General features: G+C 42.7%; 1 long non-coding RNA gene and 1 pseudogene across 2 annotated transcripts; both read right to left on the bottom strand.

The window, feature by feature from the left end:
• Nucleotides 1-12945: 12945 nt before the first annotated feature.
• Nucleotides 12946-15667, bottom strand: LOC117062776 (annotated as a pseudogene). The gene has a single exon (XR_004428581.1). The product of XR_004428581.1 is annotated as an uncharacterized LOC117062776 (transcript).
• Nucleotides 15668-16415: 748 nt separating this feature from the next.
• On the bottom strand, nt 16416-58667 carry LOC117062777. Its single transcript, XR_004428582.1, has 2 exons — nt 58433-58667; nt 16416-17629 (listed from the first exon to the last, which is right to left on the bottom strand). It is a non-coding gene; the product is annotated as an uncharacterized LOC117062777 (long non-coding RNA).
• Between the last annotated feature and the right edge of the window lie 13422 nt (nt 58668-72089).

A 72089-nucleotide genomic window follows, 5' to 3' on the forward strand; every position in this document is an offset into this window, starting at 1 on the left:
CCAGGGCTGGCCGTGTGCCTGATATTCTTAGAATGAATGCTATGTATGACCTTCTTCCTTTGGTAAATGAAATTGCTTGGCTCACACACTTTTTAGTGTGGTTTTTATAGAATCTTTCAGAGCAAGGGAGAAAGAGAAAGAGCGAGTGAGTCTGTGGCTGCCTTTCTTGAAAAATCACTGTGGGCCACAGCGGAACTCTGAAAGTGACAGTGTGAAGTCATTCTTGTGCTCGCCGTTTTGGATGGCAGATGGGAAGCAGGTGCGTTTCTGCAGGATGAGCTGAAGAAGAGGGGCTTAATTAAAGAACACGCTCACGGCATCCAAAAGATCTTGAATTGCCACCGTGTGGGCCTGCCTTTCCCCTTCCCCAGAATCTTTTTAACTCTTTTCATGGTGGGTCATTGTCCTCCCTGCAGCCCAAAGCAATGAGGCCGGGGCTATTATTTTCCTTGTGGACAAATGGCTCTGCAGAGCTGGCTGCCGGGCCAATGCAGCCTTCTGTGGCCACTGTGCAATTGAAATGGCTCTCAGGGAAGGGGCCTCAGCTGCTGCCTCTCTAATTGTTGCTGGGACCCAGCCTTCTGGTCAGCTCTGGTCCCTGCCGCTGCTGTCTACCCCGACTGTTTCTCCTGCCGGCTTCCAGAGACGAGGCTCCCGGCTTCCAGAGACGAGGCTTCCTTTTGTTCCTCACAGTATGGCTCTTTCACGTCCCCTGCAAATGCCGGAGTTGGCCTTTTCTGTTGTGCGAAGCCTCTGGGGGCCTCTGTCGCTCTGCTCACTACTGTCCGACGGTGAACTTCTTGTCACTCCTCTCCAGCCTACCTGTGTGGGTGGCCTCATAAGCTCTGATTCAAAACATGACAAGGAGGCACTGGAAGGAGCCCTGGAGGCCCTGGGGCCTACTGTCTGGTTGTAAGGACAGGAACATTTGAGGTCAGGAGGGGAGAGACTTTGCAGGATAAATCTGTGACAAATCCAGGCAGACGCCAAATAATGCTGATTCCCAGTGCCTGAAATGGAGGAAGGTTTTCGCAGCTTCCAGGAGAGGGGCCTGGTGGTGAGGAAGACTGGGCCCTCCGCAGTCCTGACTGGGAATCCAAGGGTCTGGGAGCCACCCTGAGGGAGAAAGTGCTGCAGTCAGACCTGCTGCTGGAGCCTGGGTCTGGGCCACATTGCATCCAAGAACAGGACGACTCCTGCCTGGCTGGCCTCTAGATCAAGTAAAAAAGAAATAGGAGAAGCGCCCCTGCATCCTGTGAGCAGTGTTTCTGGAGGGCGCTGGTAGGGAGGCAAGTGGAAGTGCCCGCTCACACTTCCCTCCAGCACCTGAACATCACAGAAACCCCTGCCGATGGAGCTTCCATATTTCACTGCCTAATTTTGGATTATTTATGACAGCAAAACAAAAATTATTTATTAAGCAACTGTTTACAACTGAGACCCAGGGAAGTGACATTATCTAAGATTGTGTAACTAATTAGTGGCAGAGCTAAGACCCTGTTATACCATCTCCTTATTTTAAATCAATTGCAAAGCTTTGCAAACACTTCAAATAAGCACATATCTGGCATTTTATGACCTTTTTATGCTTAATTCAAAAGAATGTACTTGCTTTAAATAAACATTAAGGACATGAAATACATTGATATATACACAAAAGACTGTATAATTCTTATGTATTAAGCTCCTATTGTGTGCTATGTGATTTTTGTATTTTCCTGCATAAATAGCATTCTCTACTACAACCCAGCAAGGTAGGCATTATTGCCCCTGTTCTGCAGCTAAAGAAGCCCTCACTAAGAAGGATGAAATACCAGAAAAGCTGGGAAAAGGTCACCCACAAAGCAAATAAAGAAATGGGAAGGAACACCCAGATCTGCCTGGCTTCAAAGCCAGTGGTAGTAACTTCCCTAGTGTGAACGAGCTCATGCAGGGTTAAGGTTTATTTACGAACAAAAGAGAAATCCCTCCGAACTGTTCCTATAGATTTTTCTTTCTCAATCTAAGGAGTGACAGGAAAAACTGTAAAGAATGGGAAATGGACAAGCAGAGTTGGCAAGTGTTCTTGAGTCAAGACCCCTCATGAAAAGGGTAAACCATTCTCTCTGCCCAAATGTGATTCCTGTAGCCGGGTCTCAATCAGCACGTTTTCCACTGAAACGACGAGGAGGGGAGGGGCTCTTCCTGGGGTAGCTGTACACAGCCGTGGTGGCCAGCCTAATTCAAGGTGCACAGCATGGACACACACACTGTCACCCTGGTGACTCCCAAACTGTTAGTTCAACCGTCCATTGAGTTTGACATCATTGATGGGGGTTGCAGGGTGCGCAAGGGAATAATCTGATTTGCAGAGAGGAAAAATTGTTTGTCGTATATACTTCCTGTCTTTATTTTCACTATTCTTTTTCACTGAGCACTTCAAATTTCCACGTAGAAACAGAGTCTGTGGAAAGCGTTTATTATCTAACACTGTACTCTCTGAAATTCCCTCTATTATTCTATGGGACCATGTTGATCAGGACCACCCCTGAATGTAAATGATGCCCTCAGAGGCCTTGCAGTCCTGGGGCCAGGGCTGCATTTTGTATGTGCACATAAACACACAGGACGTCCTGCCTACAAACCATTTTGTCCCCAGGACTAAATATTTAAGTGTCCCCATGGTAATGATTACAGATAAGACTTTTACATTGTTGTGATTACAAAAGGGAGTATACATTTGCATCTGCTAATAATCACCACTCTCATAAACAGCAATAACAACTTTGAATTTTTCTTACTTATTCATTTAACCTGTACTGAACGCCCCTTGTGTGCTTGTGCTCACTGGATTTTTTACCATATTATCTACCCTTATACATACATGTGTGATGTGTGATGTGTGATGTTCATTCTCCTTTGAGGATTTTGGCACTAAAAGCTTTCCTCTATTGGGAAAAATGTGAAAATATACCTTTCCATCCAGAGTCAACCCATTTGGAAATAGGAGCAAAGCTTCCACAGACTCCATTTTTTCTTTCTATCAAATATCCTTTGTGAGATAAAGCTCCAAGGATGGAAATTAGCCGCTTCTGTCCTGAGAATCTTCCCAACCCTATTCTTTCAAAGAGATCGTCCATAAGGCTCTGGGACCACCACAATGCGGACACGCACGGCTGGCTGACGGCCTTGCTTCAATAGAAAGCCTTTTAAAACATGCTCCCATGGTCCTGAAAAGGACTCTGTTCTTGGGGGCTTAGGCCCGGGAAAGGCAGCCAGGGCTCCGGAACTGCTCCGCGCAGCTCGGGAACTGTTCTCCTCCAGATCTGAGAAGACTCCAAAGCACTAAAAATGAGGGGAATTTAAAAATCATGTTTGTTCAAGGGATGGGGGAAAGGCAAGGAACAGAAGACGGAGGCAGGGGAAGACATTCATAGCAAAAAGGTTACCTCGGCTATTTCTCCACTCTGGGGGTCATCCTAGAAACGTCCCTCCTCCAGACGTGGGGGTGGTGCCAGTTGCCAATAATCCTCTCTTCCCGGGAAAAAAAAAAAAGCGGTTAGCAAATGTCAAGATAAAAAAGAAAATCAGCTGAACAAGGGAACAGCTAGGATGGGCTGCTCCATGGGCGCCAGCCACGGGAGCCCCAGGTGCAATCAACAGCTCTTTAAGACTGCGGGGCATCATTTCTCTGCTTTGAAAAACCCAGCCATCTCTTGGAGAGTCAGATCGATTAGAGGCCACCTTTTGTGAAAGTGATGCTATCATTGTGGTTGTAATTTATGCAAAGACATTCTGTGGCACACGATGATTAAATTATAGTATAGAAGGCAGGATTTCTATGGCGTGTTCCCCCCTCTGGATTTTGCACTTTTATCTACATTCGAATCAGGTCTGCGAAAATTTGGTGCACATGCTTTTCAATCTGTGTGACAGAACATTTCCACATGTTTCTGTGTATTTTTGAAGTGGAGAGAACGGTACCGCCACTTGGAGATCCAACTGAGCCTACCAGGCAAAGGCAATGTGATTCTTTTATGAAAAGAAAGAAAAGCAGACAGAAAGGGTTATTTCCTGAGACCTTTTAGGGGTGAAGCTGTGCAGGTAAAATAAAATAACAAAATAAATAAATAAAATAAATTGAAAAAATAAAAGCATTGTGGCTTAGCTCCCTGAACATTAGAGGCATCACCATACAGGGTTACATGTGCAGAAAGGAGACCCAAGGTTAAGATTTGCTTCTTACCTAGACAACACCTCAGCATTCTGCCTCGTGGCCATAACTAGAAAGGAGTTTCCCCTGTCTGCACGTCAGCCACCATTTTAGTGTGGTCTCTGGATACGGTAAGATGGAGGCAGACAGAGAGAAAGCCTGAGGGGCTCCCCCTGCACACTCAGCTGTGCCCCGCAGCCCCAGCGCCTCTCCCTAGGTGATGCATTATTCACCATCCCCCTTCAGCTGAGTCAGGAGGAGCTGAGACAGGACAGCGCCGAGGCGAAAACGCAGACGATGACAAAGCCTGCTTTACCGACGGTCCCGGGGTATTGCAGGGAAAGGCAGCCCCCCTCCAAGGCATTGCAATGTGGGCTTTTAATGGGCTATTTGCTATCTGGAAATATTTAAGATGCAGCCACTCTCCGTGTGGGGTTGATTCCTTCCTGGGCTAGCTGCGTTTTCCTCTCTCTCTCCAAATATATAGCCCTCATGAAAAATCTCTCCAGGGATCACAGGATGCTGCCGGCAGCTGGGGGGGCGGGGGAGTGGGGGGCTCTTGCAGGGACGGACGGGAGCCCGTGTGTGTGGCAGGGTGGCTTCTCCTTCCACCCCCTTCAGCCCGTCCAGCACCCTCCGTGCCTGCCCGCCGGATCCTTAACAGAGAAGAAACCTGCCTCCTTCAGCGCCTGAAGTCGGGGGAGGTGGAGGTTGAGCTGGGAAGAAATGGGGAGCAGGGTCCGGGCTCTTTCAGAGCTTCCTGGAAGACCCAGGGAAAGAAGAGCCCCAGAGAGACTGGTGGGCACAGCAGGGCCCTGGGCTGCGCCTGCTGTCCATCATGTCAGGAGGAGGAGAAGGAGAGCACGAGGCGCGCGCACGGGTGTGTGTGTGTGTGTGTGTGTGTTTAAAGAATGTTAATTCATACTGAGATCCTAGGGAATGTTTTCCTAACTAGAACGGGCTTGGGAATAAATAACGTGCTTACATAGCTGGATCTCCCCTCCCCTTCCTTTCTCCCACTCACTAACACACACACACGTGTGCGCACACAGGCACACGCACACACGTGCACACACGTTGCTAGTTACTAAAGCTAGCCTATGGGGCAAGGAAAAGCTGACCCTGAGAAATGTCATTTTCAATTCCCGCTGAAGCCCACGCAAGGAGGCTGTGCCCGGCACTCCAGGCGGACCGCACACCTTAGGTGAGCCACTGACAGGCACACCCCGTACGTGGACTGGGGCGAGGCGCCCTAATGCGGCAGCTGAGGAGCACTAGAGGGCCCCAGGGGGAGCCATTTCCACCGGCCCGGAGTGTGCACTGCAGGTCTCCAGCCTTGGTGAGGATCACGGGTGTGTTGAGGTGTCCCACCCGCCCGCGCCTGTCTACACACACAGAGTGCCTGGGAGCTGAGAGGCGTGTTTATTCTCCTCCTTTCCATCCTCATAAATGACTGCTACCAGCACTTGGAGGAGAAGCTCAAGCTGGGCTTGAGTGAATGGAAGCCGAGCGGGCAGGCAGGGCTCACTAGCAAAGTCCAAGCCACGACCGCCCGTGTGGAAGTAATTTCCATGCTCTCTTTCCTTAACCCTTTTTGAGGTGATCCTTCTCTTCCCGAGTGCACTTAGGGAAGGCAGGTACGATCATCTGCTTTCCTGTCTCTTTCCTTGATCTGGCTCTATCAGAGAAAGAAAGAACTCTTAGGACACATCCAAGAGAAAGATACCTGATCAAATTATTTCAGTGAAAGAAATCCAGTTATAAGATATAAATACATGCATTCAAATTCTATTATCAACATGAACGTGTCTGTGTGGGTGTGCATCTGTAGAAAATACAAGACAAATACATATCAACACGGAAGCAGCAATACCTCTTGGTAGTGTGAAAATTAATTATATTTGATTTTTCATACTTTTAAATTTTTTCTCAAGCAAGATGCGAGTTATTATTGCTTCTACAATCAGAAAACAATTAGCGTAAAGAAACAGACGATCTGAACAGTTACCATAAACATTAGCAAAGACACTGTTTAAAGTTCCTCTCAAGTACCCCAGTGTTCTTAGCAGGCTTTCTATCTTCTCATTGTATTTACTCCAGTTTTTATTTTAACTCAACCCAGTGTCTCTCCTGGGCTGTCAAGATACCTGTGGTATAAACTGCTAGTGATTCTCAGTGACTGCACTTTACTTATGTCTTATTATGTAGGAATAGATGACCCCAATATTTAGCTGGGCATGTGGTCATCAGAGAATGCAACGCTTTCCAGCACCTTTGCAATGGGTGTGGCTTAGTGACTAAGTCCCAGCCCATCAAATATGAGCAGAGGAGATGTGTGCAACTTTAGTGTTATCGGAAGGGGCAGGTCACCCAGACCTTTCCTTCTTCTCTTCTTTATGTCTGAAATCCAGCCAAAGCAGAAAACCATTAATAAAATGGCTACACTGCAACTCCATAGGTACCTGCAGGCAGACTTGCTGAAGAGCGCTGACTGAGGCTGGATGGGGAGGGGCTGCCACCCAGGACCATTCTCTCCCCAAGTTTGGCATCCAGGGGACAACTTGGGTCTCTTTGTCAACTACTTCTGGGCCTTGGGGCCAGATAGACAAACCGAGTCTCCTACAAACTCCAAGGGCCTCCTCTCTATAACACTTTTTGAGTTTCTTGAAATTGCCCAAGAATTCCCTGGCTATTAGATGACTACTTAGGAATCTCCATTTTTGGTTCTGTGTGCCATAACATACCCAATTCTCTTTCCCCATTATTATCCTCCCCAAAACAACCACTGCCAATCCCCTTATAAACTGTGGGAAGTGGGTGAAGGTTCCACTTTCCAAAGCTCTTGGAGCTTGTCTCTGAAATGCTTTCCTATCAGATGTTGGTATTTACCTCAGTCTGGAATTTCCTTCCCAAGTCACCCTCCTAGGTGTGCCCTGGGCCAACGCAATGATTCAGGTTACGAGGTCTGCAATAAGCTTCTGGTAACAGGACATTGTTCTGCAGTAACTGGCTATCTGGGACCTGTTAAAGGGCACCCATGCTTGTTTCTCTGGAAGATTCCAGAGCTCTTCACTACCACCATGGGTCCCCACCTAAGACTGGAAAAGCCAAGTGAAATCTCCTATCTGAATTTCTTGCTTTTGCTCTTGATGATGAGCCATCCTTTTTTCCTCCTCCTCTCCCTTCCGTGTCACCACTGGTTAGGAATATTGACAAGGAGTTCAAATCCAGTTGTGCAAAACTTTGGGTTGAGGATGTCCCAGCTTTGCCCTGGTCACACCCATTCTAGGGAGACAAAGCCATGCCTACAGCTTCACATCTCCCTGTCCAGAGCCTCCACATCCCTCAGAACAAGGCAGAAATACCACCCCTCCCCAGAGGGATTTAGTAGGTGGCTTGCACCATCTGTCATCATCAACATGATCCAAAACTTGTTTTAAATTATTAAAAGTTTCTCTGAGTCATGGTCATCAAAGATTCTCTTTGAGTACACAAATGTCCTAAATGTGAGGCCCTGTAAAACACCGTCATGTGACACTTTCTGTGGCCTCAGATACTGACCACTGATGCAACTTCCCAGTAGGATGTCTCAGTTAAGGCTCAAATCTCTATCCTCAGCCCAGGCCTCTCAGTTGTGGAAAACGCCTTGGATTTGGGTGAATTAGTCATTTCCACAAAGGCTGTGGCTTCCACTCCCACGCCCACTATGGATCCCATGCCTTGGGTGACAAGTCCTCATTCCTTGTCCCCAAGCATTCTGGCAACATGGACCCCAGTGCCATTCATCTCCACTTTGGATGAAAGCTGTAGTTTCTTAGAAATTCACATGTGGAAATGAGGCCTCAGCATCAGCTTCCACATCCTTCCTTCTTCAGGAACATTCATCTTATGGGCAAATTCCAAATAACTTCAGAATCCACCAGAAGAATTATACTTGGCCATGGTTCCTCCCAATTGAATAAAATCACATCCTAACTTATCTTCAGCCTCCTGGCTGCACATTTATCTCACTCATGTTTTCAGTCATTCCTCCTGGACTTTAACACAATTCCCAAAGGTTCCATAGAGTCCAAATACCAAAGGAAAAGTTCTCTGTTCTTCAGCTCCAACTGTTCCCACAGAGGTACTCTTTGTCCCTTTTAGATAAGCTGACTGAGCTGACTTGGGACACAGGGACTCATCATCACTGTCCCCAAAGCCGTGACACTCAGTGTCCAGGGTCCTCACATTTTTCATGACCTCTGTGTGCATGGGGCCGTCTTGTCCCAGGGACTTGGGGTACAACAACCACAACACCATCAACAACAAGAACATCCTCTGCATCCCCATGCCCTAGCTGTCCTTATCTCTCATCATGGAAAACTTCACACCATGACTTCTCCCTCTACTGGCAGTGTCCAGCATGCTTCCTCTCAGAAAACCCAGGCTTTCACAGATAATGGCTTGCCTTGTCTCCTAGTGCCCTAGACACTTTTGCTTTTGGTCCTATCACCCAAAAACGTGAGCAATCTACAAAGGCAAGAGAGCACACACTCTTGGCCACAAAAGAGGGAGAAAAACATAACAGTATCTTAAGATCTTGTTTTACACATGTTGTTATTAGCATTGCATCTGTATGTAGTCAATATGGTCTTGGTAAAAGAGCCTATCTTTGCTCTACTTTAACTCTGTTAACAGAAATGCAAATGTTGAAGAATGTGGCATCCATGAGTACAGGGTGCCGGTGTGGGTGTGAGACAGTTGGGACTGGGTTGGTTATCTCTTGCCTACTTTTCACATGAGAGTAATTTACATGATCTTGGTTTGTGTTTTGACTTCTTAGGAACTATCTTCCATCTGGAGTCTCATATTAGGTGAGATTGCTGCATAAAGGCAATACTTATTTACAGAGTTTCCTGGCCACTGGTGATCTAGGCTACTTCTCTTCCTTTAGCTAGGATTGCATTTTTATTATTTTCAGAAATCAACAAAGTTTAAGACAGTAAGATCTCAGCATATAATCTCAATTCTTGTCATCAAATTATCTTGTATCACTTATAAGAATCATCTAAATTTTCTAATCATCTAATATTGTATCTAAATTTTCTCCTCTGATAGCACATGCCTTTTCTGCACACCAAAATGTTGACCTAGGCCTTACCTTGTAAGCCAGCAAGCTCATAGAGGAAAAAAGCTACCTCAAGCACCCTGAGGGCATTAGGAGGTGCAGTAGGGACAATAAAGCCTGCTAATGTGATTTTGGGTGGCCTGGCAACTGGAGTGATGGTGGGGAAGACCTGGAAATCATTCCCTTCTGAGACCAGACAGCCTAAGCAGAAACCAGAGAAATGCATCACATACAAAGGAGGCAGCAGAGCTGTCTTCATAAATCGCAGCCTGTAGTCCTTTTAATGTGTCAGTGTAACCCGCCGTTAACCATATTTAATTGCTATCTACAGTAAGTTCCGTAGATCATTACCATACCAGTCATTTTTCAAAGATCCTCGTTAGCACAGGACTAGTGAACACAATAAACGATGTGACAGGAGATGCTAGAGAAATGCTGCAGAGAAGGAGCTCATGTAAGCCAGCAAGCTCATAGAGGAAACCCCCTATATTTCTATTGACACCATTATAAAATCCACCATGCACACTGGGCTATTTCCACTGCAGTGCGTAAGACAAGAGAAATGGGTCGCTATTGTGCTCCTGCTGGTTTCCTCTCCACCAATGCAGCTCGTTCCCTCACACACTGAGGTGGTGTCCACAATGCCTGGCTAGAACAGAAAACATCTGACACACCTGAAGTGCCTGAAAATAACACTTTCCTACAAACACTTAAGTTGGCAATCCATCCAGTTGGGAGGTACATGTGTACTGTGAACCTACCCAGAACCAGGCACTATGCTAGGGCGTTGAGATTCAAGGTCAAAGGAGGCACAGTCCCCAAGAACCTTGTAGCCAGGGACAGAGCTAATGGCCAGGAGACATTCTAATCCAACTCACTTGCTTCATTTCAGTGACTTTATTTTCCATTTTGTTATTACCTTCTTTCTCAAGTCTCCAGTTGGAATTTGGATTATGTTACTTTATTTTTTTCTTTAAAATGCTTTTTGAATGATCAAAGGCCCATTTTAATCCCTCTATTGTCTGCAGCTCCTTAGAGGTCAATTCTCCTTTTACAGAGTCTGTTTGCCCTCATGGTGATGAGTCTCCGTAGGTGCTGGGGGCGCACCTTCCTTAGGAATCGCTCTCCCATGGAGTCTCAGAAATGCCTTCAGCTCTGCCCGCATCTTCACAGGGGCAATGATTTTTGTGATGGGCTTGAAGCCTTTGGGTTGCAATCTGTTCCAGATCAGCTTTTGCCTTAAATTCCTGCTCAGCTTCTCCAAACGGCAAAGACAGTGTGCATTGAGGCCCCTCACACCAGCCACATTTGGGATCCTGACTCCTCTGTGTGACTCCTGTCCCACCCCAGGCCCAGTCCCCGCATTAGCTTTTGTGATGCATTCCTTGGTACAGAAGGTTAAGCACTGCTAGTTTCTATTCAGAGACACAGGAACTCTACCCTTGTTCCTGGCTTTATAAAGCTGCTCAGTTCTAATGTTCATGGCACACAACAGCTGCAAGGGCCACAAATACCCCCAAGCAGATGTTAGGCTCTCAGCCCCTAAGATACAATTTTCATCTCAACAACTCATAAGATTCTGCCCTCTGACGTGAGAAAATATAATTTTGTTGTGCTTTTTAATTATGCCTATGGCATCTTTTAAAATATGCCATCCATGATCCAGTATTTCTTTGTGTTTGGAGTGTGAATCTGCAGGTGAAAGAGTGTGTCCTACACTTGCCCAATCCCTCCTCATTACACAAATTCACCCTCTACTTTAAAACAGGGAATCTGGGCCTTTGACAGGAAACAAGCCGGACAGTCATGGGGCCAAACTCGAATCAAATGTAAATATTTAATTTCCTACTGTTAAAAGCAGAGTGGACCCACAGTCCCTCCCAAAGTAAGAGGCACAATCATGTGTCAAGAGCACTGGCCTTATTGCTTCTCGGACGTTGGCTAAGATCAAGGGAAGACCACTGGTTTTGGGGTCTGATACCCCAGGAGAGTCCCAGTTTCGTGCTCACGTGTTATGTGACCCTTGACCCCTCATTCAGTTCTCACATGCTTCAGTCTCCTAAGCCATGCAAAAGGGACGTAAGGATATCTCCTGAAAGCAGAGTCAGCTGGAAGGCTGCAAGGTTTATGTGAAGCAGTTGCACATTACTTGGCACTTAGAATGGGCAAATAAAAAATGGTTTAGCTTCTCCTTTGTGGGAATAGAGACTGGAATGGTTTGTATCCTGGCTCTCCTGAAACTGTGCTGCGGAGCTGGGCCCAATCTCTAGTTCAGCTCCCTTCAGAAAGCCGAAGGCAGAAGCCTGCAGGACCAGAGATGGAGCCTGGCCACACAGCCCCTTCTTCCTGATGCCACACGGCTGGTGATCCTGGTCACAGACTGCCTGAGATGGTGAAACAAAGCTTTGTTGGACTTTTGAAGATAACCCTACAGAAAAATCACCTGGTGAAGGGCAGATGCGCACGTTTTGTAATAAGACCAATTGGGTTTCCTAAATCAGCCAAGCCATTTATCCTGTGGCCTTGACGACAGGCTGACCTTCCTTTTACAGAGGAGATGGTGATGCCTGGTCCCAGAGGAACGCTGTGAGCACCCAGGCATGGATTACAGTGCTTAGCACAAAGTAACATTAAATGTGAATCTCTCTTCTAAAACTATGTTACCAAAAGCAGTAATTCATTCCAAGCAAGTCTGTCTAAAACTTTTTTTCTACTGTAAAAGCTTTAATTTTTGTCTTTGTTTTCATTGATACAATTAGATGTGCATATTTTGGGGGTGTATATGATAATCCAACACATTCACATAATCAAATCAGGGTAATTGTGATATTTGTCACCTTAAATATTGATCTTTTCTTGATGCTATGAGCATTAGGTTAATGGGTACAAATGTACAGTTAGATAAAAAGAATAAGACCTGGTCTTCAATACATCATGGTGGCTATAGTTAACATTAACCAATTGTACATTTCAAAATGCTAGAAGAAATTAATTCCAACACCTTTTTTGTTTGCTTACTTTTTTCTGAATTCTAATAGACTGATACATCAGTCCCTGCTGTAGCCAAAATAATGACTTCCCCAAAATGCATTTCAAGAATGTAACCTCAGGTTGTAACATACAGAACCTGCTCCTGGTGTTTGGGAAAGAAGAGGTGTTAGGCCTGCCACAATTCCTCCTCCTCCCCGGTGATTCAGAGTCCTGGAGGATAGAATACCTTGGGAGCTTGAGTGAACTCCTTCCACCAGCCCAGCCTTCACTCAGATTCCAGCTCATAGCTCACAAGCTCCACCACCCAGGCCAAACTCCTCACATGCTTAATTTTCTGTTTGTTTGTTTGTTTTTTTCAAACAAGAGTTTTGCTCTTGTTGTCCAGGCTGGAGTGCAATGGCACGATCTTGGTGCACTGCAACCTCTGCCTCCCAGGTTCAAGCAATTTTCCTGCATCAGCCTCCCGGGTAACTGAGATTACAGGTGTTCACCGTGCCCGACTAATTTTTTGTGTGTTTTTAGTAGAGACAGGGTCTCACCATGGTGGCCAGGCTGGTCTCAAACTCCTGACCTCAGGTGATCCACCCGCCTCAGCCTCCTAAAGTATTGGGATTACAGGCATGATCCACCACGCTCGGTCTAATGGTCTGGTTTTTATTTCCTGTATGTGTCAAGTGAGGACAATAAGAATCAATTCAAAGTGTTGTTAGGAGTTAATACATGTTAAGCACTTATAAGAATTTTTGGCACCCAGCAGATGCTCAGAAAGTTTTAGCTCATAATATTAGCATTGCTATAAAAATAACATCAATAAAAACCAATAATATTAATATTGTGAGAAAGTCATAATAATATGCATCAAAGGCTATTAATAATACACAATGACTTTTCCACATGCCATTTGTATGGCCAGAAAGCCAGACACAACTCCTGGCTTCCTCCTGCGATTCAGACATTGCTTAGATGCAAACTTAACTGATGGAACCACTTAATAGGTTCGTCACTCTAAGCAAAGACTAGCGTTCAAGAAATGTTCTCAGGTGATTTAAAACACAGTTCAGAATACTGGTGATGGGTTTTCAAATGCTTGCAATACAAGGCCTGCCTCTGTGCTAAGTTCCTAGAGAGAAGTTTTATAATAGATGCAGTTTTTCCTATTAGCAATGGAACATACACATTTGAAACCCAACTGGCAGCCTCTATTATTATAGGCTAAATCTCGTAAACAAAACTTAAATGTAAAGAAGTGTTTGTACTAGCTGCAAACGGGGTACTGGTTTGATGCCACAGGCTAAGTTGTTAGCAGGTGACATCAGAGTATGGATTAGTTAGGGTAACATTGTGAACCGAGAGACAGGAGAGATCTTGGCACTCACTGAAGGTGAGACTCCTCTGGAAAGTTGCTTCCTCCCCAAGATCTGCATCTTTGCCTGGACTGAGTCAGGATCTCCAAGGTTAAGACCTAGCTATGTATATTTTGCACAAAGAATCCTGATTTGGACTCCAGGATTTAGAACCACAAATGTGCATAGAGACCCAATGCTGTACATGGGAGGTGGGGTCAGATAGATAAAGTAACTTGCCAGCAGTCATTCATCTCACTAGTGTCACTGCTAGAAGTAGAACCTATGGACTTTTGGTCCCTGGTCTGCAGCAGTTTCTGTAACACTAGTGGATATGAAACAACGTAAAACACAGAGTACTGAGTTCTCGGAGGTGTGCAGCCCTGCAAAACTGCGCCTTTGGGTGGGAGTGGAGAGCAGCCAGCAAGAAAGGCCTGCGGTGGGGCCCTGCATCTCAGTTTTAGGAGGGAACCCCCACTGTCAGATGGTTCGGGTGATGGTGGCCATGTGGGAATGTGGTGGTGGCTGGGGAAGATGACAAAGGCAATTCACTTATGATAGCTGCTAAGGAGAGCAGTTGACACAACCCTGCTGCCATTTTTGACTCTTTCTTGATGAATTGAGTATATGGGGATATAACTGCAGCCACCAGCATGGAGATTTCCTAGATTCTTAAACTTACAGGTTATTAAGGACATAAAGGGATCTTCATGTATTCCAATGCCCTAATTTCACAGGAGAAGGGACAGTCTCAGGGAAGGCAGGTGGCTTGTTCAGTTTCAATCAGCCAGCAACTGGCAGAGCTGAAATTAGAACTCAAGTCTTAGGGCTCCAGTTCTGTAACTCATCCATCCCACAAAATAATTCTAAAGGCATGTGCCCATGTGGCCTGGGCATGGCTTGTAGCCACTGCCATAGATAGAGATGGATGAGACACACTGCGCCTAAGGCATGCAGTTCTATTGGTTCCTTCCTGCAGCAGTCCCTGGACCACCAGGTTCAGAAACACCTGGGTCTGTGCTCATATGCAAAGTACTGAACTTGCCCCAGATTTACCGATGCAGATCCCCTGCAGGTGAGGCCAGGGAAACTGGCTCAGCAGGTGATACCTGGGTACTCCAACATCTGAGAAATCCCCAGATAAGACCTCAAAGTTCTGGAATATTCTGGGGGCTCTGTTGAAGAACAGAAGTTGTAACATACAAGAAAGACAGACCTAAATGTGGCATCAATTATTTCATTGAAGAATCATCCGTTGAGTGCCTACTGGCTTATAGTGCCCACTGTTCACTATGCTGGGAACAGAAGTCAACAAGCCAACCACATTCCAGCTGTGAAGGAGTGCATCCAGAAAGTCATAGAAGGCCCTGGATGCCTGGTGCCTGGGCTGGGGTGTGTGCCAGGGCAAGAGGGGAGTGGATGTCAGAGAAGAACAACTCTTGACAGTGCCCAGGAAGGGTAGCTGCTCCTCGGAAGCAGTGCTCGTGGAGCCATGTTGCCATGGATACAAACAGTGTCTGGTTACTTATGGGAACACTATTGTTAGGATGATTCTGAAATGCCTTTGTCCTGACAGTGGAGACCTCCCCAGACCAAATTACTCTTGGCTGAGGTGGTTAACCCTCTACTCATATGATGTCTTGGGGCAACAGTGCAACTTCAAAACACATTAAATAATACCACACTATGAAGACAATAAAAAGATCGGTGGTTGTCAGGGGCTGAGGGAGCAGGGGGATGAAGGAATAAGCATCAGTGGAGCAGAGGGGATTTTAGGGCAGTGAAACTCATCTGTGTAATACTCAAATGGTGGATTCATGTCATTACACATTTGTCCAAATGCCTGGAATGCACAATACCCAGAGCGAACCCTCATGTCAACTATGAACTCATTGTGATGATGACGTGTCAGTGTAGGATCATCAATTATAAAACGTGTACCACTCTGGGAAGATACGTTGATATGAGGGAGACAGGGCATATTTGTTGGAGGGGCAGGAAGAATATGGAAAATCCCTGTACCTTCCACTCAGTTTTGCTCTGAACCTAAAACTGCACTATAAAACTAATTTTTTTTTTTTTTTTGACAGCTCTGTCATTCAGGCTGGAGTGCAGTGGTACAATCATGGCTTACTTAAACTCCACCTCCCAGGCTCAATAGATCCTCCCACTTCAGCCTCCCAAGTAGCTGGGACTACAGGCATGTGCCACCACACCTGGCTATTTTTTTAAGTTTTTAGAGACGGAGTCTCACTATGTTGCCCAATCTGATCTTGAAATCTTGGCCTCAAATGATCCTACCACTTTGGTCCTCAAAGTGTTGAGATTATAGGCATGACCCATGGTGCCTGACCTTAAAAAGTCTTTCAAAAAAAGATTAAACATTTCTAAACTGTTTTTTAAAATACATTGTGTCACAGTATATAAAAGTTATACTATCAAAAGTGAACTTTGGGTAAATGAAGGCTGCCGGATTGACTAGAAATTAGAAGGGGTTTGGGCTTTAAGTTTGTCACTGAATCTGGTAAACTCAGAGAAACCACCACCTCTCTCTAAGCCTCTAATCATCAGGATTAGGAAGGAGAGAGGTGGGCTGCTAGAATTCCTTCTTCAAGCTCTGATGTTGCAGGACAAGGATAATTGCTGATGAGAAAAAAAAAATCAGACTCTCACAGTCTGCAAAAGCAGAACAGCACAGTTTCCACAAAACCATAAAAATGTACTTTTTGGAACATAACAGTCAAGCACATGCAACAGCTTAGGGTCCGTAACTCAGCATATGTAAAGTTCATAAATTAATGTAATAGGAGGCAGGGTAACATCTGTTCTGTAGTACCCAACAGAGGGGATTTGGATATTTGAGAAGAGGCTCTGCACATAGTAAAGTCAGCCTAGGAACATGTGAGCAGTATTTACAGTGAAAAGGTCCCCATCTCTAAGTATACACATCTGCTCCAAGACAGCTGAGGCTGGGGACACAGACTCCACTGAAGGGAAAGCCCCTCCCAGGGAAGCGGCTTGCTAAGAAATCAGAATGGAGCCATCTGCCCTTCCCACTGCGTGAGCTCCACCAGCCACCTATTCGTGCTCACCAGCCGGCAGCCTACCCTGGCCCTGGCACGTGCCTGCCCCCAGTGGGCAGGGCCATGACAAAGCCACTGCTGGTTACCATTAGGGGTCAAGTCCCACAGTGGCTTTATTGAAGAACGTTTGCTTAATTTTAGATCAAAGCAGTACTTTCTTCTCCCTCTGGAATAAACAAACAAGCAAATAGTATCTTGGAGCAGTGAAGAACATAATCAAGTTTATGTATGGGCCACTAAGAAACTGAATAGTTACCTCCTACTTAAAAGGTTATCCTGGGCCACTGTGAAGTGGTCCTTTTTATCCTGTGGTCTGCAGTGGAAATGGCAGCATTACTGGAGAAGAGCTGTAAAAACATGCACAGTGAGTTGCTGCTGCATCCTGATTGCCCAAGAGAGGGAAGGAGGAGGAGATAAGAAGGGTTGAATCGGTTCTCTGACATGCCAGAGAGATAAAGGGGTACCTCCCAAAGCTCTGAGGGCTTTTAAAAACTGGATGTCCACTGATATTTCAAAACAGTGCTGGGTGTCCATAATTCCAAAGGCAGTTCACAGGGGTCCAGAGTTGACATCTGTGCTCTCGGATGCCACAGATGAGCCTTCTCAGCAGGCTTGGCAAACATCTTCACAGCCACCATGGCACGTGGTAGGATTCAGGGACCCCAAAAGGAAAGAGCTAAGTTTTGAGGCTGAAGACCAAATTGGTTAAAAATATGGTCACTCTTAGGGTCAGTAAGAGAGAATTAAGTAAAAAAAAAAAAAAATCATTGAATACAAGGAGCAAATAAGTAGACATAACACGGAGTGACGCAGGCCGCCAGGCAATCCTAAGGCAGACATAGACTCATCTTCAAGTGGCTTCCTCCAGCCTGACACCTGAAAAAGTGCTACTTCTTCTCACTTACTCTTTCTCCTGTTTATCAAAAGGGAAGAAAAGAAGAAAAAGAAAATGTTAGTAGTTGACTATGTGTCAACACTATTCTGGGCATTTCCCTAAGTTGTGTAATTGAATATTCACAACTCCCTCTGATGTGTAGATATTAATATAATTATTTTCATTTTACCAATAAACTCTGGTAAAATATAAGCTATGAAATACATCCAGAGATACTACGTGATGTGCTCAAAGACAAATAGCTAATAGGCAGCAAGCCCAGGCTTTAAGCAAGTTCTATCTGAAAACCTTTTCTCTCTTCCCTAAGGCATACTAAATTGATGTTTGAACTTCCCATTTATCTTGTTTCATGAAAGAATGGGCTAAGCCATGGCGTCTTCCCTATCCAAAAGAAAGTAAACAGTCATGAGACCAAGATCCCCTGGGATCTCCCAGAAGGTAAGTCAAAGCTCTGTGTATTCCAAGCTCCACTGCTGCCAGGTCCCGGAAATTGTGGGGTGGGGATTCTGTCTCCGAGCTCCACCTATTTAAATCTTACCAGATTACCAGATTAAAGACCTGACTCTGATGAACTTGTGTCCATGATCTTTCTTTAAAAAAAAAAAAAAGATTTTATTTTTTAGAACAGTTTTATATTTCAAAAATATAGAGAAGGAGCCCTCATTGTGGAAAAGTGGTAAGCGAGAGATCCCTACTGGTTCACGTTCCCACTAAGGACTCTTGCAACCCTAGCCATAGGTGAGCCCCTTGGCCCTCGTGGGCCTTTAGACTAGTATAGAAAGCTGCTTGCAGTCTATATGATGGCATTGTCTCAGGGAGAGAGTTTGCATTGGGTGCCAAACACCCCCAAGACCCAAGTAACTGCAACATGATGCCATTCTGAGAGCCCAGTCCACACCAGACTACATCCCACCCTGAGGACCAACAGCACCTGCCTCTCCACATACCTTAAGCCCCATTGACATTCCCCTACATCCACCCAGAGGGCTGCAGCATTGCAATGCTGGCTGGACACAATGGCACAGCTGAAGCAACAGCACAGTGTCCTACTCTCTGGAAAATGGGTGATGCAACACTGCAGGAGGCTGCCTTGGGGACAAAGGAAGTGTGTACTCCCCAGAGTTTGAGAGCTGACTGCCAGGGACCACTGCCACTGACAGCAACGCAATCTCCTCCAGTGGCAGGGTGGTCACATACCTGAATGTACCTTTAGCTGACTTGGATACCAGCCCAGTCACAAACCATCCACCACAGGCATCTGTGCAAGCCACATGGGAGCCATGAGTTGGCCCACCACCACCACTGCCACTACCAATGCCATGCACACCTCCCAGGGGTCCAAGGTCTGGCACCCCCAACCCACCAATGACATCACTGGTGCCCAAGGACCAGCCCTCCTGGAGCCCCTGTCCCCAGGAAAGTCTTGCCACAGCCCCCAATGACAACTGCCACCTAAGCCACTGAGGAATTCACAGACATCACTGATGTTGATTATAGTTAAGGAAATCATGCAGAGACCACACTTCTACACCCACCCAGAGTACAAGTGAAAGCACCCTGCCGAAAGCACACTGTAGATATATCTTTGTAAAAAAAAGTCCTTATGAAAGATTTTCATCCAATCTGTAACATTGAACAAAATGACTGGTACACCAGATGTGCAGATATCAACACAAAGACACAAAAAATAAAGAGCAAGAAAACATGACACCTCCAAAGAAACACAATAATTCTCTAGTAACAGATCTCAAAGAAAAGGAAATCTATGAAATGCCTAAAAATATCAAAATGATGATATCAAAAATTGGTACGATAAAAAGAACATGGGTAAACACTACAAATAAATTGGAAAGAAAAGTATAACTTGGATGAAAAGTTCAGCAGAGATAGAAATCATTTAAAAACACACACACACAAATCCTGGAACTGAAGAATACAATAAATGAAAAATTTCAAAATACAGTCAAGAGCATCAAGCACAATACACTGCATCAAGCAGAAGAAATTTTTGAACTTGAAGACAGGTCTCTTGAAATAACTCAGTCAGACAAAAAATAAAAATAAAAAAGAATGAAAAGAGCATGCAAGGCATATGGGATACCACAAAGTGACCAAATATTTAAATTTTGGGTGTTCCAGAATAAGAAATGGGTAAAGGCATAGAGAACTTAAGAAAAAAAAAAAGCAAAGCTATACTTTAAAAGTGAAAGGGAAATAAAGTTGTTCCTAAACAAGTAAAAAAGATAACTCATTCCCACTAGACCAACCCTGCAAGAAATGCTTAGGGGAGTCCTACATCTGGAAGCAAAAACACAAAATCTGCTGATATGGTTTGCTGTGCCTCCTCCCGACGCCCCCATCTCATCTTGAATTATAGCTCCCATAATTCCCACATGTTGTGGGAGGGACCCAGTGGGAGATTAACTGAATCATGGAAGCAGTTTCTCCCATGCTGCTCTTGTGGTAGTCTCACCAGAGCTGATGATTTTATAAGGGGTTTCCCCTTTCACTTGGCTCTCATTCTCTCTTGCCTGCCACCATGTAATACACACATTTTGCCTTCTGCCAGGATTGTGAGGACTCCCCAGCCATGTAGAACTGTGAGCCCACCCCCTAAACTTCTTTTTCTTTATTAATTACCCAGTTTTGGGTACATCTTTATCAACAGTGTGAGAACAGACTAACATAGTAAATTGGTACTGGGAGTGGGGCACTGCTGTAAAGATACTCAAAAATGTGGAAGAGACTTTGGAACTATGTAACAGTCAGAGGTTGGTACAATTTGGAGGGTTCAGAAGAAGACAGGGATATGTGGGAAAGTTTGGAGCTTCCTAGAGACTTGTTGAACGGCTTTGACCAAAATGCTGACAGTGATATGGGACAATGAAATCCAGGTGGAGGTGGTCTCAGATGGAGATAAGGAACTTGTTGGGAACTGGAGTAAAGGCGACTCTTGTTATGTTTTAGCAAAGAAACTGGTTGCATTTTGCCTCTGCCCTAGAGATCTATGGAACTTTGAACTTGAGGGAGATGATTTAGGGCATCTGACAGAAGAAATTTCTAAGCAACAAAGCATTCAAGAGGTGACTTGGGTGCTGTTAAAAGGACTCAGTTTTAAAAAGAACAGAGCATAGTTTGGAAAACTTACAGCCCGATGATGTAAGGGAAAAGAAAAACCCATTTTCTGGGGAGAAATTCCAGCCTGCTACAGAAACTTGCATAGTAACAAGGAGCCAAATGTTAGTCACCAATACAATGGGGAAAATGTCTCCAGGGTATGTCAGAGACATCTGTGGCAGTCCCTCCCATCCAGGCCAAGGGGCCCCGTGCTCTGTGCTGTCTAGGGACTTGATGCCCTGTGTCCCAGCCGCTCCAGTCATGGCTAAAAGGGGCCGAGATACAGCTCAGGCTGTGGCTTCAGAGGGTTCAAGCCCCAAGCCCTGGCAGATTCCACATGGTGTTGAGCCTGTGAGTGCACAGAAGTCAAGAGCTGAGGTTTGAGAACCTCCACCAAGATTTCAGGAAACACCTGAATGCCCAGGAAGAACTTTGTTGCAGCAGCGGGGCCCTCATGGAGAACCTCTGCTAGGGCAGTGCAGAAGAGAAACGTGGGGTTGGAGCTCTCAGAGAGGGTCCCTACTGGAACCCCACCTAGTGGAGCTGTGAGAAGAGAGCCGTTATCTCCCAGACTCCAGAATGGTAAATCCACTGACAGCTCGCACCATGCACCTGGAAGAGTCACAGACACTCAATACCAGCCTGTGAAAACCACCAGGTGGGAGGCTATACCCTGCAAAGTCACAGGGGCAGAGCTGCCCATGACCATTAAAACCCACCTCTTGCATCAGCATGACCTGGATGTGAGATATGGAATCAAAGGAGATCATTTTGGAGCATTTAGATTTAACTTTCCTGCTGGATTTTGGACTTGGGTGGGGCCTTAAGCTCCTTTGTTTTGGCCAATTTCTCCCAATTAGAATGGGAGTATTTATCCAATTCATGTACTTCCATTGTATCTAGGAAGTAACTAACTTACTTTTGATTTTACAAGCTCATAGGCAGAAGGGATTTGCTTTCTCTCAGATGAGACTTTGGACTGTGGACTTTTGAGTTAATGCTGAAATGAGTTAAGATTCTAGAAGAATTTTGGAAAGGCATGATTGGTTTTGAAACGTGAGGACAAGAGACTTTGGAGGGGCCAAGGGAGGAATGATGTGGTGGTTTGGCTGTGTTCACACCCATATCTCATATTGAATTGCAGCTCCCATAATTCCCACATGTTGTGGGAGGAAGCTGGTGGGAGATAATTGAATCATGGGTGTGGTTTCCCCCATACTGTTCTCATGGTAGTGAATAAGCCTCACAAGATCTGATAATTTTATAATGGGTTTCCCCTTTCACTTGACTCTCATTTCTTCTTGCCTGCTGCCATGTAAGATGTGCCTTTCACCTTCCACCACGATTGTGAGGCCTCCCCAGTCATGTGGAACTGTGAGTCCACTAAACCTCTTTTTCTTTATTATCTTTATAATTTACCCAGTTTCAGCTATTTCTTTATCTGCAGAGTCATAACAGACTAATACATCTGTCATCATGAAAACACACAAAAATATGAATTCACTGGTAGAGCAGACACACAAATAAGAAAGAAATAAAAAGACAATCATTGTCACTACAAAAGAATACTAAATTATAAAGGTAAACACTAAAAATGGAGGAAAGAAGAAAGGGAATGGAAAGCAATTGGAAAAAATTAACAAAATAACAGAAGCAAGACATTACCAACCAATAACAATATTGAATGCAAGCAATTTAAATTCCAAAGTTAAAGAAAACAGAGTTTCTGAATGGCATGATAGAAAAAAAGACCATGTTATATGCTGCCTACAATAAACTCAACTTCATCTGTAGAGATGCACATAGACTGAAGATGAGGGGATGGAAAAAAATTATTCTACAAAAACACAAACCAAAAGTGTACAGAAGAAACAATAGTTATTTCAGACAAAATAGCCTTTAAGTCAAAAAACATAAAAATAGACAAAGTAGGTCATGATATAATGATAAACTGATCAATTTGGCAAGAAGATATAGCAATTATAAATGCATGTGCCCAACACTGGAGCACCCAGACATATAAAGCACATATTAATACAATACAGCTAAAAAGGGAGAGAGAGATCTTAAAACAATAGTAGATAGGGACTTTAATGCCCACTTCCAGCAGTGGACAGATCATTTAGAGAGAAAATCAGCAAAGAAATATCAGATTTAATTTGCACTAGAGACAAAATAAACCTAACAGACACTTAGAGAACACTTTAACAACTGCAAAATATATATTATTCTCATTAGCACATGAGAAATTCTACAGGATAGACCATATAGCAGGTAAACCAAAAAGTTTCAACAAATTTTTAGAAATCAAAGTAATATCAAGTATCTTCTCAGGGCTGTGCACAGTGGTTCACACCTGTAATCCCAGCATTTTAGAAGACCTAGATGGGCAGATGACTTTGAGTTCAGGAGTTTGAGACCAGCCTGGGCAACATGGTAAAATCTCTATGGAAATACAAAAATTAGCTGGGCATGGTGGCATATGCCTACAGTCCTGGCTACTTGGGGAACTGATGCTGGAGAATTGCTTGAACCTGGGAAGGCAGAGGTTGCAGTGAGCTGAAATCACAACACTGTACTCTACCCTGGGTGACAGAATGAGACTCTGTCTCAAAAAAAAAAAAAAAAAGGTGTATTCTCATACCACAATGGTATAAAACTAGAAATCAATAACATGAGGATCTTGGGAAATTGAACAATCATGTAGAAATTAAACAAGATGCTCTTGAGTGACCATTGACTCAATAGAAAATTTAAGAAAACAATCAAAAAATTTCTAGAAACAAATAAAAATTGAAACAAGATTTACCAAATTTATGGGATATTAAAAAAGTAGTGCTAAAAGGCAAATTTATAGCAATAAATGCCTACATCAAAAAGGTGGAAAGATTTCATTACAAATAACCTTACCACACACCTCAACAGACTTAAACAGCATAATCAAACCCAAAATTAGTAAAGGAAAAAAATGATAAAAATCAGAGAATAACTAAATGAATACAGACTAAAAAAGAAAACAAAAGCAAATAATCAATAAAATGAAAAGTTGGTTTTCTTAAAGATAAATAAAACCAGAAACTGCAATCTAGCTGAACCAAAGAATAAAGAAAGTCAAATAAACAAAATCAGAAACAAAAAAAGACACATTTACACTGATTCCACAGAAATACAAAGAATCATTAGAAACTATTATGAACAACTGTATGCTAAAAATTTGGAAAACTTAGGGGAAATGGATAAATTCATACATACAACCTGCCAAAATTGTACCAAAAAGAAATAGAACACCTGAACAGTCTAATACTGAGTAACAAGATTGAATCAGTGTATTGGTCTCTTTTCACAGTGCTGATAAGGACATGCCCAAGAATGGGCAATTTAGAAAGGAAAGCGGTTTCATGGAGAACTCACAGTTGCGCATGGCTGGGGAGGCCTCACAATTATGGCAGAAGGCAAGGAGGAGCAAGTCAGATCTTATGTGGATGGCGGCGGGCAAAGAGAGAGCGTGTGCAGGGAAACTCCACCTTATAAAACCATCAGATCTCATGAGACTTATTCACTATCATGAGAACAGCATGGGAAAGACCCGTCTCCATGATTCAGTTATCTCCTACTGGGTACCTCCTACAACATATGGGAATTAGGGGAGCTACAAATGAGATTTGGATGGTGACACAGAGCCAAACCATATCAACTGGCAATCCACCAACAAAGAAAAGCACAGGACCACATGGATCTTCTGCCAAATTCTACAAAACTTATAAAGAAGAACTAAAACCAGTTCTTCTCAGACTATTTCAAAAAAAATAAAAATGAGGGAATTCTTCATAAATCATTCTGTGAGGCCAGTATTACTGTAATACGAAAACCAGACAAGGGAATAACCAAAAAAGAAAGCTATAAGCCAATATCCTTGAATACAGATACAACAAAATACTAGCAAAATAAATCCAACAACACAACAAAAAGAAAATACACCATGATGATTAGGGCTTGTGCCAGGAATACAAAGCTGGTCAACACACACAAATCAATACATGTGATACATCACATCAACAGAATGAAGGACCAAAAAGACATATAATTATCTTAATAGATGCAGCAAAAGCTTTTGGTAGAATTCAACATCTCTCATGATAAAAACTCTCAACAAATTAGTCATAAAAAGAACATAACATAGTAAAGGTCATATGTGACAAAACCACAGCTAACACTATACGGAATAAAGAAAAGTTGAGTCTTTCCACTAAGAACTGGAGCAAGACAAAGATGTCTACTCTCACCACTCCTATTTAACACAGTAATGGGAGTCCTAAGCAAAGCAATCAGGCAAGAGAAAGAAACAAAAGACATCCAAATTGGAAAAGAGGAAGTCAAATTGTCCTTCTGTGAGATTGAGAGAAACTCCCAACTTTATATGATATAAAGTGGGAAAGAACCGCCTTTGCCAGAACCAAGGGATGAATGGTAAGTGTACTGCAGCCACAAATACAGGAGCTGGTCGCCCCAGCTTTGAAAGCAGATCAGGAGAGGCATGGTCTGAAAGTCACAGTTTCTGTCCTGGCAGGGAAGGCTTATGGACTGGGGCAGTTTTGAGTTCTGAGCATAGACTGCCTGGAGTCTAGCTATCTGTTGCTAGGGGAACACCATGAATGTAAGACCTGTTTGCTAGGTGCATGGAAGCTGGGTAGGGCTTACTGCCACCTGCTTCTCCCCACTTCTTGTGTAGACCCTTCTGTACAGCAGAGACAACTGCTCTCCTACCTGGAGCATTACCCTAGTGTCCAGGAAATTGCCCTCTGATTCCTACTGGGGCCGCTGCTTGCACCTTCATGTGGAGAACAAGAATACAGATATACCTGACCCACTCCACATCTGGTTTTACTTTTCCATCCACACTGGTAGTGTAACACAAAGGACAGAAACTTTGGGAAGCTCTATGGCCCCAGTCATTGCCTGAGACATCAGAGTACCTCTCCTGGGTAACATAAGGCAAGCACAAATACCACCACTGTCACTATAGCTGATGCTCTTTTGTAAGTGCCACCTGGCTGGAGGCCAACTGACACAGTCCATTATAGCATCTGCAGGCAAAATGATGCAGCATCCAGGAAGAAAAAATCTTGTGTGTATCCTCAGCTATCACCATTGCCTGAACCACTCTGGCTGAGTCTGTCCTTGTGACCAGTTCATTACTACTGTCCATGTGACCAGTTCATTACTACTACAACTTGCATTTGAGAGAGCCAACACACTAAGACTATTTAAACCAAGGAATCTGACAGAGTTTATGTAACTCCCCTGCCACCCCTGCCAGAGCTGGGGCTTGTACCCTCTGCCAGGAGACTTGAGGACAGGTCATATCACTGGATCCCTGGCAGACATTCCCCAGCACGAACCCGGAGTGCAGCAAACCCAGTCGGGGGATAGACCCAGAGAAGCAGCAAGATTCACAGTAGCCTGGCCCTCAGGGACTCCTACTCCTGTGGGAGAGTGGAGTGTACCAAATCAAGGGAGAACCCTGTGGGACAAAAAAGTTCAGATGGCATGGCTTGGATCCTAGAACTTTCCATTTGTGGAAGTTTCTTATAGCAAAGCCAAAGCAGTCACGCTGGACTCAGAAGGGAAAGTCTGAAGTTCTATTCTACCAGTCAGGCAGCACTGGTGCTCATGAAGGATACTGGAGAAGGGGACTTCTTCTCCCCCTCATCCACCACTGCAATCACAGCTGGGGCTTCACCCATGAAGCTCAGTTTGGGTGTACCTGTAGTCAGCCTTTCTGGAACACTTCAGGGTGACTGCATCTCCACAGAAAGTGTTCTCCAGGTTCAGGCTTGCATAAGGGGTAGAGTCACCGTCCTTTTCTACATTAAAAATCAACATTCCTTCAGATGAAAGGAGATGGCTGTCTGATCTGAATTGCTGGAACACTAGTTTAGGAGTATGACTGGGAGGTGGACTGCTTTCCTGCTGGCCTGGCAGAGGAGCTGAGGTAGCTCCCTCTCATTCCCCTGAAAATACCTCAGTGTATTTCATTGAGAGCTCCCCCAGCTGCCTCTGTCAGGGCTGGGACCTCTGCTCATCCCTGGGTATTGCATTTACCCACCTGTTCTAGAAACAGCTGGTGTTTACTCATGGACAACGACACTACTGGTCTGAAGCCTGAACTGTTCATCCTGGTAAATAAAATACTAGGGAAAAAATAAATAAATAGAAAGTGTACACCACTGGGGAAAAGATAAGCTTCAAGAGACCTCTGTCATTCAAACCCTGCGGGAGATGATGAACTTGCTCACACACTGAGCACATTGCTACCATAACCCGCGTCTGAGAAAGCCATCATATACAGACTCTTTATAACCAAGAAAGTCAAACAGAAACTTTACCACTGGAAGCACCAAGAGCCAAATTAGGCTACAATAAACTAAAAACATTAAAGTCACACTCTTAAGGAAAAAAAAGAAATTAAAAACACCACTGTTGAATAAAAATAAATCTTAAAATAATTAGAAGAAATAGTTTACCCAAATGAGAAGGAATCAGAAAAAAATTTTGGCAATATGACAAAGCAAGGTACTGTAATACCTCCAAAACATCACACCAGCTCTCCAGCAATTGATCCAAACCAAGATGAAATGCCAGATAAAGAATTCAAAAGGTTAATTATTAAGCTACTCAAGGAGATACAAGAGAAAGATAAAAAAATGCACACACATAAAAGTTTCAAAAACCAGTTTCAAACACCATGAATTAAATATTTTCTAAAGCGACATATATTTTGAAGAAAAAACAATCAGATCTCCAGGAAATGAAAGACACATTTAGGGAATTACAAAACGCAACAGAAAGTTCAAACAATAAACTAGACCAAGTAGAAGAGAGAATTTCAGAGCTCAAAGTCAAGGCTTTCAAATTAGCCCAATCAAATAAAAATAAACAACAATAAAAAAAAATTAAAAAAATTGAACAATGGCTCTAAGAAATACAAAATTATGTAAAAGAGCCAAATTTAATCATCATTAGTGCTCCTGGGGGAGAAGAGAAAACAAAAAGTTTGGAAAACATATTTGAGGGATAATTGAGGAAAACTTCCCTGGTTTTTCTAGAGATGTAGATATCCAAATACAAGGAGGTGAAATAATTCCTGGAAGATTCATTGCAAAAATAACATCACCAAGGCAAATAATCATTAGGCTAGCTAAAGTCAACATAAAGGAAAGAATTTTAAGAGCAGTAAGCATCAGCTGTTCTGTAAAGAAAAACCTATCAGATTAGCAGCATATAAAGGAAAACCTATCAAACTAACAACAGACTTATTAGCAGAAACCTTACAAACCCAGAAGGGATTGGGGTCCTAGCTTTATCCACCTTATATAGAATAATTGTCTGTCAATAAATTTGTATATAGCAAAAGTAAGTTACATAAACGAAGGAGAAATAAAGTCTTTTTTTAAATAAGAAAATGCTGAGAAGAATTCATTACTTCCAAACCAGCCCTAAAATAAATGCTAGAATGAGTCCTAAATATTGAAACAAAAGTTCAATATGCACCAAAATAGAATACTTGAAAGTATAATCCTCACAGGATCAGTAAGACAATGAAGAAAACAAAGTATCTGGGTAACAATCAACATAATAACTGGAACAGTATCTCTCATCTCAGTATTATTGTTGAATATAAATAATCGACTTCACTTAAAATACACAGATTTACAGAATGGATAAAAATTACAAGCCAAGTATCTGCTGTCTTTATGAAACTCATCTAACATGTAAGAATTCTTATAGAATTAAGGTAAAGGGATGATTAAAAAAAAATTTCGACCCAAATGGGAAGCAAAAGCATGTAGAAGTAGCTATCCTCATGTCAGATGAAATAGCCTTTAAAGCAACAATAGCAAAACGAAAAGATGATGTGATTTGGCTCTGCATCACCACACAAATCTCATGTCTAATTGTAATCCTCAGTGTTGGAGGAAGGACCTGGTTGGAGGTGACTGAATCATGGGGGGCGAACTTCCGCCTTGGTGTTCTCATGATCGTGAGTGAATTCTCATGACATCTGGCTGTTTAAAAGTGTAGCACTTCCCCGTTCACACTCTCTCTCCCGTTCCACTGTGTGAAGCTATGCCTGCTTCCTCTTTGCCTTCCACCGTGATTGTAAGTTTTCTAAGGTCTCCCCAGCTATGCTTTCTATACAATCTGTGGAGCTGTGAGTTAATTAAACACCTTTTCTTCACAGATTACTCAGTTTCAGGTAGTTCTTTATAACAATGTGAGAACAAACTAATACAAAAGACAAAGAAGGTCATTGTATAATAATAAAGGCTTAATAGAATAAGAAGATATTACAATCATAAATACATATGTACCTAACTCTGAAACTTCCAAATCTATACAACAATTTCTGTTAGACCTACGAAAAGAGAAAAACAGCAACACAATAATTGTGGGGAACTTCAACACTTCACTGATAACACCAGATAGATTATCAAGGCAGAAAGTAAAAAAAGAGAAACAGTGGACTTAAACTGCAATGTAGACCAAAAGGACCTAATAGATAGTTACAGATATTATACTAGAATTGCAGAATATATATTGTTCTCATCAGTACATGGAACATTCTCCAAGATAGACCATATAATAAGACACAGAAGTCTTAATACATTTTTAAATATCAAAATTATGTCAAGTATCTTCTCAGTGCACAGTGGAATAAAGACAGAAATCAACTCCAAAAGGAACTCCTAAAACTATACAAATTCATGGAAATTAAACAATCTGCTCCTGAGTGATTTTTGGGCTAACAATGAAATCAAGATGAAAATTTAAAACTTCTTCAAAATGGTTGACAATAGTGTTATAAGTTATCAATCTCTTTGGTATACAGCAAAAGCAGTGCTAAGAGGAAAATTAATAGTGCTAAGTACCTACATCAGAAAATCTGAAAAATCAGAAATTGGCAACCTAATGTCACACCTCAAGGAACTAGAGAAACATGAACAAACAGAACCCAAAGTTAGCAGAAGAAAATAAATAACAAAGTCAGAAAAGAACTAAATAAAGTTGAAACAAGAAAAATAAAGTATCAATGAAACAAAAAGTTGGTTTTTTGAAATGATAAACCAATCAATGCACCACTAGCTAGATAACCATGAAAAGATGAGGGAAGATTCCAGTAAGTTCAATTAGAAATGAAAATGAAGACGTTACAATTGATACCACAGAAATACAAAAGATTATCTGAGACTACTATAAAGACCTCTATGCCCATAAACTAGAAAGTCTAAGGAAAATAGATACATTCTTGGAAAGACACAACCCTCCTAGCTTGAATCAGGAAGAAGCAAAAATCCTGAACAGCCAGTAACAAGCAGTGAGGTTAAATCAGTAATAAAATGCCAGCAGTAAAGACTAGGGCCAGATGAATTCTAGCCAAATTCTACCAGACATTCAAATAAGAATTGGTACCAATCCTACTGAAACTATTCCAAAAGACTGAAAAAGAGGGAACCCATTCTAACTCATTCTGTGAAGCCAGTATCACCCTACTACCAAAAACAGGAAAGGAAATAACAAAATAAAAACTACAGGCCAACATCCTTGATGAACATAGATGCAAAAATCTTCAACAAACAGAACACAAAATATATTACACTATGATCAAGTGAGTTTAAATCCAGGGATGCAAGGATGGTTTACCATATGCAAATCAGTAAATGTAATTCATCACAAAAACAGAATTAAAAACCAAAAAACACATATGATCAGCTCAATAGACACAGAAAAAGCATTCACTAAAACCCATTATGATAAAAACTCTTAACACTGTAGGCAGGCATAGAAGGAACATATGTCAAAACAATAAAAGCCATATATGACAAACCCACAGCCAACATCATACTGACTAAAGAAAAGGTGAAAGCATTCCCCCTAAGAATTAGAACAATATAAGAATGCCTGCTTTCACCTCTTCTATTTAACGTAGTACTGGAAGTCTTACACAAACCAATCAAGCAAGAGAAAGGAATAAAGGGCATCCAAATTAGAAAAAAGAAAATCAAACAATCACTGTTTGCAAAAGATATGATTGTATATCTAGAAAAATCTGAAAACTCTCCTAAAAGACTCCTAGATTTCATAAATAAATTCAATAAATTCACAGGTTACAAAATCAATAGCACTGCTATACATCAACAGCGAACAAGCTGAGAATCAAATAGAGAACTCAATTATTTTTATAATAGCTGTAAAAAATAACATAAAATACCTAGGAATATACTTAACAAAGGAGGTGAAAGATTTCTAGAAGAAGAACTATAAACACTACTAAAAGAAATAATGGATGGCAAAAACAAATGGAAATGCTCATGGATTAAAGGAATCAGTATCATGGGAATGGCCATACTGATATGGTTTGGCTGGGTACTCACAAAAAATCTCATCTTTGATTGTTATCCTCATAACCCCCATGTGTCAAGGGTAGGACCATGGGGGTGGTATCCCCATGCTGTTCTGGTGAGAGGGAGTGAGTCTCATGAGGTCTGATGGTTTTATAAGCATCTGGCATTTCCCCTGCTTGTACTCACTCTCACTCCTACTACCTTGTGAAGAAGGTGCCTGTTTCTCCTTTGTTTGTGCCATGATTGTAAGTTTCCTGAGGCCTCTCCAGTCATGAGGAACTGTCAGTCAATTAAGCATTTTTCCTTTATAAATTACCCAGTCTCGGGTATTTCTTCATAGCAGTGTGAGAATAGACTAATACTGTAAACTGGTACCAGGAATGAGGCATTCCTATAAGATACCTGAGAATGTGGAAGTGACTTTGCAACTGGGTAATGATCAAATGTTGGAACAATTCAGAGGGCTCAGCAGGAGACAGAAAGATGTGGGAAAGGTTGAAACTTCCTAGAGACTTGTTGAATAGCTTCAACCAAAATGCTGATAGTGATATGGACAATGAAGTCCTGACTGAGGTAGTCTCAGATGGAAATGAGGAACTTGTTGGAAACTGAAGTAAAAGTCACTCCTGCCATGCTTTAGCAAAGATACTGGTGGTATTTTGTCCCCGTCCTAGAGATATGTTTGAACTTGAGAGAGATAATTTAGGGTATCTGGCTGAAGAAATTTCTCAGTGGCAAAGCATGCAAGAGGAAGCAGAGCATAAAAGTTTGGAAATTTTTCAGTCCGACAATGCAATCAAAAATAAATTTCTGGGGAGAAATTGAAGCTGGCTGCAGAAACTTTCAAAAGCAATGCCAAGACAATGGGGAAAATGTCTCCAGGACATGTCAGAGACCTTCAGGGCAGCCCCTCCCATTATATGCTCAGAGGCCTAGGTGGGAAAAATGGTTTCATGAACTGTGCCCAGGGCCCCCCTGCTCAGAGTATCCTCAGGACATGGCGCCTGGCATCCCAGTCATGGCTAAAAGGGGGCAATGTACAAATCAGGCTGTTGCTTCAGAGGGTGCAAGCTCCAACCTTCAGCAGTTTACATGTGGTGTTGAGCCTGTCAGTGCACAGAAGTCAAGCCTAGATTTCAAAGGATGTATGGAAATGCCTGGATGTCCAGGCAGAAGTTTGCTGCAGGGGTTGGAGCCCTCATGGAGAATCTCTGCTTGGACAGCACAGAAGGGAAATGTGGGGTCAGAGACCCCATACTGAGTCCTCACTGGGGCACTGTCTAGTGGAGCTGTGAGAAGTCAGCCACCATCCTCCACACCCCAGAATGGTAGAACCACTGACAGTTTGCATTGTGCACCTAGAAAAGCCACAGACACTCAATGCCAGCCTGTGAAAGCAGCCGGGAGTGGAGCTGTACCCTGCAAAGCCACGGGGGTGGAGCTGCCCAAGGCTGTGGGAACCCACCTCTTGCAGCAATGTGACTGGATGTGATACATAGAGTCAAAGGAGATCATTTTGGAGCTTTAAGGTTTAATGACTCCCCTACTGGATGTTGGACTTGCATGGGGCCAGTAACCCCTTTGTTTTGGCCATTTTCTTTGATTTGGAACAGTTGTATTTACCCAATGCCCATACTCCCAGTGTATCTAGGAAGTAACTAACTAGCTTTCAGTTTTACAGGTGCATAAACAAAAGTCTCAGATGAGACTTTGGACTTGGACTTTTGGGTTAATGCTGGAATGAGCTAAGACTTAGGGGGACTGTTGGAAAAGCATGATGGTGTTTTGAAATGTGAGGACCTGATTGTATGTTCCCTGAGGCTTCTCCAGCCATGCATAACTGTGAGTCAATTAAAACTCTTTCCTTTATAAATTACCCCATCTGAGGTATTTCTTCATAGCAATGTGAGAATACACATACTGTCCAGAGTAATCTACAGATTCAACCCAGGGATAAAATGCCAGGTTGATCTCATCTGGAATTTGCACATAAGATCTGGCCTCTGCCTGGGATTCACAAGGCAAAGTCAAATTTTTGATTGAGAGTGCAATTTTTATCAAAATACCAACATCATTTTTAACAGAATTAGAAAAAAAGTTCTAAATTCATATGGAACCAAAAAAAGAGCCTGAATAGCCTAAGCAAAAAGAACAAATCCAGAGGTGTCACATTATCTGACTTCAAATTATACTACAAGACTATAGTAATGAAAGCAGCATGGTACTGGTATAAAAGTGGATACACAGGCCACTGGAACAGATTAGAGAACTCAGAAATAAAGTCAAATATGTTGAACCAACTTATCTTCAATAAGGCATACAAAAATATAAATTGGAGAAAGGACATCCTATTCAATAAATGGTGCTGAGACAACTATATAACCACATGGAAAATGAAACCAGCTTCCTATCTCTCACTATACACAAAGACCAACTCAAGATGGATGAAACACTTAAATCTAAGACCTGAAACCATAGAAATTCTAGAAGAAAATCTAGAACAAACTCTTCTGGATATTGTCCTAAATAAAAAATGTATGATTAAGACCCTAAAAGCAAGTGCAACACAAACAAAATAAATAAATGGAACCAAATTTAACTAAAAACCTTATGCACAGCAAAATAAATAATCATTATAGTAAACAGGCAATCCACAGAATGGGAGAAAATATTTACAAAGTATGCATCCAACGAAAAAGTAATAAGCAAAATCTACAAGGAACTCAAACAAATCAGCAAGAATAAAGCAAATGTTCCCATCAAAAATGAGAAAGTGATATGAATAGACATTTCTCAAAAGGGGATATGCAAATTGCCAAAAAATATTAAAAATGCTCAACATCAGCAAGCATAGGGAAATGCAAATTAAAAACACAATAAGACACCATCTTGCCCCAGCTGAAATGACCATTATTAAAAAGTGAAAAAAAAAATAGATCTTGGTGTGCATGTAATGAAAAGGGAATAATTCTATATACTACTGGTTGGAATGTAAATTAGTACAACCTCTGTGAAAAACAGTATGGAGATTTTTTCAAATAATTAAAAGTAGATCTACCATTTGATTCAGTAATTCCACTACTGGATATCTGCCTGAAGGAAAAGAGGTAATTACATCAAAAAGACATCTGCGCATGTGTATTTATTACATCACAATTGCAAAGATTGAAACCAGTCTAAGTGTCCATCAAGCAATAAATGGATAAAGAGAATATGGTATATATACACCATGGAATACTACACAGCCATAAAAAATGAAATAATGTCTTTTGCAGCAACTTGTATGAAGCTGAAGACCATAATTCTAAGTAAAATAATTCAGGAATGGAAAAACAAATACTCTATGTTCTCATTTATAATTTGGAACTAAGATATAGGTATGCAAAGGCATAGAGAGTGGTATAATGAACTTTGGAGACTCAGAAGGAGGAGTGTGCAAGGTGTTTGAGTAATAAAACTATTACATATCGAGTATAATGTACACTACTTGGGTGATGTAAAATTTCAGACTTCACCACTATATAATTCACCCATGTAGTCAAAAACCACTTGTACCCTCAAAGCTGTACAAATGCGTGTGTGTGTGTATTATAACAGAATATCTGAAAGACTTTATCAAAAACTCTTAGAACTAATAAACCCCAACTTCAGTAAAGTTACCACAAAATCAACATAAAAAGCTCAGTAGTATTTCTATACACAAATAATGAACTAGCTAAAAGGGAAACCAATAAAACAATTCTATTTACAACAGCTAAAAAAAAATTTAATTAATAAAATACTTAAGAATAAATTTAATTTAAAATCTGAAATATTGCTACATCAAACACTACAAAACAATAATGAAAAAAATGAAGAAGATATAAACAGATAGCAAGACATCATATGCTCATGGATCAGAAGAACTAACATTTTTGAAATGATCATGCCACTTAAAGCAATCTACAGATTTAAATGCAATCCTTATCAAAGTACCAAAGACATACATCACAAAATGGAAAAATATATAACAATCCTAAACTTCATATGGAAAGAATCCAAGTAGCCAAAGCACTCCTGAGCAAAAATCAAAAAGCTCAAGGCATCACAATATCAGACTTTAAAATGTACTACAAAGCTATAATAATTAAAACAGCATGGTATTAGTGTAAAAACAGACACATACACCAATGGAACAGAATACAGTACACAGAAATAAATCCATGCATTTACAGCCAACTAGTTTTTAACAAAGGTACCAATAATACACATTAGGGAAAGGACACTCTCTTCAATAAATGTTGCTGGGAAAACTGAATACACATATGCAGAATTATGAAGTTAGATCCTTATATTTCACCATACATTAAAATAAATTTAAAATGAATAAAAAAACTTAGGCTTAAAGCCTGAAACTATCAAGCTACTAGAAGAAACATAGTAAAAATGCTTTGGTACATTGGCATAGTCATATATTTCATGCCTATGACTTCAAAAGCACAAACAATAAAAACAAAAAACAATAGGCAAGTGGAAATATACTGAATATATTGAAGTAAAAAGCTTCTGCACAGTAAAGGAAACAATCAACAGAGTGAAGAGACTACCTGTAAAATGGGAGAAAATATTTGCAGACTATTCACCTGACTAGGGACCGATATCCAAAAAATGTTCAAGGAACTCAAACAATTCACATCAAAAACAAGTAATCCCATTCAAAATGGGCAAAGGGTCTGTACGGACATTACTCAAAAGAAGACAGACAAATGGCCAATAGATATTATTTTTAAATGTTCAACATCACTAATTATCAGGGAAATGCAAATCAAACCCACAAGCAAATATAATCTCAATCCATATAGAATGGTTATTATAAAAAAGATAAAATATGACAAATACTGGCAAAGGTGTGGAGAAAAGGAAACTCTTATAAATGAGTGATATGAATGTAAATTAGTACAGCTATTAAAAAACAGTAGGGGAGATTCTAAAGAAAAACTAAGAGATACCATATGATTCAGCAATCCCACCACTGAGTATTAATCCAAAGAAAAGAAAGTAAGTATCCAAGGAATACTGCACCCCATATTTATTTCAGAACTATTCACAATAGTCAAGATATGCAATCATTCTAAGTGTCCATCAGTGGATGAATGGATAAAGAAAATGTGGTGTATGTATACACAATGGAATTCTATTCAGCCATACAGAAGAATGAACTCCTGTCATTCGCAACAATGTGGATGAACTAGAGGTCATTTTTTTTTTTTTTTTTTTTTTTTGAGACGGAGTCTCGCTCTGTCACCCAAGATGGAGTGCACTGGCCAGATCTCAGCTCACTGCAAGCTCCGTCTCCCGGGTTCACGCCATTCTCCTGCCTCAGCCTCCCGAGTAGCTGGGACTACAGGCGCCCGCCACCTCACCCGGCTAGTTTTTTGTATTTTTTAGTAGAGACGGGTTTTCACCATGTTAGCCAGGATGGTCTCGATCTCCTGACCTTGTGATCCGCCCGCCTCGGCCTCCCAAAGTACTGGGATTACAGGCTTGAGCCACCGCGCCTGGCCTAGAGGTCATTATTTTAAGTGGAATAAGCCAGGCACAGAAAGACAAATACCACATGTTTTTATTTATATGTAGAAGCCAAAAAACTTGATCTCATAGAGGTAAAGGGCAGAACGATACCACAGAGAGGAAATGAAGAGACGTGGGTCAATGGATACAAACATACAGTTATGCAAAAGGAATAAGTTCTAGGTTTTTCAGCAAAGAATGGTGACTATATATAGTTCACAATAATTTACTGTAGATCTTAGAATAGCTAGGAGATTAGATTTAAATGTTCTCCACACAAAGAAATAAGTATTAGAGGTGGCACTCTAAGCACGGCGATTTGATCATCATACATGGTATACATATAACAAAATATCACGTGCTCTATAAATATGTATAATTATTATACATCAGTAAAATAACAGATTAGACAGTACAGAATTCAATGTTGCTCTCTTTCTCCCACCAACACTGTTTCCCCTATTCACATATTACTTTAGCTTGTTTTATTTGTTACACTTGATGAACCAATACTGACATGTTATCATTAATTAAAGCCTACATTTTATATGAGGGTTTATGGTTTGTGTTTTACAGTATTATGAGTTTGGACAAATGTATGACATGTATCCACCATTACAGATTATACAGAGTAGTTTCCCTGCCCTAAAAGCCTTCTGTGTTACACCTATTCATTCTTTCCTCTCCCCAGCTCCTGGCAACCACTAATCTTTTTACTGTCTCCATAGCTTTGCCTTTTCCAGAATGTCACATAGTTGGAATCATACAGTAGCCTTTTAGGTTGGCTTCTTTCACTTAGTAATTTGCATTTGGAATTTCTCCATGTATTTCTGCGCCTCGTGAGCTCATTTCCTTTTAAGCTTCCTTTTTTCTACGTAGGAAGAACTGGCTATCCTCTCCCTAGGCCCCAGGGTATTTATCATAGCCATCTAGTACTGAGAAGAGGTGACTGATCTGGTAATCATTTGAATACATGTCTTACTTTGCCCTTCTAAATATTTAAATATTGGTGCTCACTGTCTTCTTAAGGCCTAGTACCCTGCAATAGTAACTGATTCAAAGACACACACACACACACACAATTTTTTTGAAAATCTAAATAATAAGAAAACATGGGTAGAAATGTTGGAGGCACTGAGATGAGTGGGAAGATAAGAAAGGAAGATGTAATGTTTACTGCAGACATGTTGCGCCTGGGTTTCCATTTGATCATCAAAACACCTCCTAACTAAGGTTATTATCATTGTCTCCTTCTTCCTGGTGAGACTCAGGGTTCAGATCATGAGAAGGGTAGCACATGGCTTGTAAATAGTGGAACTGGATTGTTCACTGAACACTGCCTTCCTTCCCCCATTGGTGGTCACCCCTGGACACTTCTTGAGATTGTAGCTATCAGAGGTGAGAACATTGCTTCCATTCGTATCATAGCACCTGCCATTTGGATGTGCCTACTATGTGCCAGGAGGTGTACAAATATTTTTAATTTCTTACAAGCCATTCCACAACCATTTATTGAGTATCTACAGAAACCCAGCAAACTAGGATTTGGTGACTTTAATTATTTAGATGGAAAATTCAAAACTTCAAAAAGTTAAAAGACTGGCCAGATGAAACATATCCAGATGTGAAAGAAGGGAACAGTGGCCATATCCCTCAGACCTTAAACCTACACCCTCCTCCTGGCATCATACGCTCCCCAACAGGACCCAAAGCACCACCCTTTGTTTCTATGTTGAGGCTTCCTCGCAATTCCCAATCCAGTCCTGCAGCAAGAGAGCCAATCTCCAAGAAGCCAGTTTATCCCAGTTACTGGGGCTGTATCCAGGTGAGATGTAGGAGCTGTCTCACCTGCTAAAAGCCCCATGACCACAGACACATCACCTGTTGGCAATGACCAACAGATAAACTCCCTAGTTGAGCTTTCAATCCATGGTTTACTCACTTATTCATTCAACAGACATCTACTTTCTGCTTATGGTGTGTTACATATTGTTCTAAGCACTGGAGGTTGTGCAGTGCACGAAACAGACATGCATACCTGTGCTCATGCAGTTTACAGTCTAAAAGGGGAAAACAGACTACAAACAAATAAAGAGCAAAGCATACTGCAAGTTAGATAATAATAAAGGCTATGAATACAAATTAAAAGGGAAGTGGGATAGAGTATGTATGGAGAAACACAGGAGTTACAATTTTCAACAAGGTGGTCAGGAGGACTTACGATACAGTGACATTGAACAGAATCCTAGAGGATGTGGGAGAGGGACAATTCAGGGAGCTATGGGAACAGCATTTCTTGTGGAGGAAATAGCAAGTGCAAAGGTCCTGTGGCGGGGGAGTGCTGGGTGTGCAGGGAAAACCAGACACTAGCAAGCAACTGCAAGTTCTGGCAGAGCAAAGGCATGGGGTCTCAAGCTAACTTAAACTAAAGAATAAGTGTTCAATATCACAGGGCTTTTGATGTTGTTGTTTTAATCATAGGGGCCTGGTGAGAAAAGGTCCCCTTGTATCTGATGTGGTAGAGTGAATGAGGGGAATTGCTACACGGGTATGCTTCTTTGTCAGGAAGGCTCCCTGGTGTCTGTGGTCTTAGGCAGGGCAAAAAGATGAATAAAGCACAATCCCTCCCTGAAGGGTCTCATTGCTCAGTGGAGAAGGGGTCCAGTGAAAGAATAATCATGGCATGAAATTACCAGTATTAGAACATCAGCCTAGAACCAGGTAGTCGAGAAGCCTGTGGAGGATGTGATCTGGCTGGGCTCAGGCTGCTCTCTGGAGTTCATGCCTGAGGCGTGAGTAGAGTCTCCTTACACACCCACTGGAGAAAGGTAGTTTTGCCTTCCCCTCCGTTTTCTAAAGACTTGCTGGTGGTTCTACTGGCTGTGGCTGAAAAATTGCTGGCTGTGCAAACTCTGCCCTTTAAGCTGGAACCCAGGGCCTCTTGTGTGTACAGCTCCCCCAAAGGACTCCCACAGATTTACGTGTCTCCTCTCCCTGTGTGTCTGGGAAGGACACATATCAGCTAGCCTGAGCCGGGTACAGCTCTTCAGCTAGGATTATCTAACCAGCCCCTCACTGCCCATTCCTTCTTCTCAGCTGCATCCCTGGAAAGTAGGATTTTCTTGCAAAGTAAAGAAACAATAGCATGGGAATCAGAGTGGTCTGGGCTCCCATAGGCTGTACCAGGGAAATCTCTTGGCAATCCTGACACTGGCAGACAAAATGAGACAAAGGCTGTCTATGGAATGGGGATGTGTTCACACCCTGGGATTGTAAGTGTGGCTTAGCAACGGGGAGGCTCTTAAGAAGAACTGGGTCCTTTCAAGGGTAAAGTCATCAGCACCCACTACACCATGATTGCCAAGTTCCCAAACCAGGAGAAAAATTGGGTCTGGAATTGTTACTGGACCTCACTGCTATGAAAAAGCATTACTAAATCTCTACTCCATCAGCTGGGGAGAGAGAAGGAGAAAGGAGACTGATACTCAGGGAGAGCCTGCTCGATACCACCCCACATGGCCCCGTCTTGGACATTATAGGTACTGTCTCATGAAATTTCACCACGACCTTCTGAGCTAAGTTTTCTTGAATTGGAAAACCTGAGTCTGGGGATGACCAGGACCTTTCCAAAGCTCTGATCCACCCGGGCCTCTGCCCCCATGTTTGGTGGTAGCCCCCAGGACACAAGTGAGACTCTTTGATGACTGCCCGTGCTCACCCTGCAGAGAGTCTATGCAGGGGACTGCCAACAGTTCTTCCAGAGGAATCCAGGCCACACCCATACAGGAGCACACACGCACAGCAAATGCATAACGAGTTTCCAGATTTCCTGAGCAGAGTCCACAGATTTTTGGTTCTGTGCCACACACTCAGTGCCTCTCACAGATGGTGGTGATCCAGTCTATATGTACACTACTCTGTATTAGAGTCTATGTACAATAATGCGAATAACGAAAGCATTCTGAATAGATGTTAAATAATGTCCGCGTGAACTCAACTGATCGACTCAGTCAGTGCCCTGTGTCTGCTTTGGCCTTTAATTTCCCATTTTGTATCTCTTTTGTTTAACTATTGGCCACTGTCTTCATTACAGATTATCAGCATAATGCCAAGTCAAGATATTTGGAATGATTAATGTTCATGTGTATTTAGGCGGATCTTACTCCTGTTTAATGTGTGTGTGTGTGTGTTGAACATTTTTAAATCATTAAGGTCTGTTCAATACTCAGTCATTTCTTAAGATCTTAGGCCATTTGAAAGACGTGGATTCCAAAGGGTATTTACTCACCTGACATAAAATTTCCTCTTTTCATTCCCTGCTCAACTGTCACCTACGATCAAACTCCATCTCCCTTACCTGGCTTCTCCAGCTCCAGATGACTTCCCCATCACCTAAGTTGCCCCAAAAACTGCCTGTTAAAACATATTCATTCTTTAGGTCAAGACTAAATGCTGTTCCTTCTTAGCATCTTCCCTGATTTACCTGCACAAGAAGGGGTACCTTTCTCTAAATTCCAAAAGTACTTTTCAAATGGCTGTTTTCATCAATGGCACATGTCTATTATACCTCCTTGATGATAAACACCTGAAAGGAGGGTCCGTGCCTTGGTCAATGCCATAGTCCTACAACCTCTAGGAGAAGACTTTGCATAGCCCACAAAATGAGAAATCAGAGTATTTCTTCTAGAGGATCCTAGAGAACAACAGGAGAGACTCACTAGAATTCACAGGATTCCCCAAGCACCTGGTTGGCTTTCTTCCCACTACTCCTGTTTCTGAGAAAATGAGTCCCAAGGAGAGTAAATTGCTAATCCTCTTTGGAGGAAGATAACACAGAACAAACTCCAGAGAAGAAGAGAAAACTTTGAGTTGCGCCTTGAAGGACAACTGGGCTGAAGCGTATTATAGGGATGGGTGAAGGAAGCACTGCAGGTGGGGCCGCTGAGAGGCTGCTGTTGTGGGACTGTGGGTTGTGCAGTTTGGCTGCTGTTACTTTATGCATTGATTCCGCAGATATACCTTGAGTCACCTTAAGTGTCCACTACAGATATGCAAATGGTATCTGTGAGATTGACACTACAGAGATGAGGTCACGTTGACATGTGGGGTGGTGTGGGGAGAGCAGGGAGGCAGAGAACAGGCAGGTGAGGAGCAAATGTGGAGGGCTGCTTATGACATCCTAAGCATCTTTGATCTTGCCCTACAGGTAGGTCCTGGGCAGTTAATACTGACAATTAGACATTTATGTAATCCACATGAATATTTAGAAAAACATCTCTCTGTTGGCAGTGCAGAATGCAGAAGAGTGAGAGAGAAACTGAGTTGTTCATACAATAGGATTGCCTCCAGTTGGTGAATACGGAGAAAACAGGAGCAGATTGCAAGGGACGCAATTCAGAGGGCAACCTGTTCCCCTCCCTCCCTCTCTACACACAAATGTTACAGTAGGACTGTAGAAAACCTTTCAGTTAAGATCAAGTAGCATACAATATATTTCTACTACTTTCTCTACTACTATGTCTGAGGGAAGATGAGTGGAGAGAAGAATGAAGATATAATTAGAGAGACAAGCAAAACAACAGCGTTTGCTCCAATCTGCCCTGGGAGATGGAAGAAATGGGGCGATTTACCAGAGCGTCTCTGTCTACTGGCTGGGGCTCAGCACCAGGTCCCAGGGCTAAGGGAGGCTTGGGCTTTGCTGGAAGAGAGCTCTATCCCCTGAGGGCAAAACTGGGCTTACATCAGAATTCTAGGCTAAAACAAGCAGCTCCCCTTAGTGGCTCTGAATCTTGCCTAAGTTACTTCCCCAGGTGCCAGGTCCCTCATCTGTGACTAGGAAAAATAAATACCTACCTTACAAGATTTGTGAGAATTAGAAATTCCTTGTAAAGCAAAGGACATCCAGGAATTATAATAAGTATTACTGCTATTATTACTATAACCACCGCCAGCATTATTAATACTACCAGCGATCACAGCCCAGAATCCCACCAAGAACCTGGCATCCGAACCTCCCCTTGACCCTAGTAACCCATCTCTCTTTCTAAATGGCTCCCTTCATGCCTGCTGTGGAAGTCTCTTCAGAATGTGCCTTGAGCAGGAAGGAAAAGAAAACTCAGGTCTCTCCACATCTCCTAAATCGCCAATGTCCGACGTCATACCAGGAATTCTCCCTTACTGTTTACCTGCCTTTCTGTCTTCCCACCTCACACTCAGAGAGACAGGCACAGGAGGAGGATAGGTACCGGGGTCATGTCCCTGGGAAACAGCTAGGCCAGGAGGGGAACCCAGGTTCTGCCTCTTGCTGGTCCATACCTGAAGGTAACACTCACCATGTTGGGAAGAAAGATGGAGACCCAAGCGTCTGGATGGTGGTTAGAAAAGGCTGACCTACCATTCTCACTCCTCTGTGACCTTAGGGACTAGAACTAAACTTGTTGTTGCTTGGTGACTGGAACTCCACAGCATGGAGATTTCAGGCTGGATGCACACATCCACCTACAGAAAATACCGAAAGACGCCATTCTACCACTTCAAAGACCAGGAGAGAGTCCCGGACACAAGGGACTTCTCCCGAGAGCAGCTTGTGGGACCATCCTGGGTGCATGTCTGGGACATTTTCGTGACATGTTGGCCCTCCCTTCTTCCCATGTGGACAGCAACTGGGCAGGATTACTTTAGAAATAAAATACCTGTTTGTTCACCGACTATCCATCCAGAACCTCCGTGAGGTTATAACATTCCCAGGTAGATCTCCAACCAAACACTGAGCCAGGAGAAATGAGTAAAGGACATGAAAATGGAGTGAGCATACGGACATTTCCTCTAGATGAAATATCGTGCACAGACTGAGGACAGATAGGGTCTTGCTCGATGCATAAACTTGGGAGTCAGCAGAACTCACTTTGAATCTGGGCTCCGTCTCTTGCTGCCTCTGTGGTCTTGGGCCTGCTGCTTAACCTCACTTGCCCAGTGTGTCACTGTCTGTCTGTTGAGAATAATAAGAGTGTCCAAGAACAAAACCACTCTGAGAATTAAAACAATGCCACATGCAGGTGAATTAGAGCAGTGCTTTGTGCACCTATGTGTTCAAAAAGTGCCTATTACCATTATTTTATTGAATAAATAATCAAATATATTAATTAGAGAAATTAAATTTAATCTGAATTTTGGCCTGAGTATTTAGAAGAATTAAACCAGAAAAAATTCAGATTTCATCCCCAGATTAAATCCTCAGATAGGCATACACATTTTACAGGAGGGAAGTTGGGGCCTAAAGAAATTAAACAATTTGGCTAAGAACACATAATTTCCTTGCAGCACGGTTGTTAGATCACAAGAACTCTTATCTTTCACTGTGCCCATTTGTTTATTGTAGAAAATAAACATGTTTAGTGGCCAAGAAAACATCCTATTTAGGAAAGATATTCTGTGAAGGGCTTGCGAAAGCTAGGTGAACTCTCCATTTTTAGCTACAATTTTACATTTTTCAGTGTTATAATTTTATGCTTGTCTAATTAAACAAACTGGTTCATGACAAGCAAGGGTAAGGTGTTCATTCAATTCCCGCCTGGAACTGTTTTCAAACGTGTTTACCTGGGAAGCCATGTGTGACTGAAGAAATCTCCCAACGCAAGAGTGCAGACTCAGGGCCCAGTGTTCAGCGCTGCATTCTTCCACTGGAATCCAAAATCTCCAGGTCCCCAAGGTTTCATTACTGCGTGCAGACTAATATTTTGGGGTGAGGACAAGGGTGGGTGGGGAGACTGGGGGACTAAGGGACAGGGAGCTGGGGGGCTGGGGTTTCAGTTGGACAGATTCCCATCCCCCGCCCGCGCCGCTGCAGGAGCCAGCAATGCACCCAAGGCACAGAAGACAAAGGGAGCAAAGCTTCCACCCAGAGTCCGCATTCCATCAGGAATTTGCAATGAAACTTTCACCTTTTCCAGCAAACTCTGTGTATTTGAAAGATTTAATTTTCTCCTCACCTCCTCCTGGCCAAGCAGGAAGAAGAATTGGAGAGCTTATTTTAGCACAGGGTGTAAGCTGGAAAGCCCTTTCTGAACCTAGCAATTGGTTTTTGTTTTGTGACCAGTGACTGCCACAAAAGGGGGGCCTACCCCCAACCCAAGTATTCAATTAACCCTGTGTGTGACAGGCAGAGGATGGAGGCTGGTTCAGGCCCCATTCATAGGATTCCGAGGGGGGCTTTTTTGAAGGATTCTTCTTAACAAAGGTTGCCAAACTAAGTAGCTTTTTTGTTGTTGCTTGGTTCTGGCCTATTGTTACCTCTCAAGCGACCTTTTCCACTTAATTGGGGCTTTAGAATTCCACGTCTATTGTATTTGGATATAAGAAACACCCTGCTTAGGAGCCTGGAAGTTTATGAATATCAGCATTTCTGCATTGGGTGATTCCATAGCTGTTTAGCTATCACTCCTGTCCATTGACATAAGTTACACTGATAAAAATAATCATCAGAAAATAACAACCACAGTGATAATGAGTTTCCACATATTGAGTTCCTATGAGGTGTCGGGCACTGTAATCTATGCTTTGTGTGTTTTGTTTCTAATGTCGCAATTAACTCTGCATGTTACAGACCAGGACTCTACAGTTCAAGAAGAAAGAAGCCACACCACACCCCAATCAAAGCTGAGGGCAAACGCTGGACCCTCCCTCACTGCCGGGCCATAGGGCTTTATTCACAGCACTCGGGGCTCTGCTTAGTCAACAGTTCCGCTGTTTTAGCTCCCTGACTAGATTGGAAACCAGAACTGTGAACAGAAAAAAGATTAAAGTGCTTTTTGTATACACAGTTAAAAATGCAAATGCTTAGAGAGAACAGGCAGAAAATATAAATGTGTGAATTGGGTCTAGTGTCAGACAACAGAGAGCAGTGAGGCCTGAGGAAAACAGGAACAGCACACCTTCCAAAGAGGCGGACCTTCACAGTGATTATATATATGTATAATCATCACTAAGCCAAACTCAGAAAATAGTTCTATGTCTGGATTGGCGACTGAACCTCCCGATGGAGGACATCTGTCCTGTGAATGATACCAGGCAGAAGTCACAAACTTGTAGCCTTCAAGCCACATGCCTTCCACAGACATAGTTCTTTGCTCTGCACACGGTTTTAAAAGTCGAGAGATTCCTTGTCTGAGATCTCTAGCTTCCTGTGGGACTCTAGACTATGTGGCATCCCCAGGCCTGTGTGTGTCCCCTGGCAATGATAAGCCATCCAACTCAGATGGGGCGCGTCTCCCTGCTGCACTGCGCCTGCTACTCCGCTCCTTGTGTCAGCTGCCTGGCCTGTGTGGCTCCTTGGGTTTGCCATGTCTGTGTCAAAAGGACTGAGTTTCCTAGGACGATTCTTCTTTGCTCAGGTCTGGGGTGAGAGGAGCCCTCACTTAGTTCATTATACAAATATATACAGGCATGGAATTCACAAACTGAGGGTGTCACTGTCATTCATCTGGCAAATACTAACCTGTGACCCAAGGCCATCAAAGCACCCTTTTGACAAATTTTATGTACACACACACACAAACACACACACACACACAAAGGCACCAGCCATAGGGAGCAGAAGATGTTGCTCATGACACCCTGTTTGCAATAATGGTCAAAAGCACGCACATTTTATATTTAAAACATAATACGAATAGGTGAGTAACCAAAATTGAGATGGTGAATGCCTGCAGTCATCTTTTCAATGAAAAGAGAAAAAGAGAAAGTTGTCTTTTCTTGGCGAGCTTGTTCAACTATCCAGAAAATTTCTCCAAGAAAGCTTAGAGAGTCCATAAGTCATGGCACTCAAGCTCTTGTCTAGCATGTGGGATATGAACTCCCTTACCCTTCCTGAGTCACCTTCAGAGAATAGAATCATGTCTTAGACTTAGAGGAGTTTCATACCTGTTAGCCACTCAATCAGGCATTTGAACAACTTAATTGAACCTGAACATTTTATATCATTATATAAAGTGAACTATTCATGTTGCAGTCAAAATACTTCAAATAGTCTTAACCTAGCCTTTTAGCAATCTCATTAATTAGTAAAGTGGACAAAAGCTACAAAACAAGAAACTAAACAACAATAAGATACAAATAAGAACATGCATACATAAAACCTCTGTATCAGTTGAAGTGAAATCTACAAAATCCTTGTTACAAATGCCATGTCCTTGACTTTCTTTAGAACTCTCTAAATCTTCACTCAAATTCAGGTTGCTCTTAATTTACATATGTATATTTAACCAGCTTCCTCATTCATATTTCTAGTTCTCTCTAGATTAGAAAAAAATATTCCCTGAGAAACACTGCTATTATAGGGAAATGCACCAAGAGCAGAAGAATTAAGAGATGACAACTGACAGAGAAATAAAAAAGATAAAACATTGAAAACTACCAAAATGAACATAGAAACGCTAAAGATATGGTAACCTGGGGCTATTTGAAAAAGCAGAGAAACTTCACTGTGGAACTCTGGAAGTATCACTGCGCTACGTCACAATATGCATTGCTTGCTCTTCCTTTTTTTTTTTTTTTTTTTTTTTGAGACGGAGTCTCGCTCTGTCGCCCAGGCTGGAGTGCAGTGGCCGGATCTCAGCTCACTGCAAGCTCCGCCTCCCAGGTTTACGCCATTCACCTGCCTCAGCCTCCCAAGTAGCCTGGACTACAGGAGCCCGCCACCTTGCCCGGCTAATTTTTTTTTTTTTTTTGTATTTTTTAGTAGAGACGGGGTTTCACCGTGTTAGCCAGGATGGTCTCGATCTGCTGACCTTGTGATTCGCCCGTCTCGGCCTCCCAAAGTGCTGGGATTACAGCCTTGAGCCACCGCACTGGCCTGTTTGCTCTTCTTAAGGAGAAAGAAAATTATGTAATAAATTTAAAGGATCTGTATACAAAATGACTTAAGTATGAAAAAGTTAAGAAGCCTAAAAGATGAATGCTCAGCCTTCTGGGCAACCCGCATTCCCACATTGATTCATTGCTTCCTGATGGTCTCAAATGCCTCACTCTGTTTAATTTTAGTCATTGAATCACTTTTGTCAATAAAACCATGAAAACTGTGTGAGACCTGGCATGGCATGGAAGCCAAGATTCAGCTTCTTGCAGCCCTGGACCAGGATGTAGAGGTACAGGCTCTGTGGTCACTCTGCCTGCACCCCGCATCATCTCAACAGTGAGCCAGACTCAGATTTGCAAGCTGAGCCTGTGTTAGCCCTCTCTTCCCCACTTGCTCCCAGCCATTATTTCTAATCAATTCTACCTTGCCATGCAGGGATACAATGTGAGTACAAAATGAATTGGGATATAGTGGCTACCTCTTTACAAATAATGGGGACGCACACGCACACTTCTGTGCTCACAATCCACAAATGACAAACTCTCTCTCTCTACGACTTTCCAGGTAATCCTACAGATGATAAGATGATAAGTCCTGTTGGATAGAGAATGTTTTATTCAAAACCTGAGCTTATGGGTGCAACACCGGGCTAGCTCATTTCTTCCTGTCTCTTCTCTGGTCCCACGCTGCCTGCTTCACCTCTTTCTGCTGTTGTGTAATTGTCAGCTACCCGTAACAAGTGGGAAGTGGAGAAGGAGAGAGAGAGAGAAAGAAAATAGGGAATGGGTGAAGTCCACTGAGCAAACACATGCTGAGCCGCTGTGCTCACTGCTGGGGAGAACGAGGTATCACCAGGAAAGGCTCAGCTTGGCCAGTACCCTGGATGGAGAGGTGGGTGTGTGTGCCCCTGGTGTGGGATGGTCAGAAAAGGGTGGGATGAGGCTGGACTGAGATGAAAGGTGCCTGAGGCAGGTACTCCTGCTCAGCATCACCCAGGTCTGGCCTGAAGGAGAGACGGGATGTTGGGGTCATTCCTGGTAGAAGAGATTAGAAGCAAAAGCAAAAAAGTAAGAAGGAGACAGGGTAGAATTTGGCGCCAGAAGTAGTTGGCTGCAGTTTAAGACAAATTTGGACAGAGATCTAATGTCACTCACAAACAGACCCCTCCCAACAAGATGGATTTGCAAGACACCCTCTCCTCTGGAGGGTCATTGGGCAGCATTTTCAATGGCATGAAAGCCTTTCCCTTACTCACCAAGACCTTAGATCCATTTGGAGGGTGGAGATTGGTCCCTGGACAGATAAGAAGACCAAGAACTGGAGGCATTTTCTTACTTTCTCAAGGCCCTAGACCTTGTGGACTACAGAACCGGAAGTTAAAACCAGGGCATCTGACCCCAAGTTCTACACCTTTTCAGGAACCCTAAAACTCAATCTTATTAGACATAATTTGTTATCTATGTTCACATGCAATAAGAAAATAAGACTAGGCTTAGGACAAGAAGCAGTACCCCAGGTGCCAAGGGTCAGTTTCAGGGTTCTCTAGAATAGGGGTTGGCAAACTTCCCCTGCCAAGGGCCACAAGTGGGTGTGGGTGTGCTCCAACGAAGCTTTAGTTACAATATAGGCAGTGTTGGGCCTCTGCCTGTGGGCTGCAGTTGGCTGACCCTGGCCCTAGGGTTTGCTTTCCCATGCCATTGGAGCTTTTCGTGTTGGGGCAGAAACCCAGAGAAAGGCTTCAGTTGGGCAGGTCCAGCTGAATGTCAGGAAAAGTCCTGTGTGGGTTTCCCAGGGCAGTTCACGTTTTCTTGTCCAAACGTTAGACCCCTTGACTATGCAATGCCAGATTTGAGACACTGCTCAGTTTCCTGTGATTCTGAAGATGGACATGGGACACAGGCTCTGTGGAGGATGGAGGTGGCAATAGATGACTTAGGGAGGCTTTTGACATCCTTGTCTGTGGCGGGTGGGAACTGCCTATCACAGAGAAGAATGCCGAGCCCAGACTGGGCCAGGACCAAGAAGTCATCCTAGGAAAAGTGATGACGCTGCACATGTGAGGAGCACGAATGCGGACGAGCCCCTGAGGAAGGAGACAGGCATCCAAAAACAGTCCGAGGAGACAGCTGTCATGTGTGTGCAGAACTGTGTGCAACTCTTTATTGCAACGTGAATTTTGAGGCAAGGAATGGCAAAAACGAGGCTTGAAAGGCAAGGGAGGATCAGGCCATGGGGCTTCATATGCCATGCGAAGGACTCTGATTCTATCTTAGCAGCAAAGGCCACTGCAGGGCTGCACCCTGAAGCCTGCAGCCACCAACCGGGAGCTTCGAAGCTGGGCTGCTGGAGGGCGTCTTAGGAGTGACTTCCCATCAGTGCCAGGGCTGGAGCCCAGTTTCTCTACAAGTGAATGAAGGAATCATTTCTACCATCCCAGAGGGCTCTTCTTGGACACAGCCTCTCCACTGATATAGTTATAATATTGGCTCTCCCTGGAAGCTATTCTCTGGCCTGGGTTCATGCCAGGTCTGAATGTTCAGTGCCCAGCTACCCTGTGCCAGGCTGATTAAAGAAACCTGGCCCTGGCAGCTGAGCGCCATGCCAATGGGACAGCTTGGCCTCCTCATCCCTTGTTCTCTTGGGGAGGAGAATGTTCTATCCTATGATGACCACTGGGTCCACTCTGGGCACAGATTAGATAATCTGGGAACAAAACAGGACCCATTCCTGGGCACATCCCAGACCAATGTAATCAGATCTTAGAGAAGAGGGCCCGGCATCAGTTCACACTGGACGATGCCTGCACTCAGGCAGGATTAAGTGCCACTACTATTGCTGCGCCAGGCTCCCTGCCAGGAAAGTAGCTAGGCCCCCAGACCTTGCTGGAAGTTCCTCTCTTTACCGATACCTGGCTCTGCTTAACCCAGGAGAGTAGCGTGTGGGGGCAACACCAGAGCTTCTCTGACTTCCTGGTGCATACAAGTCACATGGGTCTGGAGGTGGTGCCTGAGAATCTGCGTTTCCAACAAGCCTGCAGGGCACACTGATACTGCTGGTTCATGGACCAAACGCTTCAGTAGCAGGACAATGGGTCAGCACAATCCTCCTGGCAGTAGTGTCTGGTTCCAAGTGTACCAAGATTGGGCCTGCTCAGCCCTGGGAGTTTACCCCTGCTGCTTAGCAGTTGGCTGTGTGTACCCCACAAGCATCTCTATTCAATTTGTGAGCCAGAACGTGGAGGAAGTGGGAAGTTCTTGGGTCTGGAAGGCGCTTCAGGCCAAGTGAGAGACCTGAAAAGTGGAAAATGGGAAGAAGAAAGACAGGAGCCACTGATTCTAAATATTCACGAGAAGGGACTGCAAGATGTTAGAGAAGAACATGCCTATGGGAGCTGGAGAGCCAGGACGGTTTCCTGGAGGAGGTGCAAGCTGATAGGTGGCCCTGAAAAGACCAGTTAAATTAGATCTGAAGCCTCCTGCAGCCACCAACCTGGAGCTCCAAAGCTGGGCTGCTTTGGAGAAGACAGAGGTGAGAATAGAATGGAGAAGGCTGGGGGGCTCAAATCCCATTCTCAAGGCCTAGCTCAATTTCACTGTCTCCTTTTGTATTTGTTTATTTATTTATTTATTTTGAGACTCAGTCACACTCTGTCACCCAGGCTGCAGTGCAGTGGTGCAATCTTGATTCACTGCATCCTCTGCTTCCTGGGTTCCAGCGATTCTCCTGCCTCAGACTCCCGAGTAGGTGAGATTACAGGTGCCTGCCGCCATGCCTGGCTGATTTTTGTAGTTTTAGCAAAGACAGAGTTTCACCATGTTGGTCAGGCTGGTCTCCAACTCCTAACCTCATGTGATCCTCCTGCCTTGGCCTCTCAAAGTGCTGGGATTACATTACAGGCATGAGCAAGCCACCTCTCCTGGCCTCCTTTTGTATTTTTTAACATGCAGCCTTTCTTCTGGGGTTATAGCTTTTGTTGCACCACACAGATTTCATATTTTTTATTTCTAGCTCCTACTGTTCTGACACTATATACTACGTACTTCTCTATCTAGATTTTTGCTTGTCTAGGCTGTACACTATGAGATGTCCTTCTCTTCCTTTACAGCTTGACAAACTCCTATGCATTCTTCAAAACCCTTTTAAAATTATATCTGATCTCAGTACTGTTTCCTAACCATCTCCCTCAGGCAACATAAGTGATTTTTCGATCTATGTTTCTGCAGCTATCTGTACTAGAATCCTTATTTTAGAGCATGAGTAGATTAATTATTCTGTATTTGTGAAAGCACTTTTTAAGAAACAAAAATAAAAATGGACCAAAATAATAAACACTGAATTTTTTTTCTGTAATAGGGTTACATGAAAGGAGTTATTTTGGTAAAACACATACTATGATAAATGCACAATTTGTTATTATGGGCCAATATATTCTAACAAGATTATATATTATAGTAGCCAGCAAAAATTATCTCTACCTGGTATGGACTTTTGACAATAAAAAAGGAAGAGAAAGAGAGCGCATTAACATACAATAAACACTAAGTAAAAATAACTTTAAAATGAAAGATATCATAAAAATATAATGCTTAAATTGTGTTTATGAAAATGACATTTTAGAGCAAACAAATTATTAATTGCCTAATTCATTTGCTAATAACACAGATGTGGAAAAATTTCTTTCATTTTTATGTTAGTGTTAGCTGAATTATTGCAGCGTATCCAAAAGCATCCTCAAGTTACATCATATCACATGTTACGGTGATAACATCTCTTCACATGAGACCATTTTCTTTTTTAATTATGAAAATATTGTGTCTGTTTGTCCTGATTTTGGTTTTGCTGCTGAAATCAATATTGGCTTTGCATGTTCCAGCTTTAATCAGTTTCTGATTTTATGATGAGGAATTTCACAACCTTCACATCATCTCTCTGAATTTCTTCCTTTGAAATATTTACAAAGAATTGAAGTCTATAATGGATACCCACACACCGGGAAAAGCCAGCAACAGAGAGTGTTAACTTCATCTTTAATTTGCACACCGTAGCACAACACATGGCACAAAACAGCTCACTGTATGTTGTGGCCTGTGCGAATGCTTGTTCTACACATAGAAAGTGTTCTTAAACTCCAGTGATATAACTGTGCAAAATGGAAGGTAAATAATGAACGCTGTAAAGCTGGGGGAAGAGGGGACGAGGAGGCTTCCTGGCAGCCTAAAGTGGAACTACAGCCGCTTCCTAAGGAACGCAGGATGGCAGGGCCTGCAAGGAAAGCCTGAGGGAGAAGCCTGGGGCAGGATCGTGGGGGCGGCGGTTCTGACTAAAGCCCACCCACCTCAGCGCCGTATTTCCGAGTCCATCAGAGTGCTCTTGTTTCCAGCACAGAACCTGGGCCCTTGGCAGCCCCCGTTGCAGGGCCATGAGCCCTGTCCCCCAAGCTCATGGCCGGGAAACCACTCCTGAGAAAGCTGATTGTGTTTTGCTCTAGGCCTGGATAAAGGTGCCTTTTCGCTGACTCAGTAACTCGGGCGCAGCCCTTCTTCAGTAAAGTCACCTCCTCCCCTCGCTGGAGCCCCTCAGAGCGTGGTGCATTTAGCTGCTTGCTTATGGGTCACTAAAGGGGTGGCTGGGGGCGGTGAGAGGAGTTGGGGAACTTGGGTCTGAAGGGTGAGGAGAGGGAACACCAGCCTCCAGCTTATGACCAATTCGAAAGCGAGGCACAGGAGCTCTGCAATTACAGGATGGTGTGTCTTCTCTGCGGATGAGGGGCAGTGGCTCTAATTATTCCAGCAGCATAAATTCCATCCTCCATGGCCACTCAAATACCACAGGCAGCTGAGACCTGTGTAACCGCTCCTGAGGCTTCCTCCAGAGCTGGTGCAGCACTCTTAGCAGGAAAAGATGAGCCAGGAGGAGTGGTTTCCAATCCTAGTTCCACCCCTAAGGAGCTGCGGGACTCTGCCTCATCTGTGAAGGGAGGCAGGCCCCTCCCTCACTGTGCTGATGGGAGGTAAGCATGCCGCCAGGCAATCTGCCTGAGTGTTGGGTTATTTGAATTTCAATTTCTCCCTCTTGTCTACTTTTTCTCCTGAACAAAGTAGAAAATGAAGGAAAAACAGATTGGGTGTTAAATTCTCACGTGTTTTAAAAATGGTAAGGCTTCTCTTTAATTTTCCCTTTTCCCTAAACAGGCCATCACTCACCATCCCGTCACCAGCGCCATTCAATTCTGCTGTGACCTGTGGCCTGATCTCCGCGCAGCCCTCCCAGGTGATTTTTCCAAGCCAGTACAAGGCACCAGCGTGTTCTGCCGGAACCTTCACAATAACCTCCTCACCAGTCTCACTGCTGCCATTCCTGGCTCCATAACATCTGCACTTTCAGAGAAGCCAGTGTGATCTTCCCAAATAGAAATGAGAGCATGGCACCACCCAGCTGCAAAACTCCCCAGAGCTTCCCAGAACACTTTGAAATACAAAGCCCTTACCTGGCCCTACCTCTCCCTGACCACAGTCTAGACTGGCTCCACACCTTCCTCTTAGCCTCAGCCATGGGCCACACAGGCTGGCCTTCCTTCTGTTCCTCAAACAAGCCTTGCACCACCTACCCCAGGACCTTTGCACCAGCTCACCTTGGATTGAGATGCTCTCTCTTCCGGCCCGTATTCTCCTTCACAATTCAACCAAATCCTCACTTCCTGAGTAGCCACTTTGATAACTTAGTCCCAATTCAACACTCTCCAGTCCTCATCATTACTCACCATTTGAGTTAACACCCATCTCCATCTTGTCTTCTTTATTTTCATTTATTTCTTTGTCTAATTTTCGGTGTCACCTTTCATGCCTAGCTGTGCTCCCTCAGAGCACAGCTCCTATCTTCTCTCTGCTTATCCTCAGTGCCTAGAACCGTGCCTGGCCCAGAGTAGGGGAACAATCAATATCTGTGAAATGGATGAAAATGTACAGGCAGAGGCAGCACCTACACGTGGCCCTTCATGAAGAGTGTGCATTGTCAATATATTCTCCATCCTTGCAAATGTAGAAAAACTCACTGCTGAGGCCCTCCCCGCACCCCACGGTAACTAACCCAACTTCTACCTGCTACTCTGGCCTCTCCTCTGAGGATAACTTCTCGTCAGGGCTTCAGATGGCCTCATTTTTGGAGAGCATTTTACTTAGCTCAAATATGTCTCTCTTTTTTATCTGATGATTCTTATTTATTTATTTATTTATTTATTGTTTTGAGATGGAGTCTTGCTCTTGTCGCCCAAGCTAGGGTGCAATGGCGCAGTCTCAGCTCACCACAACCTCCGCCTCCCAGGTTCAAGTGATTCTCCTGCCTCAGCCTCCCAAGTAGCTGGGATTACAGGTGCCTGCCACCACGCCCAGCTAGTTTTTGCATTTTTAGTAGAGACGGGGTTTCACCATATTGGCCAGGCTGGTCTCGAACTCCTGACCACAGATGATCTGCCGTTCTCGGCCTCCCAAAGTGCTGGGATTACAGGCATAAACCATCATGGCTGAACTGTCTGTCAATTCTTAAAGCCACCAAAAAGAAAAAAAAAAACGTAATCACTTTTTCATGTCTTCCAGATATCTATCTATATATAGAGAGAGATAAAGACCTTAGGTAGATAGTTTAACTTTGGTAAATAGGTATAAACAAGATTGTCTTAGCTCTGCCACCAATCTTGGAAGATCACTTACCTTCTCTAGACCTCAATTTCTTCAGCCCTAAAAAGAAGGTATTGATACTAGGGGAATGGCTGAACGAATTTTGATAAATGTGTACATTCGTGCTAAGGAAGGTCATTAAATAATTTAAAAAAATGAATGACAAGGAAAAACGGTTAAGGTAAATTCAGAACTCCAAAAATTAATATATTTCAAATGATGTAGATAACTTTAAAAGTATTTAGGAAAAATCAAATGATCAGAAGTACATTTAACTGTTAGAGAATTATGCGCGGTTTTTATTTATTTTCCCTTCTTTTAATTCTCTAAATTGTAACCAGTAAGTATATAAAATGTTCACAGCACTGCTCCTTTCCCAAATTAATAAACCTAAAATGAGGGATGTCAACCAGATAATTTATAAGTTCCCCTGTTGCCCTGCCAGTTTGGGTTGTAGCTTTATTGCATGCACTTCTCGTATGGGGATGGGGCGGGGCCAGGGAAGGGACTGACCCAGGCTGGGCCTCTCAGAACACTGCATCCCCCGACCCCAGGGCTGTGTTTGGGATGTGTCTGGGAGCCAAACAAGGTCAAACAAAGGACCCGAGGATTTAGCGTGAACTCTAGGGAAAGGGGTCCTCTTTTATCACTGGAGTTACTAATGAGAACTGTCAGAGTTCTCTTTGACAATCCATGGAGAGTGTTTGCTTGTATGAAAGAGAACTCAGAAAAAAAAGCAAACTTGAGAAGTAGAGAAAATATGAACAAAAAACAATACTTATATTTGTTGACTTTATTCAGCCCATGGGTCCAGCTGGGTCAAAGCTGTGTTTGATCTTTCTGGTCACCTGACCCGATACATTTCCTCTGTTGCCTAAACTAGTGTGAGATGTGTCGGACACAACCCAAAGACTCTGGCTCATGGGCACAGTTAGGCATCCATGCTGTTCCAGCTTTGCCTTTGTAGCAATCTCTGCTCAAAGGATGGTCACATCCAACAGGAAGAACCATGGAGGCTGTGGTCCTCCTTGTCCTGCCACATGGCTAATTAGAAACATGGCTTGCATGCACCCAGGCTCCACCAGGAAGATCTCCTCACTGCCTACACAGGAGGGCCTCAGGCTTCCATTCTGGAACAAAGCCAGGGCCTTAAAAACCTCTTTGTGCAAATTATCCAAGTCCTAAAACAACATACCGTCATCTGGGAGCAAATCAGTGCTGGAATAAACCTAACAATACAACTGACCCTCACTGAGTGCTTGACCTCACTGTCTACCCCACCATTCAATCTCACTTCCATTGTGAGACCAGGATTCAGCCTCCACTCCATCCAGCATAGCTCAAACCAAGGCTGGTGCCTTGCAGGAGCTGGGCGCCTTCACCTGTGGGCATCTCTCTCCCTGCAGTTAGCCCAGAGCACCCGTGTCCCCCATCTCTTGAGCTGCAGCCTCCCTGAGACCCCCAATGCTGGTGTCTGGGCTCTGGGCTTCTGCTTTGTTTCCTGGTTGTTGTTGTCATCTAGAGCCACAATCTTCTTAAGGACCATGAAACTCTTGGATGTCCCCTGTTATCTTCCCAGGAATTGGATATTCTTTCTTCCTCCCCACAGATGGACAAGGTTCTCCCTCCTGTAAGCCAGGCACTGTACTAGACTCTGAATATATCAGGATGTGAAACCACAGTCCCTGCCTTCAAGGAGCACAGGTGAGTGGGGCAGGGTGTAGATAACGGCAGTACAATCTGTGTGATAGATACGACGCTGGGTGTTTTTCAGGACAAGAGAGAAACACCTAAAAGAGCCTAGGGAGCTGTTTTGAAGGAAGCCGGAGCTCAGCGTAGCCTTAAACAATGGATACAAGTCATTCAGGTCACTGGAGGGGGAGCCCAGCTTAAGCAGAGGCATGAAGATGAGAAATATTGGGAAGCAAGCAGGAAAATACAAGCAATAGTTGTCACAGAAGCAATGAAGCAGGGCATCTCTTGAAATAAGGCCAGAAGGGAATATAGTAGCAAGAGAATGGAGATCATGTACTCCAATATCAACGCAGTCAGGCAAAGGAGGACGCTTGACAGGGCCCCCAAGGGAGTGAGGGAGGCAAGGGAGATTTAATCAGGAAGCTAACACGGTCCTATTTGTCTTCTGGATGTAACTGGTATTGAAACAAGAACATCTGCCTGACTGCGAGCACCGTGTTGTCTCTTAACACCAGAACCTGCCCAGTGGATCAGTCATCCTGGAGGCTGACTCCAACTGGGGAATGGCTCAGAGTCATCAGAGCCATTTGGTCATGATGACAGGGCTTCAGCCATACTGTTCCACATACGCCCTCATCCCAGAGCCTGGGATCACTCCCGGTCTCCTCTCCAACCCTTAGACCTGTCACTGGGGTCTGACATCCACAAAGCTAAGGCCACCAGGGCTGGCACCTGCTGAAGTGCCCACCATGAGCCTAAGATTGACTCACATCTGCACTGAGTCACCACACAACACAAAACCTGGCTGTATTCATTTTACAGGGCTCTGAATGGGCAGCTGATTTCACTGAGACTATCACCTAGATCTCATGGCCTTTCCAAGTTTACATCTGCATCCTATCATCACCTTTTCTATCTCAAAGCACCGAGTCCATGGGTAATTTTTAGGTGTGTCAAACACCAGGCCTTGTGCCAAGGACTCAGCAAACAAAGGTAAATAGGGCACAATTTTATCCCTAAAGAGCTTCCACCTGTCATGGCAAATTCATAACCATCTTTTTCAATGGAGAACAGAAACACCAAGAGGTTATGTGATTTGCCCAACACCACAGGGCTTCCTGGTGCTGCTAGGACAGCTTCTGAACTAGAACTCAGCACTCCAGACCCCCTGGAATAGTCCATTGCCAGCATACCATGATGAGTTCACAGACTACGGAGAGGAGTCACCTCTGGGGACCTGCCGAGCAGACTCAGGGCCGTTGCTGACACATCCGAGAGTCAGAGCTAGACTTCTCCTGAGCTGGATCCTCTCTAAAGCCATCTCCCTGATTTTAGAGGGGGCTTTATGACCCAGGTGCATGATCAGCCTAGCTCTTGCTTTTCAAAAAGGAATTAGGGAAATGCCGAAAGACTCTCAGCAAATCAATCTGTCTGATAGCAGTGTCCAGCCTGGCAGACGGACTTGTTCTCATGCACACGGCAGAGACCTGTACCAGACGACCAGCATCCGAACCCCCGAGCCTTGTCTCACCTGAGCAGGGCTCCCTTTGTCACCGTGTCAGCGGCTCCGAGTCGTGAAGGTTCTGTGCTTCCAACGAGGCTCGTCTGGGAGGCATCGGCACAGCTTTTAGCTTCCTTTAGTGAGGCAGTCGTCAAAGCACTGCCGGGACTGCAGAATGAAATCTGGATTTGAGAACCCTCTGCAGGGCTGCCAGGGGTGCTTGGCACTGCCTGGCGCCACCAGCCGGTCCAGCTCCAGCCAGACTGCTGACCTGGCACTGGCGCTGCATGATATAACTCGCTCTCACGGGGAAGCTTTAACTGTCTCTTCCCCAAGCTCGGAGTCCTCCAGTCTCTGTAGGATGCATCTGTTCTGTGATGCCCCTCTTTCGACACTCCAGGCTCCTCTCTGCCAGGGTTCCAGCCGTTCAGGGACTCACAGCCCAATCCCTACAAACATACCAGCCAAGAATTCATCATTTTTAGCGAAGTAATTATTAATCCCAAGGCTTCTGTTGAAGTCCTTCTCTTTTATTAGTGCAGCCAATTAAAATATATTTAAGCATAAATATATTTATAAAGATTCTAGTGTTTTTCCATAAATACCTACTGATTGAAGTCATTTTATTTTTAAAAAATCCAGCAACTATTCCCTTATTCCTGTATAACACGTTGTTCTCATTTAATTTATATGACTTTAAGACTCCATATGGAAAGGATATAGTTGACTGGGGAGACATGGATACAAAAAAAAAGTAACCATGTAGGAAATTAATAATGCACATTGGAATATTAATTATGTTGTTGGAAGAATGCAAGAGACACATAAGAGCATAGAACTGAGACTAAGGAGACCTGGAGACCTGGGTTCCAGTTCCAGAAATAACACTAAATTAACTTTAAAGATGTGTGCAAGTGACTTGGTGCCTGGACGTCAGTATCTCCCTGGCTTTCAAGCAGTTAGTTTGGTTGATTGCCAAAGTCCTTCCCAGCATCACCATTCGAATACATTTTTTAAAGCCAAAACACATATACCTGTGGTTTTTAGAGGAAGTATAATACAGCCATTAGAATCACTGGACTCACAGGCTTCTAATCCTCACTGCCCCTTCTTAGCTCTGCGACCCGGACAAATTGTCTAAACAGTAGACACTTCAGTATTCCCGATTACAAGACGGGAGAACATTTGCTGTTACATGAGCTGATGCAGTGGCTGTTAAGAATTAAATGAGATAATGTATGCAAAACCAGCTGGAACATTGCTTCATCCATGATTTTGCACAATAAATGTTAACTGTTAATACTCTATTCAATGATCCTAATTCCACCACAACTATCTTACCAACTTACTAGCTCACCAGTACTGGAGATGCAGTACTTGTTATATATATGTAGCATTCATAGTCTTCATGTCAAAGAGTCCTGCCAATGCTTTCAAAGATAAGGCCACATCTCTGTGTTAGAAGACAGATTTTTGGCTTAGGGTAAAAAACATGTATTGTATGCCAGAGTACCCTCTAAAGCATTTTTTCTATGTTATCTACTTGCTTCTGGGCACTATGTAAACTGTACTCTCTTTTATTAACAATTTAAAATACTCTCAATTATAAAACAAGGTGATTCCAATGCATAAAATTTATATACTTTGCCCAAAGCTATAGATGTGGTTAGTGTTAAATCCAGGAATCAGGGAGTCTAACTCAAAGTAATTCATCACGTGAATTACCCAAGCTAAAGGGAGATTCAAGTGTATACTGCTCGGGTGATGGGTGCACCAAAATCTCACAAATCACCACTGAAGAACTTACTCATGTAACCAAATACCACCTGTTTCCCAAAAACCTATGGAACTAAAAATAAAATAAAATAATAAAGGGGGAAGGCAAACAGAAAGTAGAAACTGAAAAGAGACTTTATAGGAGGGCAAGAGAGATTGGTCTTTTTGTCTTCCGTCTCTCAACTCCAACTTTTTTTTTTTTTTTTGAGACAGGGTCTCACTCTGTTAGCTGAGCTGGAGTGCAGTGATACTATCATGGCCCACTGCAGCCTCAACTTCCCGCTCAAACAATCTTCCCACCTCAACCTCCCAAGTAGCTGGGATTACAGACACCATCATAGCTGGCTCACTTTTAAATTCTTCTTTTGTAGAGAAAAGATCTTCTTATATTACCCAGGCTGGTCTCAAACTCCAGGGCTCAAGAGATTCTCCCACTTTGACCTCCCAAAGTGCTAGGATTACAGGTGTGAGCCATACTGCCTGGCCCCAACTTTTTATTGGTGTGTGGACACTATAAGAAATTTTAAAGTATGAGTCTTCAAAATATGTATTGCTATATACGTTACATATACCTCACACTAAATAGTAATAATAGTAGCAACAACAATAACTGAGGATGGAAACTTAGAAGGACAATGTCTCTCTTCCATCAGCCCCTTTCAGGACCACATCACCGATTCCTGCTGAGAAAGCCCAACATTCTACCAGCTGACACAGAGGAAATGTTTACAGGGCCCAGCTGCAAGATTTCACAGCAGGGTGAGAAGGGTGGATTTAGAGCTGAGAGGCAACAAATTGATGAGGGGAAGAGAAATGTAGATGACAGAAGGATCTTCACCTCCCAAGAAAAGTCAGGATCCACAGCCGGCCTTAGAGGTTTTCTATTTTAATATTAAAATAAAGGAAAGCCTCCTTTTCTCCATGAATCTATCTGTCATTCATTAAATCAAAAATTTACATTGAAATTTTGAATAAGATGACTGCAGTGCTAAATATCCTTTATAGATATCAAAAGATGCCTTAATGTCCATCTTAGGTGTTCATTCCCTGGTAAAGGGGATCTCCATTTCCTTCCAATCAGTTCCTACTAGTTCTTGGCATTATTAAATGTATATATTTCAGTCTATGTTTTTCATACGATTTTGCACAAGCTGTTCCCCTGTCTATATAGAACTTTTTATGTGAAGTCTAGGTCAGTTCATGACTCCCACCCTATTCCATCTCTGTTTGTTCTACACATTTAGATTATTACATTTAAGTCACCCTGTTATAATTATTTATTTACCTTTCTATTTCTCTTGTAATAGTCTCTTAGTGACAAAAGCAGTGTCTTAGTCATCTTTGTTTCCCTGAATTTTAATCCAATGTTTCTAAACCTTTGCACAGATTGAAATTTGTGAGTAGGTCATTCTTCTTTGTAGGGGAACTGACCTGAGCATTGTAGGATTTTAGCAGCATCCCTGGTGTCTACCCACTAGATGCCAGTAACATCCTCCTAGTTGAGCCAACCAGAAACCTCCCCAGCCATTGCTCAACATCTCTTGGGTGGGGAAATCAATGCCACTGGAGAATCACTACGTTAGTACGATTACTAGGTCAGAATTAATACTAGACAAAGTGGTCATTGAAAAAAATATCAAATTACAATAGAATTCATTAAATATAACATAAGCTGCAGTCATTTGACAACTAATATGTCTCAATTTATTTCTGTAGGAAAAGGCAAACTACAAATTCATTTATTTATTCATTTAATTAGTAAATTGAATGAACATACTGACTACTTATTCCATTTTAAGTGCCTTCCTAACCCTGAATGTAGAGAAGTAAGAAAATTAAATTTCTGTCCTTACTGGGGTTATCTGATAAAAAGTCTTCCACCTACGCACACAAATATACATATATTCTCAGCTAACAAATCCAGCCATCCATCTATGCATTTATTAATTTATTTCGCAAATATCTGTTACTCCTGCTTTGTGCTGGACACCACCATGCCTGTTCTGGGGATATAGAGTTTTATAAGACAAAATTCCTGTCTTCAGGCAACCATAGGCAAAGAAAATCTAGTAAACAATTGTGTGCAAGAAAATATTTATTTATGCAATAAACGTTTAGGCACAGTGCAACCTACTGATATGATATTGAGCAAAGTTGATACAGTCTCATGCAGCTGTCTAGGAATGAAGACAGACATTTGGTGAGAAATAAGGAAGAACATTCTAGTAGAAGTGAGAAGGACCATGGAAGTCTAGGGTGGGTCCACCTGTCTGAGATCAGGCAGTATTTGCCGTGATTTTAACACATGCCCATCAGTTCTCTGACACTCCTCCCACAAAAAGTGGGGTCTATATCACCTCATCTTAAATTGACTTGAATGACTCACTTCTAATAGGATGTGGCAGAAGTGGAGCCATGTGACTCCTGAGGTTAGACATAAAAGTTAGTATGGCTCTGCTTGACTTTCTCTATTTTGGGACTCACCATGAAACTCAGCCAGGATACTGTAAGAAAGTTCAGGTCACGTGGCTAGGCCATGTGTAGGCATCCCAGCTGACAGTCCAAGCTGAGGCCATAGCCAGTGACTCCATGAGCCACCAGACATGTGAGTGGATGAGCTTTTTCACAAGTCCAGCCTTCAAGTTGCCCTGTCTGGGGCTAAATGGAACAGAAAGGAGCTATCCTCATCTAGCCCTGCCCCAGCTGCAGATTTGTGAATAAAAGAAATATTATTGGTTTAAGCCACCAAGTTATGGAGTGGTTTGTTATGCAGCCATAGTACCTAAACAATATCATGGATTGGATTAAAAGTTGCCCAGCTGTGGTGGGCGCACAACGTCTGTATTGAGTAGTTCAAAAACGATTTCATGAGTTGGTGATATGAGTCTTGTCTTGAAATATGAATAGGTGTGCCAGTGAGTATTAGCCAGGCAGAGGAGGGCAGAAATGAAAATAAGAAGTAGCATGCCTATTCTTTGAAGTGTGAGCATTTCAGTTTGGTCAGACCGTGGAGGGCAGCACTGGAATGGAAGAATCAGAATAAAGAAAGTTAATTTGTTAGCTTTATTTGACACCAATACGGTCAGTTCATTGACTAACAAAATAAAGCAAGATTCAAATATGGAAAGCCCTTACAACTAGTTTTACTATTATGACAAAATACACAAACTATAAAATGTATCATATCAATAGGGTACAATTCAGTGGCATTCAATCCATTCAGAGTGGTGTGTAGGCAGCCATCAGCACTATTGAGCCCCAAAACATTTCCATCACCTTCAAAAAAAATTATCGCCCCTTAAAGCAGTCACCCTCCCCAGTTGTCCCTGGTAACCAATAATCTCTTTTCTTTCTCTATGAATTTGTCTGGATACTTCATTTATAATTGACCCTCTAACAATGTAGGGGTTAGGGGTGCCAACTCCCTAAAACTTTTTACAGCCAGAAATCTGCATATAACTTTTGACTCCCCCAAAAGCTTAATTCTTTGTAGCCTATTTTGACCAGAAGCCTTACTGATAACAAAGTCAATTAACACATATTCTGTATATTATCCATATATATTACATATGGTATTCTTACAATAAAATAAACTAGAGAAAAGAAAAATGTTATTCAGAAAATCACAAAGAAGAGAAAATATATTTACTCTTCATTAAGTAAAACTGGATCATCATAAAGGCCTTCATTCTTGGTGTCTTCAGATTGAGTAGGCTGAGGAAGAGGAGGAGGAGAAGTAGTGAGTCTTACTGTCTCAGGGATGGCAGAGACAAGAAAATGCACACATAATTGGAGTCACACAGTTCAAACCTGTATTGTTCAAGGGTCAATTCTAAATGAAATCAGATGAGATACAGCCTTCTGTGTCTGCTCCTTTTCCTTGGCATAATGTTCATCCACATTGTAGCTTGTGTCAGTACCTCACTTCCTTTTATGGATGAATAACATTTCACTTTTATGGGCATGCTACATTTTGTTTGTCCATACATACATGGATGGACATTTAGGTTGTTTGCACCCGTTGGCTATTATGAATGGAACGACCATGACCATTCTTGTACGTATAATTGTTTGAATACCTGTTTTCAATTCTTTTGCCTACATAACTAGAGGTAGAATTGCTGGGCCCTGTTCAATGTTTACCTTATTGAGGGACTACCAGACTCTTCCAGGGTGGCTGCACCATGTCACATTCCACCAGCAATAACTACAGGGACTAAGTAGTGCCGCTGCTTATAGTTTTATTGTTTCCTGGTTTCTTCTTCATTCAAGTATTTCTGCAACTATGCTGGTGATTGATTTCATGTGGTAGTTTTTTGGAAGATTAACAGGAGAAATTCCAGAAGGCTGAATGAGAAGGAAGGTTCTACTTTCTAGGTTCCTACTTGTAGAGAAATCCCCTAGGTAATCAGAGGTAAACCTCAATTTTATAAGCTTCCCTTATGAAAGATTCCCAAGAGAGCTTGTTTGCCCCTTTCCTGGGTGAGGATGCAGTGAGAAGTTTTCATCAAGGGGGAGCAGGCCCTCACTAGACACCACATCTGCTGGTGCTTTGACCTTGGACTTCCCAGCTTCCAGAACTGTGAGAAACAAATTTTTGATTTGTAAGTCATGTAGTCAGTGGTGTTTCTGTTAGAGCAGTCCAAACAGACTAAGACATACCACACAGGGCTGTTAAAAGTATATTATTAAATAAGAAATCTTGTGCAATGCACCTGGACCAACGTCTCACATATAATAGATGCTTTGGGCGCACAGGAAGTTCTCTGCCTCATACTCCTTTTCCTGAACTGAATTTGTCTCATCCCTGAAAAATGGAAAATAACTGTCCTTTCTTCTTGCAAATGCTGTTTCAGTTCACTTAGCAATCTTCTCAAGAAGGAAAATTAATAGTCTAACTTAAATGAAACAGCCCTCATAAATGTAAAAGATTATATAATACAAATTAGCACAGATATTTAGTTAGGCAATGGAAACACAAAGGCATGTTGCAGAGTCACCACTCAGGGGCTCTCCACATGGTTTCCTTCTCCCACATCAGTTCTTAGGCAAATCACTACACTAGGCGTAAGGAAAATTTAAAAAAAAAAAAGGTGGGGGGGGAATTATTTCAGTCTGCTGACTTTACCTTTTGCAGACATAAATGGTTTATTCATCAGTGAGGCTGTGCTTGTGAAGACAGTGTAAGCCCATGTGGTGTTTTTGTGAGTAGCAGCTATTTCTAGTGCTAGAAGGGACTCTCATCCTTCCTAATGACCATTCGAGTGCACTGCAGGAAAAGTCCCCAGTATCCCACTTCCCATGCTCTCAGAAATGGGGGCTCCCTGGGGCAAAATGCACCCTCTACTAAAATAGAAGCAAGCCACAGTGTTCCCTTTGGAAGATGGGGGGAGGGAAAAATGCAGATTTGGGTGCTGGGCAGTGAACAACAGCCCTCCTGGCACTGGCGTCTTGGCTCAGAAAACTGAGTGCTGCCCTGGAAGTGACCTGCACATACCCAGACACCCTCATCTTTCATCCAGTCATCGCCTGCGTGTCCACTGCCACCACCACAGGCTCAGGGCAGCCTTCTGAGGGACACAGGACGTGCTTGTCCTCAAGGGTTCCAAGGCGGATTCAGAAGAGATGAACAATGCCCATGAATTTTTAATGAAGAAATTAATGTGCAAAGCAAGGAATTCCTACCATGTGGGGGTGAGCTCCCAACCAGCTGATTTTAATTTTCTTTGTCGGCTGAGATGTTTTTCTTTCTGGCTTCTCTAATCCGAAGTCAGATGCAGATAAAAAATACTAAACACAGACCATCTGATCAGTACTGTACAAGACATTCTGACAAGCTGCTCAGTAACGTTTTAACAAGAACCTGTAAGGTATTTATTACAATATATATATGCCATAGATGAGCAAACCAAGAGTCAAGGAGTTTAAGTAAATTGCTCAATGTCACACAGCTAATAAGTGCAAGAACTAAGACAGAAGCCCGGGTTATCTGGCTTAGACCCAGTGTTGTAAGCCTGTAAATTTGCAGATACCTTGAGTATTCCATATTCTTTGCACAACCTATTTCTAAATGGAATTGCTTTTAGTTTGCCTCTTAATTAGTTCATAACCATTGACCTAATGTGCTTTCTCATTTCCTGCTTTGAATTAGAAATGAAAAGAAATTGAAGCAATCTATTGTTATTCATTTTTACTAATCTACCATGGTCCTTGCAAATTTCAATTATCCAAATCGTTTCATTCTTTTTTAACTGCACAAACTAATATCAAAATAACCTGGTGGGTTATGGGTCTGTATGTACAATACCACATGTTGGAAAATTATTACCATCTCTTGCAGTTTTAGACAATAGCTGTCAAAATTATATTGTTTCCTTATAACTTTAAAGAGGTTATTTCAAATCTTTCCTAGGCTCAGAGGTTCTTCATGTGAAGTGCAGACTGTGGATTCCACCTCTGTGCGAGGCTCAGCTGCTCCTCTGCAGAACAGCAGAGTATATGCCCATCTCGAGCTGCTGTGTGTGTCAAGCTCTTTGGCGGAGTGAGGTGCCATGGACACCAGGAACACACCTCCAGACTGATTGGCTGCAACCCACCCTTGTTCCAGCTCAGATTTAAGATGTTTGGTTGGTTGGTTATTTTGCCTTGTACTGTGATGTCTTTCTGTTTTTATTTCTAGCCTTTTATTCTAGGATTTAAAAATCTGTACTAAAAACAAAAACAAAAGTGTTGTATTGATTCTCATCCCATCCCTGTCACCACTGGGTGGAGACTATGTGGGATAGTGGTTGTGTGTGTGTTAGTTTTCGGCCCTGAGCCTCCCTGGTAACATAATCATTTATCTTACGAGTGAGACAGTGGTCCACGCATACCCACAGCCACGGGCTCCTTCCCCCACCAGACCCGTCATCACTAAAGCAGGGTTAGATGACAGCCCCTCTGGGCCTAGCTCTCACGATGGGATAAAACAGACTCCCGCCAAGCCCACATAACTCTCCCTTTCGGAAAATTCTCAAGATTTCGTTTATATATGCATTCACATAGTCATTTAATAACTATTAAAAATTGGGTATCCTTTATCCAAAATGCTTGGGACCAGAAGTGTTTTGGCATTTTTTGGATTTTTCAATATTTGCATATATGTAACGAGATACCTTGAGGATCAGACCCAGGTTTACATAAAATTTATTTATGTTTCATATGCACCTTATATCCTCAGCTTGGAGGTAACTTTATGCAAGATTTTAAATAATTGTGTGCACGAAACAAAGTTGGCGTTAAGCCCTGATGTGTGGAATTTTCGACTTGCAGTGTGTCACATTAGTGGTCAAGAAGTTTTAGATGTTGGAACACTTCTGATTTTGAATTTCCAAATTAGGTATGCTCACCTGCAAGTGTTTATTCTGTGTCAGGCCTAGAGAGACTTAAATTGCATGGGCACAGTGCTCAAAAGCCCCCAGTCCACTGAGCAGAACAGACGGACACACAGATGCTGGAGGTGGAGTGTGGGGGGCCCCTGGATATGGGTAAAAGAAACAAGAGGCAGCCTTTTTTCCTTCCCAGACCTCTAACCTGAGCAATGGACCCATTTAAACTCTAAACTAAAAGCAGTGTTCCAAAGGGAAGTGATTCAAATAAAGTTTTTAGCTAAATTTTGAATTTTTTCTAGTCAGCACAAGAGATCACTTAGAATCTGGGATAGCTATTTTCATCAGTTTTAGAAAGTGTTTAAATCTGTTTGCTGAGCACCCCAGGAGACCTTCCTCACTATGGTCATAGTTTTCTCCTTCCCCAGCCCAGGTGCCTGCTCAGTTTTGCTCCCTTCAGCTCTCCCTGTCCCTCAGACTGACCCCACAAAGGCCTGGCTCTTGGATGCACCCCTTACTCACCCTGAAGATCAAATGCAGATCACCTAGGCCTAAGACATGCTCCCCTCCCCTCTCCCCGCCAGCAACACAGTCTGAAAATTGATAGCACCATCATTTTAAGGTCTAGGGTGGTTTTTCTCTTCTTTAATTATTTTGGTCACACTGCATGTGCTTTGACTCATATTACAAATAAAGCTCTGATGACTGGTCGGTCAGAGACATTTTTACATACCTTAATTACCTTTCGAAATATATCAAGCCAAGTCAGGTTTTCAGAAGACGTTTCAGTATACATTTCAGCTATAATTACTATGTGGTTTCAGTTTCAGCTGATGGTTTTGAAAATTAATGTGGTTCAGTTCAGTTTTGGGTTCACGGTTTGGGTCAGGTCAAGACCTTTGAAGCATTCCTAGATAAGGTGGATGATATTAATTTCTTATAATAATAATGATGAAGACAGACATGAAAATAACCTTTGGTCTACAACCCTATAGCCCTTGCAAAAGTACAAATGAAAGATCTCTGAGTGATTTTCTTAACACACCTCATGGCCAGAGCTTTTGTGGACATGAGCTATGATGTGCATGTTCCGCTTTTAAAATTAGGCAGTTTGTGGTCACTGCCAATGCAATGACATTCAGGCAGCTTCTTTCTAGAGAAACCTTTCATATTCTGTTCAGATAACTTATCTCAACAAACTCACTGGTGGAGAATAAAGACATTCAGGTGCTGGTGTGTATTCTACTACGTAGGAGTCCTCTGAAAAATTGAAACTCTTTCATTGCATTTTTGCTGAAACACACGTTGATTGACAAGAGAATTTTTTCCCAGTTTTGTATTTGTTTTTGAGCCAGCCTTTACTAACATATGGAGGTCATCGTAACAACTGTGTGCAGGAGATTGCAATGCTTATTGCCATTTTGATTTTCTGGACCCACGGAGTTCACTCTCAGGACTGTCATATTCCTGAACAATGGTAGCACAACCCATGTTATGATTACGTTACTGCAAAAGTAATTGTAATTTTTGCCATTGCTTTTAATAGCAAAAACCTCCCCAGCATCCCGTTCCATGGACCTTCTTTGTCTGTAACCCAAAGTTCTTCTGTGGTCACTCTCCATTTTTCTAACTCTTATCACAAAAGCTCTAAAAACAAATCAGCAAAATCATGTTTAGTTTCAGGAGTTGAAAATATTTATCCAGTCACCAGTAGAATTAGATAAAAAGAAAGAAGTCTGAGGAAAAAGACTAAAGAGGTCATTCTCATTTAATAGGTGGGAATTAAAATGCATAGATGGGAAGCGAGTACAACAGCCGTGATTGGGGGCCTGCTGCGGAGAGAAGACCCAGTGATATAACCCAAAGAAAGTTACCGAAGAAAAGATGGTGGATATGTGAGACGTATCATTGGAAAAGGCGCTGGGAAGCCGTAAAGATTGTGGATATGTGAGACTTGGCATGCGAAAAGGCATTGGGAAGCTGTGCTAAGAACTACCTGCACGACCAGCAACCTTGCAAAAACAACAACAAAAATCACAAAAATGGGAATTTGCCTTGAAACTTTAAGCTGGACCAGAGTGTCAGGACCACAGCATCCTGGAAAATATCTGATTTTCACCAGAGCTGCGACTCCTGAACAGCAACAACCAATGAACTACGGACTCCTGTACTAAACCAACCACCTTCACCAGGATAATTATTATATTTCAATACAGCTTGTGTAAGCACCCTCAGCATCATTTTTAAAATCCCCACTTTCTCCTTCTCTTTGGAACATCATTTGGCTTCTATTAAATAGTCAAACCTGTGTCTCCCAAATGGCAATTCCTAAATGCCCATTAAATGCCTTGTCTTACTGCTTTGGCGTCTGATCTTTTGCCTTTTCTTGGTTGACAGATACATGGAGTCACAGAAAAAAGAAGAAAGAAAAAAGGTCTTTCGAGGAGAATGATATTAAAACTATATTTATACTTTTTATTTAAATACCATGGCAGGATTGAAGATGCTGATGTTAAAGAAAAAGATGGTGGCCAATAGCAAATGAGGGTCCTCCTAGAAGCATTAATTATGAAACAACCTTGGGAGGAGCACAAACCCAATAGTGTCTATAACTCACTCCAGGTTTTATGCCTCTCCTTCGGATTTAAAATACATAATACATAGCTAAATAGAATGAGTTTGGGAGGATAAAAACATCACATGCTTAAATGTTGTGCAGCAATTATACCTTTTTCCCTCCAAAGTAATGCTGTTTGATGACTTGCCTGCAGCAGAAATCCTGTGTTATTTGTCTTTGCCTAACAAGTAGAGTAACCAGTAAGTGCCCAATAAAGACTTATTGAATGAAATCATGTGCCAGCAAGGTAGTCTCAGTCAGGTTCCTGGCAGGGAGCGGAGTGGAGCTATGGTTAGGGTAGTGGAGATTTGGTCACCATTTTACGACCAGGCGTGCAGCTAGGAAAAGGAATGCCACCTAGAAGAGTTCTCTATTAAGACTGGAATACTGACATCTTATCTCTTATTTTGTGGGGAAAAAATATCCTGAATATGTACAATAAAGAGGAAGGAAATCAAATTTTCTCAGTAGTCCTGTGGAGCAAATACTCTTACCCTCATTTTACAAACAACAACAATAACAACAAATTGATGCTAAGATTTTCAGGAATTTTCTCAAGTTACACAGAACGTGGCAGAATCCGGATTTTAGTCCAGGTCTGTGCAGTTTCTACCCCCAAATCCAGGGCTGTTATACAGCAGCACACAAACTTGCTCCACTTTCATCCACAGAAAAAAAAAAAAAAAGCCGGGACTGTAGATTATCTGTTAGTAACAACACAGCCAAGAGGAAAGTTTTCACAATTAAACAGGACCAAAAATATACAAAGATGCGTGTTTCTCTAGAGAAGTTACAAAAAAGAATAACTGAAACCTAAAAATCAGAAATTAAAGCTATATGTGAAATTTATTAATACAATATGCTGATAGCACACAGTACAGCCCAATTATTTAACACATGATATAAAAATTAAAAGTTTTAAAATGAACGCTAAGCCTAGAACCACTCAGTAATGGCTTCTCTGAAATTAACCAGGATGGGATGTGTCTCACCCAGGCCTCAGGCCTCAGGAAAGCGAGTGCTGCAAACGTCTTGGCTCGGTGCCAGAGAACTCTGAAGGTCCAAAGGACTTGTTAATATTCACTCCCCTTATGTAGACTATGGAAGCTCTGCTTTGAAAAGGACATGTTCATTTTTAGCCTTGGTGACCAAGATTGAGACAATACATCAACATTCAGAAATGATAAGATAATGGAAGCTAGACCTTCCCTGGATTGAGCCATTTAGTGAGCTAAGTGAAAAAGAAGACAAAGAAGAAAAAAAGACAATTACTTAAAAAAAAAGTTAGTAGAATTATTCTTTTTTTTTTTAACTTTCATTCCATTGTGGTCAGGAAATGTACTTTGCACAATTTCAGTTATTTTAAATGTATTGCGCCTTGTTTTGGGGCCTGAGATCTGTTCTGGAAAATGTTCCATGTGCATTTGAGAAGATGATATTCTGTTGTGTTTTGTGGAATGCTCGGTAGGTATCTGTTAGGTCTAGTGTGCATAGTGTTGTTCGAGAGCCTTCTACTTCCTTGTTGATCTCCTGCTTAGTTTTACTTATTTATTATTGAAAATGGGGTATTGAAGTTTATAACTATTATTGTTGATGTTTCTCTTTCTTCCTTCAGTTTAGTCAGTTTTGCTTCATGCACTTTGGGATTCATGTTAGACACATATGTTTACACTTGCAATGCTATTCTGATGAATTAAATCTCTTATCATTATAAAATGTTCTTTGTCTCCACCAAAAACTTTTGTTTAGAGTAATATTGTCTAATATTAAAGTAGGCTCTCTAGATTCCCTTTGGTTATTATTTGAATGAGATAACTTTTTCCATCCATTTACTTTCTAACTATTCAAAGATACTATTTGTATCTTTCAGTATAAATGCATCTTTTGTAGATACACTAAAGGCAGGTGATTTTCTTTTTTACCCATT

Source organism: Trachypithecus francoisi, unplaced genomic scaffold (assembly GCF_009764315.1).
Source record: "Trachypithecus francoisi isolate TF-2019V2 unplaced genomic scaffold, Tfra_2.0 Lachesis_group17, whole genome shotgun sequence".
Classification (NCBI taxonomy): domain Eukaryota; kingdom Metazoa; phylum Chordata; class Mammalia; order Primates; family Cercopithecidae; genus Trachypithecus; species Trachypithecus francoisi.